Source organism: Chlamydotis macqueenii, chromosome 2 (assembly GCF_036417535.1).
Source record: "Chlamydotis macqueenii isolate bChlMac1 chromosome 2, bChlMac1.mat, whole genome shotgun sequence".
In the NCBI taxonomy this organism is placed as follows: Eukaryota; Metazoa; Chordata; class Aves; order Otidiformes; family Otididae; genus Chlamydotis; species Chlamydotis macqueenii.
The window spans coordinates 141,304,279-141,365,226 of NC_141557.1; the positions used below are offsets into that span (position 1 = coordinate 141,304,279).

The 60,948-nt window shown below is 37.8% G+C and overlaps 3 protein-coding genes across 3 annotated transcripts in view; 2 read left to right on the forward strand and 1 right to left on the reverse strand.

Annotated features, from left to right (window-relative positions):
- The window catches only part of FBXO43 (F-box protein 43), a 3,948-nt gene extending 1,040 nt beyond the window's left edge, over positions 1-2,908 (reverse strand). The window contains exons 1-2 of the mRNA XM_010121523.2: positions 1,428-2,908; positions 404-506 (exon numbers count right to left, since the gene is read on the reverse strand). Coding sequence (XP_010119825.2) covers positions 404-506; positions 1,428-2,908 — 1,584 coding nt within the window. The remainder of the gene's footprint in view (positions 1-403; positions 507-1,427) is intronic.
- Positions 2,909-12,178: 9,270 nt separating this feature from the next.
- POLR2K (RNA polymerase II, I and III subunit K) lies at positions 12,179-14,101 on the forward strand. The gene is made up of 3 exons (XM_010121522.2): positions 12,179-12,624; positions 13,387-13,479; positions 13,945-14,101. The coding sequence occupies exons 1-3, from the start codon at positions 12,564-12,566 to the stop codon at positions 13,965-13,967; spliced, it is 177 nt and encodes a 58-aa protein (XP_010119824.1). The 5' UTR covers positions 12,179-12,563; the 3' UTR covers positions 13,968-14,101.
- A 476-nt stretch (positions 14,102-14,577) lies between these two features.
- SPAG1 (sperm associated antigen 1) lies at positions 14,578-57,263 on the forward strand. Its single transcript, XM_086742503.1, has 19 exons — positions 14,578-14,614; positions 16,100-16,241; positions 16,867-17,026; positions 17,385-17,510; positions 23,140-23,207; positions 25,306-25,424; positions 25,912-26,017; positions 29,580-29,710; positions 30,354-30,460; positions 31,227-31,389; positions 37,224-37,649; positions 38,040-38,139; positions 41,163-41,315; positions 45,747-45,922; positions 48,997-49,138; positions 50,054-50,180; positions 53,376-53,540; positions 55,501-55,878; positions 56,035-57,263. Exons 2-19 carry the CDS (start codon positions 16,102-16,104, stop codon positions 56,164-56,166), a joined length of 2,919 nt encoding a protein of 972 aa, XP_086598629.1. The 5' UTR covers positions 14,578-14,614; positions 16,100-16,101; the 3' UTR covers positions 56,167-57,263.
- The last annotated feature ends 3,685 nt before the right edge of the window (positions 57,264-60,948 follow it).

The following is a 60,948-nucleotide window of genomic DNA, read 5'->3' on the forward strand; positions in this document are numbered from 1 at the left end:
TACTGCACTGCAGACTAGAGTGAGATGGAAAATGAGGAAGAGCGTGGCACAAAGGTATGAATAGGGTTTAAGATCCAAAGCCAGAATCAGTTGAGGAAGAGATCCTACAGGATTCTCAAGAAGGAAGGAAAGAAATAAAAACAGAGAGGGAAAAAAAAAAAAAAAAAAAAAAAAAAAAAAAAGAGTATTACATGGTTGAAAGACTAGTACTTAAACTGTGAACAGCTAAAAAGGAACAACAGCAATTACATTCTCGTGTTAGAATCCTGCATGTACTTATGGTGGAACTGTCTCCATCAGCTACTTTTTTTTATAGATTTGCAAGATGTTTTCTGTTTTCTCTGACCTGCTTTCTTTCACATGTGAAAAAAAAAAAAAATCCTACCTTTGAGACAAACCTTACCCCAGCTTCTTCTTTTAGGTGTTTTATGTACAACTTTCTCCTCTTATCTGCGCTTTTATCTTGTACAATGATTTCACGCCAGTTTTTGCTTACTTTCCAAATGCTGGAATAAACAAATGAAAAAAATTTTCCAGTTTCACATTTTTGCCAAGTAGTACAGAAGTCATGATAGTAAGACTACCTTTTGACGATTTTTGCATGATTTCATATACTATTGGTCATTTTACAGACTACTGCTATATACAAGAGTTCACCATATCGTTACGAAACACAGATTTCATGTACTCTTATGCACCACCATATAGAATAATAGAAGAGTCTAGAGAACAACTGCAATATAAAAACCACAGTATATCTTTGACTTACAAAATTAAATAAGTTTCTTCCTTCCACATAAGCCACTATCAAGTTTCTTTCTAAAGTCACATTTTTGTGTGTTAAATGTTCTGAAAACATCCATGCCCTTATTCTTCCACCTCTGCCATTCTTTTTGTAACTAACACACATGGCACTCTTTCTTTCAAAAAAGTGATCAAATTTTGATTCTACTGATCAAAAACTAATCTAGAACATTGCTCATAAAGCAAAATTATTTTAGCATCTTTGTGCTTAGAAATATCTGAGAAAGTAAATATACAAGAAAAAAATCTAGAAAATGTATTTTGAGTACTTTGCATTATTGGGGAACTTGTTATAAGAATAAATTACTTTCCAGGCTTAAAGAAATGTTTAATATATTTTAAAATTTACAAGTACTGTGATTTAGTTTTGAGTTCACTAATTCCCCAAAAAGCCTAATTTGGCTTTTTGTTTGTTTTTTAATTCCCCCATGCGATATATTTTTAGAACTACACAGAAAGAACCACCTGGTTAATGATGACAAAACTTTTTCATTCCCCAGAAGCAAACAAATTCTATCAGCAATACCTGCTATTCCAGAAGTTATTCTAATTTATCTGCAGAAACACATATTTTCACCTTTTTCGTGGGAAGAAAAAAAAAAAAATTAAAAAACAGTACTTACCTGCAAAGACTTTCCACTGTCAAAGCATCTAAAACTATAGCAAGAACATGTTTTAAATTTCTTTCTTTTAATTCTGTTAAAATATCTAATTTTTCAAGGCCCATTTTCTTGCCAATGAGTCCAGCAAGAACACGTTCTAATGTAAATATTTCTGTTCCATCAATATTCTCTGATATTTGATTTTGGTCTGATCTTCGTCTTTGCAAGCAAATTTCATGAACTATTTTCAGGGCTGGAGTTCTTGAGAGATCTCCATGACTTACAACTAGATCTCCAGTAGTCTGTTCTTCTAAAACTAATGCACGGTCTTCACTGACAAAGCTTCTTTCTTCTGTTAACATACATGCTGAAGTAGAAGGACTGTCATGATGATCTTCTGTCTCTGACTGTGAGCCCTGTTCCCGAAGAGTGGATAACCTTCTAACTCGTTCAAGTTTTCTCGTCTTTCTTTTACTATCCAGAATTCTTGAACCTTCTTTACGTTTTTGGAAGAACTCTTGGAATGATCCCTCATGGTCAGACAACGATTCTCCCGATTTGTCCAAATGAAGTGAATTATATCCACTGTCCTCAGGTGTTGAAAGATCTGGGTAACTTGCCAGGGGGGCAACAGGGGGAGAGTTTGTATCATGTAGTTCAAAGTTAAAGTTCTCTACAAGACTGTTGATAGAAGTCAGGAACTTACCCTCACTGGCCTCAGGTAACGCCCTGTAAGTAGGAGTCCTAAGCAACCTATCATTAACACTCATAAGGACACTTTCATTGAATTCATTAGCGTTACTAACAACATCCTTACACTGAATTGGAGATAAACAGTCTGGTTCTAGCAATAAGGGGTCCTTACATTTGGACTCATCTAGTGTAGAAGTCCTTTGTTGTGAAAAGGAAAGTCTCCGATTTGGGCAATCAGGATTAGAGTCCTCACTTTTTGAAGTGCTAGCTGTCAGAGGTTTGTAACTTTTATCTCTTGGAGAACTTGAAGCAGTTTGTGAGAGTTTTTCTTCAGAGCTCAAAACACAAGAGAATATTTTTTTCCTGCTGCTTCCTGAAGAACTAGCTTGTCCTCCACAGCATCCTACAGTTGTGCCAGCTGGAACAGTCTTAGACAAAAGCAGCCTCCTGCGTAGTGAGGAGCCTCTTCTACCGACTTTAGGAGTTTCAAAAAAATCTGCACTTCTATTTGCTTCTCTTCTTTCTGAAAAGGAGACAGAATTCTTTTCATTTTCAATAGATGCTGACACAGGAAAGAGGGCATCTGTATGGATGTGCTCAGAATGCTCTTGTAGCAACAATAAACTTGTTACACTCAGTGCTTCTTTATGTTCTGCATCAGGATCTTTTACTGACTCATTGCACCTGCTGTCCAGAAATACTGAAGTGCAACATGTGTCCTTAAAATTGGAGTATTTAAAATTGCTGCTGGGAGATGTTAATCTGTTTCTTTTAAGAATATCGAACATTACTGAAGGACCGTCTGACATCTTCTGCTTGGCACTTTGACTTTGTAAGTGACAACACCAATGTTATTTCTGAAACAAACAATAAAAATAGTCACCAAAACACCCTCAGACTAGTGAGAAAGCCTTGTGTAAGACTTCCTCAGCCAAGGAAAAACATTTCAAATAAGTGACGCAGCAACTAGAGTCTCATTTGTGATGAAATCCGTGACAAAACTCCCTCTCATTTCAATAGGACCAAAATTTTTATTAGCACTGCGTAATTGCTTCATCCAGCCACTAACAGTTCACTCCTCAAGAGCCAGAAGCTCTGGTAATAGATGAGTTTAGGCAAAAGGCATTTCCTCCTCAAGAAAAATTAGAGAATTAATCATGAAGTCACAAGTCTACACTTGTCTCCTTATTATTTAGACCCTTACTCCCTCGAGGGAATAAAATTTGACTTCTAGTTACACAGTGAACAGTGCATTCTTATCTGCCTTACCATTTAAATGTTATTTTGTAAAGAAGTTCTCTGCTTTTGCTCAGCTCTGTAGGTAAATCGAGTGTTCTGAAGTTTAATACTTTAAAGAAACTGATGGACAGACTATACATCCTCTCACCATGTACATAGGAAGAAAGTTTCTTTAAAATTTTGTAAGTATCAAAGCTTTTAAGAGCTACTGTAAATTTTCCTATAAAAGTTACAAGTGCCTGATGCATCTTTAAATAAGAGATGTAAGAATACAGACTTATGTTTTTCCCATTCGTACATGGCAGCATTTATCCACGCTAACCAGAGTGGCAATAGGTTACTGCTTTCTACACACAAGACAGTAACTGTATAAAAGATGTTATGAATAATGCCAGTACGAGGGCTGTGCTCACAGAAACCATAGCAGTTCAAATCAATGTTGCAAGACTTTCAAAGTTTGAATCAGCACCTTTTACTGGGGTGTGTTACTGGCCTCTAGAACTAGTCTTCTGTAACACAAGCCTGGAAATAGTCATTGAATTTTCAGAACAGAAAAAAAAACAGGAATCTTCAAACGTGTCTTAAACATGAAATATGAAGATACTGCTAATATCCCAACAGTCCTGACTTAGTCAAGCCCTAAGCCACCAAATACAAGTAGTGGGAACCCAAATTGCTGAGAGGTGAGAGGGGGAACTATTATTTGATGATCTTGCGTCATTTAATTAGCATTTTTTGACTCACGCTGAAGGCACTTTATAAAATCATTGCAATATAGAAAGTGCTTTGTTTTGTTTTCTACTGTGAGAAGTTCAAAACATTCAAAAGGAAAAGGATATTAGAGCAGACTGTGAGCACTTGGCATAAAGGCCTACAGAATCATGCTAGTATCAGTATGAAAGTAAACAGATTTAAAACAACAACAAAAAAAAACATACACATAATTCATAAAAATCCTTCAAGGAAAAAAAAAGTATGTGAAAATAATTCCAAGAAGACGACAAACTCTGAAGTCTGGCCTGCTTCCTCTTCCTTTCCTTCTCCCATTTACCTCTACAGGTACGTTACTTTCACATTTGTTTTCCCTCACTGCTTTTTCCTCATTCTCTTTTTACCTGGTGAAATAAATGACAGTGCAAATAGGACACATGAGGTCATAGCTTTAAGCTAGTTATTACATGAATTAGGGATAACTTCCTTGACAGCGCAGGACCAACTCCAAGTAGCATCTAGTGTTTCATCTGCATCACTTTTCAACATTTTAGGCAAGAGGCTGAAAATGCCATTTCATGAACTAGAAAATCACTTTTAAAATATAGAAAAAAATATTAAGAGTTTCTGTGTAGTACATTGCTGCTTTTCAGTTGATTATTCATGCTATGAGCAAAGGATCACATCAGCATAGCTTTTCTTTTTGTAAAAGAAGGAAGACCTGTAAGGGACCTGTAGTAACAATAAGGCATTATCTTTGTGTAATCTACAAAAAGAATAGAGGTTTAACTTTCTATGCTGAATTTTGGTGAACTGCTGCTAATAAACGTTGCCAGGAGATATTTCTACAAAAACGCTGATAGGCAGAGAATTAAACTTTAACTGTCTTTAGAGATAGCTGTTCAAAATCTCAATCTCACAAAAATAATTAAAAAAAAAAAATCACATTCTCACACTTACCTTTAAAAGTATTAATATTTTCCTTAAACACAGTCAAACTAACCACACATTTAGCAAAGGTGCATAGGCTTGCAGGTTTAGAAACTTAATGTTCAGACAGCATACTGAAAAAACAACAAAAAGAAAACTCATGTTTGCAGTTTCATTCTCAGACACTCCATGGGATAAATTATCTAATCTTATGAACAACTAAAAGTGGAGGAAACTTAAAGTATTACAGTATAAAATAATTTAAGGAAACTTGTGTTTCAAGCAACATAAAATCACAGAAAAACAAGTTTTTGCAGCTGTAGGGGAGATTAGAAGAGCAAAGTTAAAGGAATGTCGATAACCCAAGTAAAAGCCAAAAAGATGCTGTAAATACGCCAACATCCAGCAGGAGGAGTCTGTGAGCTTACTATATTGGTTTTGCGAGAACAACTTCGAAAAAATTGTTAGGAAGCCACTGCAATAAAAAAAAAAAAAAAATGAGTGAACAATGTGCATTACAGTTCCCAGTATACATCTCAGGTAAAGAAGGGAAAGCCTTTCAGAGGTGCTGAACATCTCTCATAATAGAACGAGATGCCACTTATATTCATAAGAGATGCCTAATAAAACCTCTTATGACTTGTCTAGTGTTTTATAAGCACTTCCTTTTTTTAATGAGGAGAAAAGTTTCATCTATTAGATTTGATACATAACACCAAGCACTTTTCATTTGGAGATCTTGAAGTAATTTCTGAAAGTATTGTTAACCTTGTTTCAGACATCATAGAACAGATGTGCAGGGAAGATAAGACTGGTCACACAGCAAGTCAGTTACAGAGGAAGGAATAAAATCCACATCTGCTAAGTGTAGATTCTTGTGCTCTATACAATTCTCATATCCATCATTAGTTTTGTAGTTCTCAAATTGATCTAAAAGTCAACTATAAACTTTCTGGCAGTTTAATGAACAAAATATTTCATATTCAAAGACCCAAACTAAATTAAAAACAAGATTCAGACATTTAGACAAGGAATAATTTCTCACAAGTGTGATTTTACAAAGCGTCCTAAAGAGGTAAAACTGTTGGTTACGAGAAGGCAATGTAAATGGTGCCTATAACTTAGACTAGAGTTCTAGAATGGAGTCATGCCTATTCCCCAGTAACACACACTGAACATTTATGCCTCAAACAAGATGTTTTCTGTTCTTGTTTGTCACTGTTCACCATTGTTAACATAACAGATAAAGGCAAAGTTTTGGTGATACAAGAATATTTTCTCTGTTGTTTAAACAGGTATCATATCTGTAGTAAAACTGACCTTATCGGAAAACTCTGCTCTTCGAGCACCCAGATTTGAAACCAGAGAATTAATTAATACCTTCAAATGTATTAATACTGAAGATGGCATAGCTAAATCCTATCTGTAAGATGTGGGTCACTTACCCTAATTTGTGAAGTAACTCGAGATCTTCCAAAGCAAAGGTGCTGTATTTAAAGTATTGTTTACCCCTACTGATAACCTAAATTGAGAAAGCGTGCAGAGAGAAGAGAGATGCAAGAGAAACATTACCCAGCTGAGACACAGTTTCCAGTTGGTCTATATATGCCTTCACTGCAATGTCTGATTACTCAGCGACGAAGATAATTGACGGCTACCTAGGAACCAGCACCCGGGGGTCTCTCAGTCATCTGGGATGCCAGACACAAGCAAAGCAACAGCTTCACCCCCTCATCTGGCCAACCGGCGGCCACAGGACACAGCGCCTGGAGGCCCCTTCCACCGAGCGCAGCTGGGGCGGCCGGCGGGGCGCCCTGAGAAAGGGTGACAGGCGTGGAACCCCCCTCCCCGGCTGGCTGGAGAAAACGAGAACCCTGCCGCCTCCGCCGCTCAGCTCCGGGGCCCGTTGCCCTTAGTGAGGAGCCGCTTCGCTTCTCTCCACCTACACCGGCTTCTCGCGTGCGGCTACCGCTGCTTTCCCTCGCTTGGATTTGAACTACCCGCCCTTACCAACCGCTGCCTGCACTGCCTCCCCCACCCCCTCCGCGCTGCGGCCCTCGGGAGAGCGGCGCCGCCCCAAGGCGAGGGCCAGGCGTCGGCAGGACGGGAGCGTGAGGAGAACGGCTCCGACGAGCGGGAGAGCCGGCTTCTCCGGAACACGGGAAGATACTAACGGGGCTCGCCTTTCTTCTCACGCTTGGTACTCCGGCTCGGCGGCCTCCCTCCGCCGCACCCAGCCCACCGTTAAAAGCGCCCCTGCGTGGTTCCTTCCCCCGCTCTGCTTCTCAGGTGCCCAGCGAGGGTGAGGCGTTCCCGCCTCTCCGGGAGCCCTGAACTCGCTGCCGGCGGGCGCCAGGCTTGAGGGGCAGCTTCAGAGGTGCCAGCCGTTCACAGCCAGCCAAAGGCTCTCACAGATGATGAACCTTATCTGCACCACAACCTTTAAGCTTGAGTTACAAGGGTGCTAATTAGTTCGAGTTAATTAGTACATTTGTACCCAGCGGCCCAGGAACAAAACAACCACAAGGCGTTTCTCAAGTGCCATCATCAGTCAGAGGGGAGGTCCTCCGTCATGTCGCCGAGTTTTTGCCACATTTAAAAAAAAAAAAAACCCACAAACACTTGGGTGACTTGGGTGCCTGTTTCTCCTGGGCTCGGTACGGCTAACGTGGGGCTTGCCTCGCTGCTGGCCCCGAGCAGGCGAGGAAGCGGCAGGCCTTGCAGCAGCCGCCCCGGGGGGGAGCAGTCCCCTTCCACACAGGACTGAGGAAAGGCCAAATAAATACAGTGTTGTTATCTCCTTCTGCTAGGTATTACTCTCCTTGACCTCACTAATACAACATTTAGCTCAGATTATCTCTAATTTTTCTGGTTCTTTCTCTGTTTAGACTGACACTTTCCTCCCTCCACCAGAACAATGTCAGGCCTGAACAACGGGTGTAAAATATTCGTGTGTGACTCTAAATGCAACACCTCCATCCAGAGAAGCAAAGTAGAAGCTTTCCAAAGAAATGTCAAAATTAAGTAGCATAATTTCTGTAAGTGAGGTTTGGGGAGTTTGCAGCCTCCTCTCCCCTAGCCTTGCACAGCCAACCCGCAGGTGGGCAGGGGCCACAGGGCCTGGCAGGCTGAGAGGCACCTGAGGAGACCTATCCAGAGCTGGGGGAAACTGTGACATTTTTAGATAAAGACTAGTGTTTTATGTGTCCACAAGGTAACTGTTATGGATAAAAAGAGAAAGGCATCCCTGGAAACATTAAAGGTCAGGTTAGATGAGGCTCTGAGCAACCTGATCTGGTTGGAGATGTCCCTGCTCCTTGCAGGGGGTTTGGACTAGACGACCTTTGAAGGTCCCTTCCAACCCAAACTATTTTATGATTGTGTGATTCTATGATATATCCTCTTTCTTTTTTTTGGAAGGAGAAATCATTAGAAACTTTCAGAAAGGTAACACAAATTTTCCAAAAGTGCTTTCTGTAGTAGCATTTATTTTACATGACTCAGAATAAATTAATTTTTAAATAGTTGTATTTATTTATAAAATAAATTACCTTTTCTCTGAAATTGGCAGCTTGGTAGCCCCTTAAAGTGGGACACAGCAGCTGACAGTTTTGTCTCTGTCACTCAAACCCAGGTGGACTTATGTGACTTGGGTCAAAAATATCCAAGAAATGTAACAAGTTGTAGTTGTGGCATTTAATGCAACACACGGAAGCATCATACCAAAAAGTGTAATTTAATAAAAACTGTCACAAAAAAAAAACAAACAAAAAAACCCCACAAACCAAAAAGTCCCACCCAAACAAACAAAACCCCAAACAAACCCCGAGATCATTGCTTCTAAACAACAAAATGAGCTAAGACAGTCTGCAGCACAATCACAAACGCGTTCCCTTCCCAACTAAAAAGTACCCCCGCACCTACCCGCCTCGCCCCGCAAGCCCTTCCTCAAGCTTTCCTACCAGTTCCCCAGGAACTGTTTCACTTTGCGGGACAGTGGAGGTCTACCCACACAGTCCCAACCCTTTCTGCTACTCTAAATCCGAGGAGCATCTTTAGAGCTGGTGTTTATCAGCCCATCAGAACGGGGTTTTACTGTCAAAGCCGCTCCTCTCGGAAGAGGCGGGCTTTATCAGAGACGGCTGAAGCATCCGGAGCTTTAAGATTTGGTAAAACATCCTCTTTTTCTAAGGGAATGGTTAAAGGATGCCAATAATAAAGCAATTACATAATATCTTTCTTAACAGTGGAGACCGTATTTTCACGGAATTAGCTTTAACTGACTTTTTCATGGCGGTATTATTAGCAAGTCCTTTTAAAATTACCGGTTTGGCAAACGCACTTTAAAACACGAAACGAGTCTGGAGAAATTATCACAGTTGGTTTTAATTTGTTTTGTTTATGAGATGGTATGAGATGGTCATTCCTCAGTGTGCATTTACCAGGCTTTTTTTTTTTCCTTTTTTTTTTTTTTCCCCCGCTGTTTCAGACGCGGGGCACACACCCGCACCTAGGGAGACTGCGGGGAGGAGAAGAGGCGGGCGGCAATGGCACGGGGGAGCCAGATCAGAGACAAACGTAGTTCTGCCTTTCGCACACCGTTTTTCTTGCATGTGCTTTATTCCGGCACACCAAAAGTTATGTTTTGCTAACTTCATAGACAGCATCAGGGAGAAGCTGTCTAAAATCACCACTGTCTTTTCACTACGTTTAATTTAAATACAAAATAAGGAAAACCGCAAATACTTATTATTCATCAAGTTTATTTTAGATAAGCTGTAAGTCATCTATGAAGGCGATTTGCTACTGTGAGAACAGTATCAAGAAATTCCAGCTGATAGTACCTCAATGCACACCAATGCATTTGGGTGCTTAGGAAACAATTTTTATTCAGTCTTCAGAGACAGAAAGACCTTTCCCTAAACTAGAGAAGCCTTATAAGTCATTTAATTCGGCACAGTCACAAAACACAGTATTTGTTAAACACTTTTCCAGGAATAAAGCGAAGATCCTATCGAAGATTCCAAATTCGCGTCGCCAGTGAGGCTGAGCCAGCGACTGGGAGTGCGACCGGTCTCCTTTCCAGTCTCGCCCGTGCCGTTTCCGTTCGGTACCGGCGGGAATCGCCGACATTTTAACTTCGGTGGTGATTCGACCTCACACTTAGAACCTCTAGTGCCGCCGTTTGTAGGTCTGGTGTGATATGGGCACCTACGGTGGCGCCCGCAAGATTAAAACACCAAGATGTGTTTTTTATTCACGGATCTTAGGTAAAATGCCACCAAATAGTCTGTGCCTTTTCCCCAAAGCGGTTAACACCGGTAGCTATGTATTACTTTCTCAACCTAATCATTCAGCGAGGAGGAAGCTGCAGCTGCAGGGCGAGCGCTCCTTAGCTGGCGGGACACAGCCCCCAGCCTTCCACCCCCCACACGCTGCGCACGGCCGTTACGCACTAACGGACCCGCCTCGGGGCGGGCCGCGGGCCGAGCCTCGGCGGCACAGGCCACGCCTCCACCGGCGTCATCATCTGGCGCCGAGGAGACGGGGAGTCGCGTAGAGCTGCCATTGTAGGCGAGTTGGGGTTTGCCTGGGGTTTTTGGGCTCCTCCCTTCGGGCTTTTTCGCAGTGTGGCGGGTGGTGAGTAGGGAGAGGCCCGGCCTAGCCTCGTGAACTTCCATCCTGCGTAAGAGCCCCGCGGCGCCGTGGAGGTAGGCCGCGGTGCGGATTTGGGGCAGGCCCGGGTGGCCTGGGGCTGAGGGGCTGGTGGACTGTGAGGAAGGTAGTCCGTGAAGAAGGCAGCCCGTGCTCTTCTTCCTCTGTGGGCTCTGAGAGGGACGTGAAGGAGTGGGTTTGCCTCTCTCACAGGTTCGTGTGGCGTCTTGCCGACACCGGTAGCGTGGCCGGCGGCTCCACATCTTCATGTTAAGTCACGGTTGCACCCCAGTGCGTATGTGTGCCTGTTGGCTGGGCCAGCTTGGCAGCACTTAGGGTTGCAGGATGCCTGAAGGCCATGGCACGTCCCTGCTAAATACGTAGCTGTTGGGCACCGCTGGCTTTAGCAGCAATGTTATTTTGTAGCGTGAGCAGCACTAACTCAAGTTGTTTAGTTTTAACTGTGGCCTTCCATAGTTCAGCTCTCTGTTTTAGAAGATGGTGCTGTTTTCAAGTGCTAATGATGCTTATACCTTACGATAGTGTAGTGGCACAAAAAGACTATAACACATATGGATTAAAGTGTTACTATGGTTATGGTAGGAAAAAACCTTACTTGAAAGCTGTAAAGTTTAATAAATTATTTCCAGCTCTCTCAAATGAAGTGGCATAATGGGGATTTTGACAAGTAGTTTGTCAAGTGCTAATCAGACTCTCTTGAATAAAGAATGAACTGTTTCTGTCAAGCCCGTCCTTCTGTTTACAATAACCTAGTTTTCCCAGTTGAATTTATACTGAAACAAACTGTGAAGATTGAACTGTAGCATTAAGCATTCAAGAGTCATGCTTGCAAAGAAGTATAATGGAGGCAATTCACTGGCTTAACGGTTAGGAATTCTTGTTTTCTGTGTCACGCAGAACAGCAACACAGAAAACAGCAACCTCAAAAACTGCAAGGAGATATTCACATTCTAGTAAAAAACTTGCATTGAGAAGTATTTACTATCTCTCTAGTGGTAACAGCAACAGCATTTACATTTACGGTTGTAAAGATATTTACATGTTAGAATAGGATTATTTAAAGCTTGGTAGTATGTTTGTGGAGTATATGTAACTGTTTAGTCTGATAGTGTGAGGGAATACTTGTCTCCAAATAAGTCTAAACAATCCAAACTGTTATGGGTCATTAAGAGGTGTTTGAAGAGTAGCACTGAGTTATCAAACTCTTGATCAGTTTGATAATCATATACACCTCTGTTAGGATTTTGAGGATGGAATTTATTTTCTCTATCCCCTCATTGTTTTTGTTTGCTTGGGGTTTTTTTTTCTGTTAGGTTTTTTTTTTTTTTTTTTTAATTCCTATTACTCTTCTACCTACAGCCTTTTTCTAGGATTTCTAATAGTTTAGATCAGTGAAAAGGTAGATTAGGTTAGTGTTGTATCAGAGGAGAAAAAATATATAACAAGGCCTATCTTGTTTATGATAGCACTGTTGTTATATGAGTGATACATAAGAAATTACTTATTTTTATGTTTCCAGGAAGGAAATTCTTACTGCTGCTAGGAGGGAGAAAATAAAATATTATTCATTGAGCTTAGATGTTTAAAATCCTGCATAATAGAAAATGTTGTGTGGTCTCCATCTTTTGAAGTTTTCAATACAAGATTGGTAAAGCTCTGAGAAACCTGACATTATTCTGCTTTTGAGAAGCTAAACTAGATGACTTTGTGAAGTCTCTTCCAACCTGAATTATTCAATGTCCTGTATATCAAATACAGATGGATTTTTTTTTTTTATTTACTTTTAAGGAAGCTTTTCATCTTCTCTGAGCTTTAGATTGAGATATTGAAATGATTGTGTATGCCTTGGAAAAATAATATTAAAAAAAATTAACTGATGTGCATGTTGTGTGTGTTTTTATTTAGAACATGGATTCACAGAAGGATGTTCAGCCTCCAAAGCAGCAGCCAATGATTTACATTTGTGGAGGTAAAGACATCAGTGAATTATTTTACTCTTAACCGGAGATTCGATGTTTTAATAATGAAGAATGCATAATCATTATATGGAAGAGTACATAAATACAAATAGTTGTAGTGTGGATGTTCTTTAAAGCTTTACACGCTGATGGTACCACATGTATGGGGTATATATGGATAGTGATGTGGAAATAGTTCACTAGAGCTTGTGTTGCTATGTGGACATCCTCCATCTCCAGAGGACGCTTTCTCTACGTGTCTGCTTGTGGTGCAGATAGTGGACCTTCTGTTTAGTGCATCTTGGAGAGGTTTTTTTTATGAAAATGCTGTATATTCACTCACGTTTTATTGAAGTGCAGCACTCAAATTCTCTCTTACCTGTAGGTAAGTAAAAAAATGGTGGATTTGAGTAGTCACTTCAGGATTCTCTGAAATATTTTGTCTTTTATGAAAATAAACTTGGGGCTCAGCTTTGGGCTGAGCTGAAGTTTTCATTAGTAGACAGTCTAATTGTATCAAGAGTGGAATGTATTCTGTGCAGTAATTGGTGATTTTTAGCAAGATCTTCTTTGATCATAATATAAGTGAAGCTCGCTAATTTATTTTCACAGTATCCTGATATCATTCAGCTCTTGATATAAATTCACTACAATTACTTTTTACTATGTTTTGTTTGCCACAAACAGACTATTATGACTTTTGAAAGTTATCTATGCATTAGCAATGGTGGTTTTTGTTTACTCACTCCCTTTCTCTTCCTCCATCACATCAGAATGTCATACAGAAAATGAAATAAAGGCAAGAGATCCTATCAGATGCAGAGAATGTGGCTACAGAATAATGTACAAGAAAAGGACAAAAAGATGTATCCTTTTACACGGGCACTTGAATGCATTTGGGAAACTGTGGAGAGTCAAGGTATATAAGGGAAACCAACTGGAAGAGTTTAGTAATTATGTAAGACTCCTTCAAGGCCAAAAATCAATACAGTAGAGCCAAGTACTATAAGGAAATCTCTGCAGTGTGACTGGGGATCTTGCTTTCTTTCCTGGGTCTTTCTTTCTTCCATTTTGTATGCCAAATATAATAAGCTGTGACATACCGTGAATGGATACTAGTCAGCCTTTTAATAAAAGGAAAGTGTTGTGGCATTAATTAAACATGAGTTTTGAAATCCTTTTATGTAGTTAGTTGTGACTTCAGATATAGGTGGTCTCTGATTTCTATTTTTTTAATTTTTGTTTTGTTTTGCTTTCTCTCCCCCACCCCTTCTCCCTGATCTTCTTTTCAACCACAGCACATTTTTTTTCCTTTAACTCCAGTATTCCAGTGGTGGTTTTTGATGCCCGATGACTTCTGCTGAAGATACAGTGATTTTATGCTGCAGTTTAATCTTTCGGATAACTTTTCTCTGTAAATCCACTGGTGTACAAATGCACATTCTTATTTCTGTTTTAAGGTATTGAAATATTAAAGTTTACTGTGATTACTAAATGTTGTCTGTACTATCTTCCAGCAATAGATTTCTAAAGCTGTCATTTAAATTGTAGTCAGAGTATGTAGTAGTTCTTAAAGTTCAGTGATACTGTATTCTTTTTGAGTTAATCTTTTCGTTACTCTCATGAAGCTTTATTTGCATTTTAATTTTGTTAAGCGTTCTTTGGACTCCTGTGAACTACGTAACTGTGGTTTGAATAAATTGTACTGAAAATAAAATAGAAGGCTGCACAAGGCTAGGTCTGAAACACAGACCTGGATTTCACAAGAGCTAATCTCGGAGGACTTCAGCGCACCCAGTTCAGGCACCCAGCTGTGGCGGGGGCGCCCCTCAGCCCTGACCGCGGGGCCTCGCTCCCGCCTGCCGGGGGAAGGCGCCTGCGGCGCGACCTCCGCCACGGCCCAGCCGCGCATGCGCGGCGGCGAGCGAGAGGCGGCCGTTCCCGGGCTCAGGCGAGGGCTTGGGCGCGTCCGTCGCTCGGAGGCAGCGCGGCGCTGGGCAGGTAGGTGTTGAAGTCCGTGTCGCTGCTGGAGCTCGGCGGGGCTGTGTGAGAGCCTCGCACGGGGGTCTCTGGGGCGGGCAGCCCCGCGTCCGCGCCCTCGTCTCCGCTTCCCTGCCGCTTGCGTGGGCGCGTCCCTGCGCGCTGCCGGCCGCCATGTTGTACATAGCAACGGTTGCTACGTACGGGCTGGCCGCACTGCCCCGGCTGTGGTGTGAGGGGAGCCTTTGGTGTGGGGTGGTAAGATACATTCCGGACTGCGAGGGCGTGAAAGTTGTACTGCCAGCGACCGCCAAGCAGGGCACGGAGCTGCCCGCAGCCTCCCGGAGGAGAGGAGCACGTTTGGCTGTGGCGGTGCTGTGGCCCCCCTACAGCCGAGGTGTCCTTGTTACCGACGGCATTGCCCGAGGGCTGCTCTGGGTGCTCGAGGCAACTACTGACATTGGAGACAGTGTTGCAGTTTTGTAATGAGTGCCTCTCTTGCTTTTTACTCCTATTTAATTATTTCCTATATTCGTCTGTCTCTCCATGCACGTTATTTTCCTGTACTGAAACTGTAAATTCTTTGGGCTGAATCCTGTCTTTATGCAGTACTAATTATGACCGGTTATTATTTAAGTGATACTGTATTGTAAAAATTTTTGTGCAACTACAAACTAATATGTGTAATTATGCTAGATACTAGAACACAGTTATTTTAATTGGGTTTATATCCATACATAGATGTTATCACATACTAGCTAGCTGCCCTTATTGCACTTGTTAAAAATAAATGTTTACTTTAAGCACTATATAACATGGGGGAAAAAAGGAAGAAATTCTGCTCCATAGAGCTTGGAATCAAAATAGAAAAAGATGTAGATAAGCAGATCAAAGGTACAGTGTCCAATTTGAACACCTCACTTCATCAGCTGCAGACTTACTGGAAAAGACTCAAACTAGTACAGTAATATAATCAGAGGCCCAGAAAATGCAGTTAGTGAGGAAAGACAAACAGTTGGATTTATTTTGGCTACAAAGAAGGCAAAGGTTATAATTGCGTTAGATACACTGAGTTCGTTCATATCTTCCCTCTGAAACAGAAAGTCCTGCACCATCTTCTCCTTCATCCCCACCACACTTGCTTAAAATAGGTCATACCATATTGTGTTTCAAGAAAAATAATGTGGTAGGCAAAAAATTTGTAATTTTTCTTCAAGCAGTCTTTCTGACTTGTTCCACCTTGCAGAAGTAGTACAGTTGTACTTATTTGTTCTCCAAAACATCTCATCTATAACTGTACTTCTGTTAGTAAACATCTGTCAAGAACAGTTCGTTTGATCAGATCTTCACATTTAAAATTTTTCTTTTGTGGCAAAAAGTCTACTTGGATAACAGAGTAGAGTAGTACTTCAAACATAAGCAGGGTTAGTCCTTAAATCAGCATTACTTCAAAATATAACTGAATGCCTACAGAATCACTACATTTTTTTTCCTTTTAATATTTAGTTATGGGTGATGAGTCAGTACCATTTTTGCTGGACCAGGGAACCACTAAAACCTATCAAATACCTATTGGTCATCTGGACTACAAGTTCATTGAAAAATGCACAGACGTTAAACACCTGGAAAAGATTCTCAGGGTATTAAGGTAAGCATTATATTTTATTAACTTCATTACTAATTATATTCCTGTTCTGTAAAAGTTGAAGGAACCCATACCCAAATACTCTACTTGTCTTTAACTTCTTTGTGACTTTCCTATTTAAAATACAAAGTTGAAGTAATCATGTTAAAAGTGTCCAAATGATAGATGACCTTTGATGGTCCCTTCCAACCCTAACCATTCTATGATTCTATAATGCTAGAAATCCAAGTCCTGTTTTAACCATCCAAAAGGTCTGGTAACTCAATGCCCATTTTTCTCAAATGCTGCCACTGGATTTCTGGTTTTGTCATGAAGCCATCTTGCCTGACTCTTTGTGGTAATTTCAGATGCTGTGCCTGTTTAACTTTTGCTGAAAATGCCAAAAGCATGCCACAGCATGATGATAATTTTGAACTGTGTATTTCCATTGGAAATTGGCTGAAGGTTAACTCACTAGAATTTTCTGATCAAAATGTTATTAGGTGATAGTAGACTTTGGTTGTAACAGGAAAACAGTCCTCTGCAGTCACTGTGGTGACTACACAGAGACTACACATGCAGAGAAACATGGAGGACACAGTGCAGTTTAGTTCTTTTTTTGTAACTTTTTTATCTTTGCATTTTAAAGGTCTGGTGAAGAGGGATGTTATCCTGAACTTACATTGTTTTGTGAAAAGCGTATTGAGCATTTAGATCCAAGCAGCAGAGCTCTGAGAAAAGATAAGCCTGCAGCCACAGCTTCTGATTTCACAGCTGAAGAATGGGAAACAATTAATGGTGAACTGATGGTACAGTATAATTTTAATTTATAATGGTCAGTAGTATAATCACTTTGATGTATCAATCTTCTTGTGCGTAAGTAGAATGCAATTATTTGATTAAATAAGGAAATGATCAAAGGATTATGTCTTTTTTTTTTTTTACTTTATTGAATTAATGCCACTGAATCTTTAATGCTCATTTTAACTCTACTGATTTTTTTGTAGATTACTTTTTATTCAAAAAAGCAAAATTGCTTTTTGTCTTAATTGCCTTTCCCCATTAAAAGCAGTGTATTATAAGTATAGTTGTTAGGGTTGTTGTAGACTATGAAGTATATCTGCTCTACTGCTTTAAGGTACAGATATATTATTTATTTATTTCCAGAGCTGGGTGACAGAAATGAATGAAGATGATAAGAAACCACAGTTCCTGAGAACAGACACGCTGCATGAAAGACAAGATAACTTGCCTCCTGTTCGTTGTTCCAGCAGCTGTCTTCCTGCTAATCAGGTATCTCCAGTTTTCTATTGCATATATTTTTCTAAAATCAGGAAATTTAATGTGTACAAACTTCTGATCATCAAGCCTTTCTTACTAGATTTTGTTAACCAGAAAATAAAAACTTTTAAGTTCCCTTGCAAGAGACCAATGCTTAAACAAAAGTGCCTCCTTAGTACTATAGCATGTGACTTGTAATAATGTTTTAATTCTGATCAAGAATTCATTTCTAGAGCAAACCTCCTTAAACATGCTTTTATGTTCTTTGTTTTACATTTCAAAGTGGTGTTTAAGCATATCTCCAGCTGCCAGTAGGCTTTTATTCCATGAAGCCAAACACGAGTTAGTCCAAAATAAATACCTGAAACACATACAGTGTGGATGTGGGACCTTCTGCACCAACTGTTTCATTCTATAGCCACTTTTAGATTGGGTTGCACTGGTGTATATGTAGCCTTTGATTCCCCTTATTTTATACCTTGAGTTGGTATTCCAGTTTTAGTCATAAAGTATACTTCCTAATTTAGCTGTAAAGGATGCTTAACAAATCTTCATATCTACAGAATGAACATTTACATTTTTTTCCTAGATATTAGTTTCCTCATGTTTTTTTTTTCTATTTATTTATCTACCTGAAATCTGTTTTGTCTGTGACCAGCTTTTCTTACTAATACTAAATGCAGTGCTATTAGAGGGACTGGCAGAAAAGTAGGTGTCACAATGGGATTTTTTTGAATTGTCAGATGTTATCATGGGTGACTTCAGTCTGATTCCCGTTATTTTCTTGTGAATTCTGGGACACTTATAACAAATTCACTGAACGATCTTTCTTTTTGGAAGTTTGGAAGTTAGAAATGTTACGAAAGGATCCTTATAAGTCATGTGATATTTCTTACTAATTGTTAATTTCAAAAATTGTATTGGAATAATTACATATTAGCAAATGCCTGGTTTGTGTTTCTCTCTTGTCAGAAACTTTTTCTTATTGTCAACTGATACTTAGACGTCAGACCAAGACATTTGGGGTAACTAGGAACTCTCTGTTATGTGGCGTACAAAAGGGCTGGGAATTCCAGTGTAATGCTTTATAAGTGATTAGTATTGAGACAAAGGTGTGCTTTTGATTTTGAGTTTGGTTTTTTTTTTAATTAATCTGTCCTTTTTCACATTTTGCAATGTATGTTCCTCTTGACTGTCCTGTTTTGCTGAGAAAAGTGCCACTGTAGTTTTACTCTCGATTTATGTCCTATGTAAGTGTTTCCTAGAACAGAAAATGGTAAATAAAATATCATGTGAACTCAGTGAATCCAGATTAGAATATAAGCATAAAATGGTGGAAAGTGTCTTGAAAACCAGGATCCTTTTTACTAAAGAGGATGTGTTCTCTATTTATTCAGATTTTTTTTTTTTCTCCTACTTTAAACTATGCAGTAGTCTTCAGGTCAAGTTTTTATCTTTTTTGTTCTCCATACGAGGTTTAGGTGTTAGCATTATTACCTAGGAAAGCTAGGTACAGCTTTATGCCTTATCTGTGGTATATGATTTCCATTCCTTTGGTCCAGGTAGATGGCCTATAAAGTAACTGTAACCTGTCTTGGAAGAGAGAAGGGAGTTTTAGAATTCTTTTTTTTTTTTTTTTTCTGTAGCAGTGCAGTTATACCACTACTAGATCACTACTGACTAAAAAAAGCTGTTTCCGTAGTATACACTAAATTTATACCTGTAATATGAAATATATTTTATAAATTGCTATACTTAATTAGTTTCTATTTCTTTTCTTTCTTGCTGGTAAAGCTATGTGTAATCTTATAATTTTTAAACATATTTTGATAGGACTGTAATTATTTTTTACACTGGCATCACACAATTTTGTAATGTGGTATCAAGTATAAAGTTGACATAAAAAATTTCTCCTCTCTGCTAGAAAGGAGTCCACAAACCCTTCCTTAACTTTATGTTGTTATTTGATTGGAGACTGTGTATGTTCATCTGATCTAATGCATAAAATTTCAATATTTTAAATGAAGCCAATTCTAGAAATTTTTATGGACCCTAAAACAGTGGATTGCACCAATGGGTAAAAGTTTGATAAATGGAGTTGTGTCTGTAAACAGATTTTCTTGCTGATACTAAATGTAGGTACAACTTAATTCTGTACTAATAGCTTATAACTCTATATGATGTTTTCCTTTTACTGATGTGAAGTCATGGGGAAAGCTTTCCAAAAGAGAATTGATAAAGAGTGAACTTTATGCAATATTTCCCTCATTAACACAATATGGACATTTCGTCTTACACCCCTGTTTTTCTTTCACACAGCCCAGGACTTCGAGGTTACATCTGTACTGCCAAATAAAAGAGGACTGGAGAGACAGCTTGAGTTTTTCTGTTCCTAACTGTCCACATTGCTTAATTAATTTTTTTTTTGTGCCTTACTTCTTCCAGAATGAAATGGATGGATGGGATTTCAGCAGACTTAGGTTCCTTCACCAACACAATTTCCTAATACTATTCCAAAAATATTTCTATCCTCAGATACCTCCTTGTGTTACAGTTCAGGGAATGCAACACACATTCCAAGTTTTATGTCATAAAAATCCACTGTGATGGTGTCTATATAGCCTTCATATTATTGTGGATACTCTGAAAAGAAAAAGAATACTGCTTAGCTGACACAGAATAGTAATGTCTTAGACCATCTCATGGGGCCCAGAGGAGAACCAAAGCCAAATTGTTTCACCTGAACTGAAGCCAGTCTGTGCTTTGATGTTTAGTTCAGAAATGGTTTACTGCTCTGCAGATCCTGTGGGATTCATGCATTGTGAGCTCTGGCAAGAAAAGTGACAAGAGCAGAGATTTTTTTTTTTTTTTTTTTTTTTTTTCCTTCTTAACTTCCATAGCATGCTGTCGTAGTTCAGCCCCGATTGGACCAGACTACGCAGTCTCTCTCTCACTCCCCCCACCTTCGGAGAGAACAGGGAGAGAAAATATAAGGAAAAACGGCTCAAGGTTTGAGATAAGGACAGGGAGAAATCCTTAAAGTTACCGTCACGGGCAAAACAGACTCGACTTGGGGAAAACTATTCATTTATTACTACAAACAGCAGGATAATGAGACAGAGAACAAGATAACCTCCCCCCACCCCTCCCTCTTCCCAAGCTTAACATTATCTCTACTACCTTCCCCCGCTGAGCGGCACAGGGGGGAAGAGGGAATGGGGGTTGCAGTCAGTTCATCATATGTTGTTCTACGCCGCTGCTTCATGGTCGGGGGAAGAACTCCTCACATTCCTCCCCTGCTCCATTGTGGGGTCCCTCCCACGGGCCACAGTCCTTTGTGGAACTGCTCCGGTGTGGGTGATCTCTTCCACGGAGTTCAGTCTCTCCAGAACAGCTGTCCCAGCGGGCCCTCCACGGGCCACAGCTGCCTTCAGGCATCCACCTCCCCCGGTGCGGGGTCCTTCACGGGCTCCAAGTGGATCTCTGCTCCTCCGTGGACCTCCATGGGCTGCAGGGGGACAACCCGCTCCACCATGGTCGTCACCACAGGCTGCAGGGGAATCTTGGCCAGGAGCCGCATTACTCCTCCCCCTCCTTCTGAACTGACCTTGGTGTCTGCAGCCGTTCCTCACAACAGGCTGGTAGATGTCTCTCAGGATCTTTTTTACATCTCATTCACTTCTCATCTCCTCTCCACTTCTTGCAGCCGGGCTGGGCCGAGTCGGGCCCAGTCAGCTGCCTGGCGAGAAGCCAGAGGGTGAGGCCTGCAAGGCCCATGAGGCCTGCGCCTCCCCCTCTGCGCCTCTGCCCCCGCTCAGCTTCTTCACATCTTCTCTTCTCTCTTTTTTTTTTCTGTTTTCCCATTCTTAAATACGTTATCGCAGAGGCGTTATCACGAGACATTCTGCTACCAATCAGCTCGGCCTTGGCCAGCAGTGGGTCCGCCCTAGGCCTGGCCAAGTCCCCTGAACAAAGGGGAGCGACTTCTAGCAGTTTCCTACAGAAGCTACCACCTTAGGCCCCCCCTTACTAACAAAACCACAACACATGCAAACACATTTTTCATCAAAGCCTCTTGGATGAGATGCTCTGAATATTACTGATCGAGAAATTTCTGGCTCTGCTGGAGCCACAACTTGGTTACAATGGTCCCAAGAATATGAGACCCAGAATTTAAAAAATTGTGCATTTTTGAGTCAATGCTTCTGCCTCACTCCTTAAAAGGACATGCTGTAGTTCTCTCCCTAAATTAAAGTTTCATTAGTGTAAATACCTTATGAGTTTTCTTCTGAGAGTTTCACTGTTTTTGTACTCATTTAAGTTAAGGAATTCTGGTTTGAAAAAAAGATTTGTATTTATTAAATTAGTAAGTTTGTAATGTACCCCAGGATGCATACATAATGATAAATAATGTTTCAGGAAGTGGTACTTAGGAGTTACCTTCTCCAGACACGCAGAAGTGTTTACAGGAACGGTCGTATTTATATTATGTAAATTGGAGTGTTTACATCCAACTGCAGATGTATTTCCTTGTTACAGTGTCACCACTGGTAAAGCTAGTTTAAGAGGCTGCTGCTTGTTTCTTTGGTCCGGTTTATCACATACTCAGTTGAACTGGTACAGATATTTAGGGATGGCACTGTAATTTCTATCAAATTTTTGTTTGAACCCAGATAATTGTAAGTCTCCAACTCTACAAAGAATTACATTGGTCTAACTCAGTGAATGATGGATTGCAAGGTAAGAGGAGAGTTGAATGGCCAGGACAGTAAATGGGGAGTATTTTGAACTGGATGTTCCACTGTGGAATGCCTATTTGTAACCACACCTTGCTATTAAGTTTTGTTGAAGTCAACAGGCAGGGAAGGACGTAACAGAAATACAGTCTCATGACAGAGGGAGAAGAGATGCCAAAGGTGCCAGCTATGTAAATAGGGTCCATTAATGTAGGAGATGGGTTGCAATACAAGTCAGTCCAATCTGTTATTGGGACTGATTGTTGCAGGAAGGTCCTAAGGATAAATTTTAGGTAAGGGAAATCTCAATGATGGAGCTTGTCTAAAAGCTAGAATGAGTGTAAATAATCCTGGGAATTAGCTTGACTGGAGTGTGAAGTAGCAGTAGTACAGGCACCATCTTGAAGTCAAACAAATTTCTAAATTTGTTATGAGGGTTCCCGCGACTATCAAAATCTGTGCGTTGCATGCATTCGCTCAGGCATGGCAAGCTTAAAACTAGGTTACAGATTCAGTCTCAGTGCTAAACACCTCATCACAAGGCTGATGTTTCCCGAGACTGAGTTCGCCTTGCTGTGTTTAAAGGATGTTTTGGAAGATGGCAGCACAAGATACTAATTAGGAAGAGCAGTCTCATATCCAGAAGTTTTATTCAGTGCCTCTGTGACATGTAACAGGGCAGTGGAGAGCAGGTGTGAGACTGAAGAGCTCCTCAAATTATGATGATATGTCAAGTACATGAAGATTTTCTTTAAAGGAAGATTAATTAAGTTTTCAAGACTATGCTGAGATTAGTAATGAATAATGTTAGTTGCTAGCAATATGTATTGCAGAAACAGAACAAAAAAAGGCTGTGAATTTCTACTTTAAAAAATTGTCTTACAGGCTGGCTATTTCTCTTTCAGAACAAGAAATTACAAAACAAAGAAAGAAACAAGAAAAACATACCACGGGATTACAGTGAATGGGACAAGTATGTTAAATCCTTTGTATTAAAGTTTTTTATAATTTTACACTTTTGTTAATAATGGAACGTTATGAAATGCTGTTTTTTAAAGTATTTTCCTGAAACATAGTATTAAGGTCAACATTTAAAGGAATTATAAGACTTTGGTGAAACTTAGGTTTTCCATAATAAACGTTCTGTTAAAATGCAAATGATGCACTGTAGTGCTAACAGCTGAAAACAGTTACGTCTAAACTTTTGTTTAAGTTGTGTGAAACATAACAAGTTGGCAGAAAATACAAACAAAAAGTGATTTTGTTTCAGATTTCATTTTTTCCTTTCAACATCTAGGATTAAAAAGTCTATAGAGGTACATAAAACCAAGGGATTAAAATTAGCTTAATTTATCAGTTTTTATGAAGGCACTTCTAGGGTTATTTAATATGGGCTTATGCATTTGGTCTTCTGTGTATCTAAAGTCGCAATTCTAAATTTAAAACAAAACTGATGAATCCTTATTCCTGCACAGAGCCCCACTGACCTCAAAGAATGAGCCTGAGGCAGGTGCATCAGTTTGCTCAGATGCAATTACACATAATTAGAGGTTTAGACAGTAACTGGCTATTTCTAGGGTGGATGGAGCCCTGAGACAGACGCTCCCTGCATCATGTAATGGTGGCATATTACCCTTCCAAGTTATGTGACAGCTTGATGCCTCCAAAACGTTGAACACGGTTAGGGAAATGCACATACTTCTCTCTTTTGCATGGCAGCAGCTTCTCTCTAGCTCCTTAAATCTGGAATACGATACTGTAGAATCAGAGTGAGAGTTTCCAGGGCAGTAGATGGGGAGCTAAATCTAGAGACTCTGGTGTTTTGGGTAATGAAACTCTTAATGCCTCACTGCTCCAAAACCTCTACCAAACCCCTGTCTGCATAAGAGACTGTTCTTACAAACAGTTGCGTGTATCAGTTACTTTCATGCATGTATTTTTCAGAAATTGAGGCCTTCCTGCTAAAATGTGGACAAACAAAACAGGTTATCAAAATAACTTCTGCAACAATTTATTCTTTCAGTAATAATTTGGAGATTTTTTTTTTACAGTTTTATGTACTCAATCTGTAAGTGCTTTAGCATGCTGGTAATACTGGAGTTTGTGAATTTTCCCATATAATATATTTATTTTTGATTATACATTTATATATTTTGGATTTTTCCATTCTGAAGCATGTCATGTTTTCAGAACACTTTGAGGATAATTTTTAAACCTTCAAATAATTGTTTGGGTAATTTATGAACAAAACATTTCTCTTCATGTTTTTAAAATACTTTTTTTGAAATGTGGTTAATTTATAATAAAAAGGTAAAAGTAAGCTAGCCAAAGATCAGAATCAAAATGGAGAACAATTAGTCTTACCTGGAAAGGTTTGGAATTGGATAAATTTTCAAAATTTTGTCTCTATTTCAGATAGAAATTATTCATATTGTCAAGATTATTGTGGAAAGCAAAGGCTCTTTTTCATTAAGCCCTAAACAGAAAAGCAGTGAGTGTAGTGTAGTAATTGCCTATTACTGTATTTGTTTTACAGGGCTATGGCAGCAATATTTATTTGATACAAATTCCTAAACAGTGTTTTCAAAAGCTGCTTCAGAGTAGCCTTGGAAGTGTTTGAGACTACTTTGAAATCTCACCTTTACAGTATTAATTGCTTTGAAGCTGTTTCTTAGCCATGTTGGCAACCGTTAATAGAAATGTTTGCTAGGACTGGGATTGAGCCCAATTATACTATTTCTTAAATTTTCCCTCTCTTTTTTTGGGGGGATGGCGAGGAGGTGAGGCAGACATTTTCTTGTTTTGGTTTGTTTGGTTTTAACCAGAAGGGAGGAGGCAGAGGGGAGGTAATGTATAAGCAGGAGAAGCACACGCACAAAAAAAAAAAAACAAACAACAGAAGGAAAGGAGATAAGACTAAATATCTTTTTTCCTAAATAGTCATGGATAATTGAACACAGCCTTTATCTCTCTTTTCCTTTGGTTTATAATGGAAATACAGTATGCCTTTCTCTTACTAAAGGAGTCTTGCTATGCAACAGTATTGAATTTGTTATTTTTATTAATTTAAGGTTCGATGTGGAAAAGGAGTGTTCTAAAATTGATGAAGGCTGTGAAGAAAATAACTCAAAAGCAAGATTCTTTAGTAGACCAAGTCTACCTATAATCAAAAAGAAAATAGACACAACTGGTAATATCTTAGAAACATACAATTTTTCTTTAATTGTAATACTGTGTTGTAGAGTGTGAATATAAATTGAAGCAGCGTATTATAGAGGTAAGAGTGTCTTTATCTGTTTTTCAGCCCCTAGAGATGCTAAAAGTTGTTAGGAGGTCAGCTGAGCTTGAAGTCATATTTGAAAAAAATCTACTCTTGGTGTTAATAATCAGTTAAAATATTTATGTTGTGTTGGCTCAGTAAGGAAGTACAGCATACTTCTGCTGTTATAAACCTACAGTGGAGGTTAGCCAGCCACTTGCATCTTGCATTCTGAATTGTATCCTTATTAATAGAATTTAGGTTTTTATTCTAGAAAATACAATACAAAATTTGTCTTTTAGTAAAGCCATATTCTTTAAAAAAATAATATGCAGATTATGACGTTCAAAATATTTTAGCTGACATTGCATCTGTGCAAGTTGTTAGTTGCTGTTATGTATAAATATTTTTTTTCTAGGCATGACAAAGAAAGAGAAGATTTTTATTGCTACTCGTGAAAAAGAGAAGGGCAATGAAGCCTTTGCCAGCGGCGATTATGTGGAAGCGGTGACATATTACACTCGGTGAGTAAATACTATTGTGTTCTTTTATTTTAATGACTGTTACTTGTTAATATTATTCTTAGAGCAATGTAATTAAAGCAACTTGTTACTGAAGAAGAAGACAAAAAGATTTGACAGAAGAATACTTAAAGCATCTTGATATTAATTCTTATTTATCAGGAGAACTGGATGAACAATAATGTGATGCAATCTGCAGATGTCACAAGCTTCTTCAGATTTTTCAAAACTATTGAGATTCAAGGGCAAGTTTACAAAAATAAAAGGATAAGCAATGGGTTGAGAAATGAAACCAAATGCAAATTAATTCTAAATAATAGTATTATTGTATTGTTAATTGTTAATAAGTAAAATTGATTTAATGACCTCTTCTTAGGAGCAAGAAAAATCATGGTGTGCAGCTTCATCATAATACTGTCTGTAATTAGTAGCACTCCAGGAAAAAAGTATATAAACACAGGATTTTAAAAAATGAGACTCTTACAGGTTGCTTGCCTTATTTAGTGCACAGTGGACTACATGCAGACTTTTGCTTTATTTATCTAAATAGAGGTTGTTGCTGCAGGATCTCTGTTGTATTTGTTTCCAAAGTAGAGAAGTTCAAGGTGAATGGAATTCCGCATGACAGGAAGACGAGGGTGTTTCAGTTAAGGTATTTGAATACTACCTTGGGAGAACTAGATTTTTTGCTCTACCTTTTTTCATAGTGTTCAGACATGATGCCATTAGTACAAACCAGGATTTTCACATGAGTTCAACATTTGTTTCTCGTTTGCAGATTACCCATCTTGAGACACTAGAAGTCTGACTTGCAAAAGTGCTGACTGCTCACACATTAATCTACATTAAAGGAAATTCAATTTTGTGTTTAACTCTGAGCTTTGAAGTCATAAGGACTTTAAAAAAGACACAAGTCCTAGAAGTGTCAAAGTTGTCACTTTGAACATTGAGAAATTGAGAGCATATGGCAATCTTAGTGTATAATTATTGATGTAAACTGAGGGTAATGATACGGCACTACTGTGAGATGAAGTGTTAAGGTTCGTGGGCTATGATATTATAGTGGAATATCCTAAAAAAAAAATTGTGAGGAAGTTAATATGTCAGTGGTCAGTGCAGACAAGTATGGAAAAAATAATGAATAGGCATAAATTGTGTGCAACAGCAATAAAATAAATGTTGAACAGATTTATGTTTAGGAAGCACTAGTCATACTGTCACTGAGGGAGGCAGTTTTGTAGAACTGTTTATGAAAATTCACCTGAAGATTGTTGATGTATATATGTGCACAAAGGTATTGCTATTCGTAGCACACAGGTCATTCAAACGGAGGCATTTGATGAGTATTTCTTTGACTTGCAGCCTTAACATATTTCTTGGGTTTTTTAGATATAAGAACATGAATATAAAAAACATCCATAGTTGAATTTCATATACAATAAATAACATACAAATCTATAATATAAAAATAAGTAAAAATTTCTGCTTTTGGGACATAAATAAGGTATTCATTAATAAGGATGGGCAGAATCCTCCCTAATGCAGAGTCTTTCCATATTTGATCCCCATGGGGCATCGTCCACCTTCTGAAATATATTTACACTGAATGCTGTTCTAACTGGGTGCTTTTCTACCATCTGAAAATTTCTATTTTGTTATGTTCAGAAGTCATAGGAATCATAGAATGGTTTGGGTTGGAAGGGAGCTTTAAAGGCCATCTAGTCCAGCTCCCCCACAAGGACGAGGTACGTCTCCAATCAGATCAGGTTGCTCAGAGCCACATCCAGCCCGACCTTGAAATATTTAAATAAAACATATTTTACAGTGAATTGGTAGTAGTCTGAAGGAGTTACTTGTGTATGGGTAAAAAGACTAGAGTTCTATATAAAAATAATCAGGGTACAGTTATTCAATCTGTTTGTCTTGTAAAGAGGCCTACTATTCTAAGCTGAACATAAGGAATACTTTGTTTTACAAAAAACCTTAAACTTGTCGTTCATTTTTAAAGACATTCAAAACTTGCGAAGGACATGCTCTGATAGTTATGGTATGCTGATGTGATTTTAAAATAAATGGATCTTGCCTATTTTTCTGCATTCCTGTAGTGAAATCACTCTGCCTAGTAATTTCCGTTATACTGCAGAATCATAGAATAATTTAGATTTGAAGTGACCTCTGTACGATAAAAGCAGGGACAAGTTAGACCAGGTTACTCAGGGCTTTATTTAATTAAGTTTTGAGTATCTCCAAAGATGGAGATTTCACAACCTCTCTGGGCAGCCTGTTGCAGTGTTTAACTACGCTTACAGTAATTTTTCTTTTCCTAAAACATCATCTGAAATTCCGTTTTTGCAACTTGTGTCTGTTGCCTTTTGTCCTATCTGTGTGCACTCCTGAGAAGGATGTGGCTGTCTTCACGATACCTTCCCATCACGTAATTGAAAACAGCTACAAGACCTCCCCTGAGCCTTGGCTTCTGGCTGAACAAACCTACTTAACTTAGACTCTCCTCATATGTATTGCAGGTACGCCAGCCCCTCAACTATCCTGGTGACATGCTGCACTCACTCCAGTTTGTTGGTGCCTTTTGTGTACAGGAGAGCCCCAGACTGAACAAAAGTACTCCACCTGTTGTCTCTTCTCTCAGGTGCTGAAGAGAAGGGAAGAATCACTTCTGTCGATCTCTTGGCTACACTCTGGCTAATATGGCCCAGGATGTGGTACAGCTTCTTTGCCCTGAGAGCACACTGTTAACTTTTGTTCAATTTGTTGTCCAGCAGAGCCCTCAGATCCCTTCCTGCAAAGCTGCTTGCTACCTAGTTGACAGCCAGCCTGTACGGTTGCTGTATGATGTTTCAGGTGCAGGATTTTGCACTTGCCTTTTTTGAATTTTGTGAGAAGTCTGCCAGCCCATTTCTCTGGCCTGTTAAGGTCCCTTTGACTGGAGTTCTGCTCTCCAGTGTGTTACTGACTGTTCACTCCTTCCCAGCTTTGTATCACTGACGGACTTCTGGGGTTGCCTTCTGTTCTGTCTTATACCTCCCTGATAAAGATGTTAAAAACTATTGATCCCAAAGGGAGGCCTTGGTAAATCCATGCTAGCTGTTACCAGTCACCTTTTTATCCTTCATGTGTCTGGACAAAAATCTAGGAAGACTTGCTCCATAATCTTTTTGAGAACTGAGGTTAGACTGACTGGCCTGTAGCCATCATAGCCTCCAGAGCTCTGTAGTTACTCCTGATACTTTCAAAGGTTTCATTTGGCAGTTTCATTTGAGTCTACATGGATGGCAGCAAGAGGTAATAGTTTAAGGGACAGATGAGCCATGGCATCTTCTCTACAACATCTCAGATTTAAGCAAGCAACAGACCGCTGAAGATGGTATATCTAGTTGGTGGATGGTTGCCTCTGGTCTCACAGGAAGGATTTTTGAACCACTATTGTAGTTAAGAGTATCAGTATTAATGTTATTATAATACTGTTTTCAGCTTTCAGTAATGAAGTGTTTCTACAATCAGGTTTTCTAACTATGAGCCTACCATGATCAATACTCCTTTTTTTCAGGAGTTTATCAGTAATACCCACTGCAGCTGCATATAATAACAAAGCACAAGCAGAAATCAAACTTCAGGAGTGGGACAGTGCTTTGCAGGATTGTGAGAAGGTACTTGATATGGAACCTGGCAACATAAAAGGTAAAGTAGAACATAAACTTCCCCTTCTATGTATTATTTTATTTCTAGGGAATAAAATGGTAGATATCCATTCATGTTGTTAGTTGACTTCACTGAGCTTTAAATCGAGTCCAAGGAAACAGAGTAGCTCCTCAAAGTAATTTTAATAATATTTTTGGGGTCAGAGGAGTTTTATGCAATCCATCCTGTTGATCTGTAATGTGTATTCTTATGCAGTAGCATGGGGCTAACTCTTGTTTTTTAAATGATTACTGTAAGCTCTCTTGTATTTATGCAGTGTGTTGTTTCCATAACTCACACACAGAAGTATTAATTACCTTAAAAGTGACATGAAAACAATGCAAGTTGCTGATTTATTCCTTTCTGAAGGCAAGGGCTTGAATGTAGCTAACTATACTTGCATGGGAGGAGGAGAAAAATTGATAAAAATATGAAAAGATGCTTCACAATTCATGATTGCTGTCTCAAAAGGTATTATGTGAAACTGCATAATTAAAAATTATCAAGAGAAGAGTTAGTGCTAATACAGAGTCATTATGAAGTAAATGCAGAATTTAAAATTTTTTTTTATACTTAATATGTCCAGAAAAAATATCCACTTTATGCTTTAAATACCTAAATAATACACTTTGTTCCTTTGTAGCTCTAATGCGCCGTGCCACTGTACATACTCAGCTGCAGAATTACCAGACAGCTATGGAGGATCTGAAAAAAGTATTATGCGTTGAACCAGAAAACGCTATAGCTAAGGTAAATACAAATGAGTTTAATATGACTAGGAAAAGGTTGTATGCAGTTGTAGCATAAAGTGAGTAGGGTTTATATTGTTTGATTTGAATATGAGTTTTGAGGATGCACTCAAACTACTGTGCCAATGATCAATTTTCCAAGCGAACATAGGTGCCTGTGGTGCAAATTAGGTACTTAAACAAAAGATCTGGTCACATTCACAACTTAATTGTGAGAACCTGTAGGCATCAAGTCTTCTCTATTAACATAATATAGATGCCTAAAATTTTGCTGCTGAAACATACTTACAGTATTAGTGCCTTAGCTGATCAAAGTTATTTGCAAATTTATCTCAAAAAGATCCATTGGGATAGGTGTATTTAAGTTTGATAGATAATTCACAAGAAAAATTCAGAAGAGATACCAGGCTTTTAATGTTGTAGTGGTACAGTTAACCCACAAGGAAAGCACCTGCATTCTGTCCTCACTTCAGCGTGATGTTATAAATCCTCATTTCTCACCTCCAGGCTGGAATCTTCATTCAGGAAAAGTACTTCTTTATTTATGTAGTATCTTCTCAGTTTCTAAGAGCCAGAATTTGAGTGTTAATCTTGGCTTTGACACTGACTTTTGGAAATGTCACATTTATTTTATCTGGTTTTATATTGGCAACATTTACCTCTATAGTTCTTCAGGATATTTAACATAATGTAGTTTCTGTATATAAATTGCAATTTATACACCTTTAAAAAAAGCTTCTGCTATTGCTGTCTTTTCTCAATTGCAGAAAAATCTGCTAGAGATTGAAAATAAACTGAAATGTTTAAAGCCTGTATCTGAGATTCAAGGCAAAGGAAAAAGAATACTTATTCAAGATATAGAGGATTCAGAAGGTGATGAAGAAAGAGGGGAAAATACAGAAGAATGTGAAAGAAGCAGTGGAGATAAAAGTAATGTCATATCATTTCCTATTCAGTTTTAACCCAAGGAAAAAAAGTCATTGCCTTTGATATTGCAATATTTATTCACGTAATTCATTCATATTTGCTTGCAAAGAATTTTGTATGTTTGAAGACTAAAATTACATTCACTGCTACATTCATAAAGTAGATCTGATTGTGAAATCTAGAATCCAGTTTTATTGCACACCTTTGGAGTTATTTCTAGAAAGGGTACAGCAGAGACAGATGGAAAGTCTTGCTGTAAGTCACTTACTTCTCTATGTCCTGTCTAATTTTATACCTGTCCTTTGATGTGGACCTAGTCGGGAATTTCTTCTGGTGTTAGAGAATATTTTGTGTTTCTTAGCTCTTTCTCTTGCACAGGTCTCCTGCCTTCCCACCATCACATTTTTCTTCTGCATTTTTCCTCTCTTGATTGGATCAAAGGATGTAAAAATTATCAAGTGACGTGTAATTTGATTTTGTTGTTGTTTGTTTTGAAAACTATCAGTCTTTTTTGTTTTTTAATGTAAGAAATCATCTGTGTGAAATCTCCAAAAGTATATATTGGAGGTAAAGCACGCATAATTCTTGTGCTGTATGTAGTTTACAAGCGGTTTAAGTGCAGCTCCTGTTCCTGGATTAGTGTGTGACTGACTGCAAGGCTGCTGAGATGAAGCTACTGACATAATCAGAATACATGATTTGTAGGAGGAAGTGAAGCAGCAGGGGCTATTAAGGTTTGCACTAGCAGCTTGCTTTTAGGTTCAGCTGCATATCTGGGCTCCAGCCTGCAACAGAATAACATCCCTGGGTTGATTTCTACCCTTTCTCCTTTTTGTTGGTTCTTTAAGGTAATTTAGTGTGACAACTGTGACTTTTGTGTTTTCTGTGGCCTATGTAGTTGTCTTGAAATTAAGTCAGTGTGTGGGTTTTCCAACTGAATTGTGACTATTAGACTGCACGTGTGTGATACAATAATGCATTATTTGCACACAAATGTAAGGAAAATACATTTTTCAAAATCAGTAGGTATCTATTAAGTCCCCTCAGCTAAAACCCTGGAAGAAAGGATGGACCACGTCCCTAGCTTTAAATATTAGTTAATCTGGAGTTGCTTTCCATTGGTAGCATTCAGATGACTAAGTGCCTTCTAGCTCCATGGGAAGACTCCCATTCTGTTGAGGAATGGTTAGGCTTTTAAACATAGGGAAGATTGTCAACGGACGTCAATGTCACATGTGTTCATGTGATACACGTGAGTATTTTTGAGATTTAGGAGGCAAGTGTTTTCATAGATTATTCTATGTTTTAAAGTACAACTGGAGACAAATATGAAGTCAGTTCACTTATTGAATAAGTCTGATATGTTCTGTGAATCCAGCAGCAATAAATAGACTAAGCATCTTATACTTCTCTGTACATCTAGTCATGTAGTCACAGCCAGTCCAGTAGTCCATGTAGTCACATTTATTTCACGTTCTAATTGGTAAGCCGCATGCACATTCCTACTAAACTTGTAATTTAGGGATAGGAAGAAAAACCACAAGATAATTTTTGTTTTCTTTAGCTCTAAAGAGTTGATTTCTCAGCTTTGAACAAAACAGTTTAAATAAAGAGTGTAGTCTCTCTTCATCTTCTATGTATCTGAAAGGAAAAATAAATAAAATCCGTTTTATACAATAGAACTGGAAAATTGCTTATGTCCTAGAGATTGTAAAAACTAGTATTCAGGCACTGTGAAAACTAAAAATCGTGTGTACTTGATAAAGAACCTGATATTTTGACATATTTATAGAAGTTATAATCTCAGCTGATAAATATAATTTAAAGATAAATAAATATATTTTAAATTGCCCCTTTTAAGTAATAAAAAATTGTTGATGCTGAATGGTGTGATATTCACTTGATCTGTTATGACAGTTTTATAAAAATTAGACTAAACAGTTATAAAATTTAGTAAATATTTATTTATAAAAAGGAGAGTGCATTTATCATAGAATCATAGAATAGTTTGGGTTGGAAGGGACCTTCAAAGGCCATCTAGTCCAACCCCCCTGCAAGGAGCAGGGACATCTCCAACCAGATCAGGTTGCTCAGAGCCCCATCCAACCTGGCCTTGAATGTTTCCAGGGATGGGGCATCCGCCACCTCTCTGGGCAACCTCTGCCAGTGTTCTACCACCCTCATTGTAAAAAAAATTATTTTTTTAAACAAATCAAGTCTAAGTTAACTTCAAAATTATTATTTCTCAACCTGTTATTGCTGAAGTTGCAACAGTTCTCTCTTTAAAAGATATCCTTTGAGCACATAGAAGAAACCTTCTAACAGACAAAGCTATCTTTTGTGAGTTGATCATGGGAAAAGATGTTGCCTAGAGAGTGTCTTCTTTGTGCATGGTTTATTTATTACACTGTAGAGGTGGAGAGAACATTCTTCTTCTGGATGAGACCTTTTTCTGAAATCAGGATATATGGGGGTTTTGGTTTTTTTGTTTGGTTGGGTTTTTTTGTTTGTTGGTTTTTTTGGTGTTTTTTTTTTTATGTATGTGTCCTTCTGTTCCGTGCACCTTGAGATTGCTGGTTTGGTACACTGACACTTAGTATTGAAGCATCAGAGCACTTCTTTTTTCCTTTGTGTTAAATCCTTCATCTGACTTCTAGTTTCACTGCCTATGTGATACTAAATTTACTTGATGCCACAGCAGTTGGCTACTAAGAATTATTTTGTGATATTTTTTTTCCCCCCCAGTCTGTTTTCTACTTGATAACACCAAATTAAGGTCTTTGTCATTGAATGTGACTGTACCGTGATTTGGAATCATTCTTACAATCAAGATTTGGATAGGTGTGAATTGATATACGGCATAAAGGCATAACCTCTGTGACCAGAATTTTACTGTATTTTACTGTAGCCTTGGATAATTGACTGTGCCGGTCCTTATGGTTAGAAGCCTCCTTGATGAAATCTTGTATGAGGACATATGGCCACCTTGTTATCCAATATAATAGTTGTTCTGTATTCCTTGCTCTTCTTTCCAATGCGCTTTTTCATTTGCTGTTTCTGATTTTTAGAATTGTAAACTCTTTGAAGAAGGAGCTGTAATTTATAATGAGTTTGTATAGCATCTAGTGTGATCGGGCTGCTTGTGGCTTTTAGGCTCTATTGCAAGCTAGCAATACGAGAATTTAGATCACATTAAAAGAAACAGCCTTGAAAATTAATTCTAGAATTGCATTTGTAGTGCGTATGCTGAAGTTAAGAAAAACCCTCAATTACAGTGTCAGTGTAGATGTTGACTAGTGAATCTTTTTTTTGTTCTTCATGAACAAAGACTGCTCCTAAGCAGAGTTATTTGAGAAGTCTGTTCATTTGTATGTTCTGGCTCAGAACAATCCAAGTACAATCTCAATCAGCTAAGCCAAGAACACCTAATACAAAACAGATAATTGCTGACTGTGTGTGGCACAAATGGAAAAAATTATTTAAAATTATTTAAAATTAAGCTGTGGAGATTTGGACCGTTCCAGTTGCCTCCATATATAGCTAGTCCAGAATGGCTAAAAGAGTTGAAAATGTTTCCTGGCTTCATAATATGCTAATTCATTGTGAACTGAAGTTAGTTCTTATGTTCCATAGTTCCTATATACCTATGCTTTTCATTCTGCCACCAGTATTTTTGTACCATGCTTCTGGAGGATAAATGCTTTGTGTAGCTGGAAATTAATTGTAAATGAAAGATTATATCATCCATTACAAAAAAAAAATGCTTCAATTATTCCTTTTGGAGCATTCAATAGCTTTTGTTTTTTGACAGTCCTTCCATTTTAACACTAACATGAATTAAAATACTTTCTAGTTTGTGTTTTTGCCATTTTGGTCAAAATTGTATCCATACTTTTCAGTACCTTTCTTTAACTTTTATTTGGAATGTATAACGTATCCAGACACACCCCCCCCCTCGCTTTTTCTTTTTTCCTTAAAGTTCACAAGTGCTGATTTTTTTTTTTTTAAGGCAAAGCCAAGAATACTGCTTTCATAAATACATTTCTGTGTAGTGACTAATACAGGAGTCTTGTTTATGTTATAAAAACTGAAACTGAAAGACAGTGACAATTAGGTTTGAGAAATGTAGCTGTACAATTTTGGGCATGATGTTTACTCAGTCCAGAAATACTTAGACAATTAACATAACCTGACAAGTAAACAAGTTAATTATGAGTATTCTTATTTTCAGGGGACTCCAAATACTATAAATGTTTCCTGTTTAATCCAGGATACGTTCTGTGCATTTCATCATCAGGAAATTTTCTCGTGTATTAAGGAAATTATGTTCACATTAATGATATTTACATTTACATCACACGTTATCACATTGTCTGCTTTCTTGCCTTTTCTTTGTGTCTAGCAGGTGGCATGCTTTATAAGAGTGTTTTGCTGTAGAATTTTTTTTCTAGAATCTTGTATCACTTGTTTGTCTGTGACATTTAAAATGGTTTTAATTGTTTTTTTTCTTTTTTTTTTTTTCTTCCCTAGAAGGTATACAGAGTATTCTCTGGTTTGGTGGATGTAAAATGAAAGTATTTTAGCATGTATCCTAAGGAAATTATTATTATAGTACTACTGTCTTAATTCATCTGCCCAGCTAGTCTTCTACCCTCATCCTCGCTACCGAATAGACTTTAAACCTTTTTGGCATATTTGGCCAAAATTTGATTGATGGATAGATGGAAGTCTCAAATATAAATAATTTAAGTTTTGTAGAAATGTCCATGAGGGTAGAATAGATGTATCCTATAATTGTTCCCACTGTGGAGTATGAATTTATTATTAAACATGATATTTCAAAACAGACACCACAGCTAGGAAGGATGCAGCTGTCTGGTAGACACTAGAGAATCTGTTGTTTTAAAAATCTTTATGCTTTCCATCCTGTTCAGTTTGGTTTCAGTAACACTTTGTGCATTAAAAAAAAAATAATAATTTCATCCATGTTTAATCAACTGTGGAAGTTTAGTTTGAGTCAATTAGAAGTATCACTTCAGTATATGAAGGTATGAAAAAATTCTGTTGGACAGATGAGCACATCAGGTTAAGGGAAGGTGAAAACCCAGCATCTTAATGGTACCAGAACACGGAATTGCCTTTGTGTGACTTTGTATCAAGAGCTAGTCTCTCCGCAGAAATCTTTATTTGAATACTGTGGTGGTAATCTGTTAGGAATTCAGGTGAATAAGGAATGTATATATGTTAATACCTGATACTTTTATGGTATTATTTTCCTAATTAGATTAAATAATACAGAAAATGTAATGATCAGAAGTCTATGAAAAAAAGCTTTTTGACATTATGTTTAAATGAAAGCTTTTTGAGAATGACTTATAAGCTTTTATCCCTCCTATGTTAGATTTGAGGGGCATTTTGAAGTGTGCAACATTACTGGTTTGTTAGCTGTGAGTTCTAATTTTAACATGCAAGCATCTTCATTTGGTCATGGGAAATCAAAGTATCAGTGTTCTAGTAGCCAGTATTTAAAGAGTTAAATTCAAGGCGAACTCTGTACCATTCTGACACTGCAGAACAGGACTTTACAACGTGCCCAGTAAGGAGAAATCAGATTTCATAGTAACGCGTTCTTAGTAATAATTGCAAGTTACTTGTAAGTAGGATTTTTTGTGTGTGTGTGTTCTTGGAAGTGTTTTCTGAGGCAAATAAATCTTCGTAACGTTAGGATGCCTGAAGGATTTGGTACCGAGTTCCCAGCGTGTACACCCCTCTCCTGCCAGGACGATAGTTTCTCCTGATGATGCAAGCTCTAACTCCGCTCGTTAACTTCCCTGTAGAACCTGGCGTGCCAGTACGGGGCGAGGCGGCCGCGGGGGAGGCTGCCATGGGGAACGCGCTGAGAAGGTTTCATAGCAAAGGAGGCGGCGGTAAGACGGCAGACAGAGAGAGACAGAAGCAGAAGGAAACCACTGAGACCGGATTAAAAAAAGGCACGTCAGAGAAGAAAACACAAAAGCATTTGTCAGACCACGAAGGTGAAGTTAATGGCTATTTACCCAGGGATCAAAAGAGTGAAAGCCCTGAAACTGAGGTCTCCAGGTCGCACCGAGCAGGGTCTCCGTTGGCTGGTGGCGGCAGTTCTACCTCGCTTCCTCCTCCTGCAGCAAAACTAAAAAGTGAAGGAAACGAGTTATTTAAGAGTGGACAGTTTGGAGAAGCTGTGCTCAAATACTCAGAAGCAATTGAATATGTCATCGGTCTAGGTGAGTGCAGTACTTGATACTTAAATCTGGGATTGTTGTTTAGGTTATCTGAAGGAACTACAAATGAACTAACCTAGCCTATCCCTGGATTTTTGGCAGGAGTTACTGTGCAGTAAATTTTTTGCCATGTCAGTAGAGGATAATTGATGTGATACAAAATGTAGGAAGATGAGTAAAATAATCTTTTCACTTCCTTGGGGCAGAGCTGTTTGCTTTTATTTTTGTGTTTGAGTGATTATGTGTTCTAGGTGACATGATAAAGGAAAGCTGCTTACGGCTCTGCAGTGTCAGCAGGCTGCATCACTGCAGTGCAACTTACAGTATGCAAGTCTTCGGTTCTTGAATGTCATTTTAGTAATGGTGTTTGATTTTAATTGTAACTTCTTTTAGGAGAACAAAGTCCAGATGATTTAAGTATCTTGTACTCAAACAGAGCAGCGTGTTACCTCAAAGAAGGCAACTGCAGTGACTGTGTTCTGGATTGTAACAGGTAAATTGCAACCTGGATGTAAAGCAACAACATTCCTGATGATGATTAAACATTTTAACTGAAATATTGTTACTGCGGGTTGACTTAGAGCAGTCTTCCACAAAGTCTGATTCCCTGTCTAAATGACAGGTATTTTTGTCAGCTGTGTAAACAATCACATGGAACCCAGGGAAGGAGTAACTTTTAACTTATTGTCTTGCGGTGTGAGGGCAGTTGTTAGGCTTCTTGTGTACACAGAAATGCATGGCTGGATTAAAATTCTTAATATAAAAGCAGACTTACTTCAATGGTGCTTTGTAGTAACTTATATGTAAAAGCTTTGTTAAGCCAGATGCTTATGACAGTGTTGGAAATTACTTTCAAGCATACATATGGTGTATATGTGTGTGTTCTCTGTGTTTGGTTCTTTGTTTTGTTTTGTGTGGTTTTTAAATATATACTTGACATAGTTATAAACAGTAATTACAGCTGTTCAGGAATTGAGCTAAAATCCTTTCTGCCTATTGTGACTTTTGAGGAGGAGTTCAAGAGGATCAGACAACTTCAATAACTTTGAGCACTGCCTTCCACTTAACTATTACTGTATTTCTAGATGTCTTTTTTTATATTTTCATAGATGGAGTTAGTGAGACTGAGACTTAAGGTGCAAAAAAGGGTCCCAAGACAGTTAGAAATCATATTAATTAATCAGTTGGGTTTTTTACAGCACAGCCAAACTGTTAGAAAAAAAAAGCTAAAAATAAAATATGCGTGTAACTTTATTAACTAAATATTTCACTTACTGTATATATTCCACTGTATACTGTATATATTTTCTGAAAATGTCATCTGAAAAAAATTGACTTGTTAATATTTTGTTAAAATAAATGCAGGACCATAGAGAACTGGCTCATAAAACAAGTTGGCATACTTAAAGCCGTCACATTTTTCTATGTGGGAGGTTTGAAGTATGTAAAACTTCAACTGAAATCAGTAATACAAAGGTTTAGGGTTTTATAGTCGTACTAGTGGAAAGCTTATTTTCTTACTACTTAATGATAGTGGCCTTAGTGTCGTGCATATTTTCTAGATACACAAGGATCCATGATGCTTACTAAACATAACAGAGGTAGAAATAATTTAGAGACTGGGAAGCAGAACTGTAAAACTGCAAACGCACATGAATTAGGCAATGTCAAATAAATCTTCTCTAGGCAACACAACATAAAGGATGATCTATGAATAGGTTACTTGATTTCAAAGTAAAAAATTGTGTAGTGCTTATATTGGTGATATAAAATAAGTATTGAACATATATCTTGTATTCAGTTTCAGCTATTTAGGGCTTAGAAGTATATCAGACCCTCTCTGTTGGATCTCTCGGTCTCAAGACTCTAATTTGCAGTGCCTTGCATTCTCGTTACAGAGAGTGAAATAGGGCTCCTGTGCGCTAATGTAATTTCATTTAGTACTGTGGTGTGGTTTGGTCCCTGGCTATATTGTCTTTGCATTCTACCTTGGAAGTGTGGTTTTCCAATCCTGCTGATGCTATTCTTCAAGCTGTCTAATCTTCCCCTGAATTTATTTATAGTTGGTTTTTTCTTCATTCTTGATGTTAGGAACCTGAAATTGCAATCATTATTCTTGTAGGTTACAGAACGTCAAGCATTTTTGCAGAGATTTTGTAAGGACTATGGTGTTGTGCGCTGTTGTATTTTTCGAATGCATTCAGAGAAAATACAACAAACATAAAGAGAAATGGAATGTTAGAAATATTTGAAATGGAAATTGGAAGTATTTATTCTAGACATCATTGTTTCTCTAGCTTTAGGAGGAGTAATGGTGCAAAGCCAATTTACAGCAAAGGTGGCCAGCAGCCTCCTGAGGGGTATAAACAGGAGCACAGCCAGTGGATTGAGGGAAGTGATTATCCCCTTGTACTCAGCACTTGTTAGACAACATATATGATAGCTCTGTTGGGTTTTGGCTTCCCCAGTACAGGAAAAACGGTGATTACCTGAAGTGAGTTCAGTGAAGTGTCACTGAGGTGATTGTGAGCTCTGGAGCACTTGCCTGCAGAGGGGAGGTCAAGGGAGCTGGGTTTGTTCAGTTTAGAGAAGAGTATCTTCCAGGGGACCTGAGAGCAGCCTGCCAGTACTTGTGAGGAGATTATCCAGAGGATGGATCCTGACTCTTTCTGGCAGTGCATTGTGGGAGGATGAGGCCACAGGCAAAAATCGAACCACACAAGGCCCAACTGGATGAAGCCCTCAGCAGCCTTGTGTGATCTCAGAGCTGAACCTACCTATAGCAGAAGGTTGGACTAGGGACCTCTCAGCCTGAATTATTTTATGATTCCATGAAATTTGCTAGACTCAATTTCAGTATTTCAAAGTTTATCTCTTTTTCTCTAGCAAGAATCATTGATTTATAAAAGGTAGTATTTAATAAACAAAGCCTTTGTGGACTGCTTCTTCATATCGCTGGAAAATTATACGGTGTATGGGAGTTCTGATTGCCCAGTGTCAGGGGTTGAGCTCAGTGTTGACCAGGAACACAATCATAAGGGTCGACAGACAAAAGACAGACAAAAACCTAAAAGCCGAAAGAGACAGGTTTATATTAATGTCTTACTAAATGTATTTTTACGTGCATACTTTCATGTAAGGAAGAAAAAATCCTGCAGGCAAAAGCACCATGTACTTGAAATCTCCGTAGATCTAGGCATGACTTAAGAAAAAAAAGCTTTTGCTCTTAAACAGCTGCCATTACATTAATCTTTTCTTGGTGAGTAAAGTAGTTTTCCAGATGAAAGGGATTTGAGTAGAGTAAGTTGTAGTGAAAGCACCAACAATTTCATAACTGCATGTCTTTTAGGTTGTTAATATAAACCACTTAGTTCCATTTTTGTTGCTTATGTTACTGTAAGGCCGATATGAAATCACACAGTTGTTACATACAGTTGTATATATCACAAAATAGTTCTATTAATATTACTTCAGTTATTCTGTTTCGATCTTATATTTTTCTTTTGTGTCCTCCAGAGCTCTGGGGCTTCAGCCATTTTCCCTTAAGCCTCTTCTACGACGAGCAATGGCAAATGAGTCTATGGAGCGGTATCGACAGGCATACGTTGATTATAAAACAGTCCTACAAATAGACAGCAGCATCCAAGCAGCAAATGATAGTGCTAATAGGTAATTCCACTTACAAATTTATTACTCATATCAGTCCAAATAGAAAAACAGAATTCAGTTTTGTTTGTTTTACATGCTCCCTCTGTTCTCTATCCCTCAGAGGCAGGGTCATCACAACTGCTGTGTTGTAACTAGAGGACTGGCCTTTTCATTTAGTTGTTTTCACATAGCTTCAGAGTTTTCATCTGCCAGCAGTAGGTCACTTTCTGTTTTAAAAATGTAGTATTTTAAAGGCTTTTTTTTTTACTGATACTTCAACTTGTTTTCTTGCCCAACTTGTATTTGATACCCTGTAAAGTAGTACTTTAAGGTCCATATCTTTTCTCTCACATTTCTGTTTCCTCTTCAAATTAGCACTCTTCCTGTGGCAGCTTTATGTTTATAAAAAGGGAGATTTATGTTAAGTGTGAATCCTTCAGTATGCTACAGTTCTGTAAACACTGAAGTAGCTCGATACAGTGATTGGCTACAAAGTTTAGAGGTGTAAATCATATTATTTAATATATTTTTAACTTAGGTGTTAATATTTCCCACATTTGTTCTTGCTGCCAAGAGAGACATCTCAATTTATATAATTCTATTTTAATAGTGTAAAATTAGTGTATACACACTATTATAAATGTGTTCTCATTAACATATAGTAAGTACTTAAGTGTGTGAATGATAGAATTTTCCATTCCCTTTCTTTCCCCCCCTTCTTTTTTTCCTAATGGGCAAAAAAAGTATTTATGAAAGAAGAGCAGCCATTAATCACTGAGCAGAAACACACATGCATGCGACTTTTAACAACGGAATCTAGTTCCTTTTTTCTTTTTAAGGCAAGGCCATGAGCACTTACATTATTACTTCATTAAGAAGTCCATAATATCTTTAAATTCTGCTTATTTGACCAGAGGTATCTGAAGGAGATCATGACACTTTATCATCTCCTCTTAGAACTCTTTATTTTTAATAACACAACAAATTGTTACTGATCTCCTCTATCCACTACACTGATAACAAAGCACTTGGATTGGTGAGATAACTGCTCGTCCTGGTATCTGTGTGATTGTTACACCTTTTTAAAAATCTTGTTGGCTTATTTTATCTGCAGATACTCTCTTCATATTTCTCCTTGATTTGTAACTTGCTTAGTAGTAGGTTTATTTCCTTTTTTTTCCCTTAACACTCTTCCTTTTCTCCTCTCTAGGCCTTCCTTATGTTTTTAGCTTCACTGCTTATTACTCTTTCCTCCCTGGCAACCCATCACCTTATTTCAGCTGCTTCTTCCTTCTCTTCTGCTGGTAATTAATTTTTGCTTGCAAATTCTTAGTTTTTAAAGTGTAGACCTCCTGCGTAATTGAACTGTCACTACTATTTATTTTTTAATATTTGATCACTTATGAATTAAATTGAAATTGTTTAGCAAAGTATTAGTTTTCATGTCTGAAGTAACAGACCTTTTTAAAAATTAATTTTAACAAAATGTGAGAGTTACTTTTAAAGGACAACCTCAAAATGTATTTTTTTTTTTTTTTAATATTAGGAATATCAGATCTTAGCAACCTGCTTTTATTGGAGATTTTATTTATTTTTAAGTTCCTGGGGGAAATTGAATGGTGATGCAGTAGGAAGCTGGCAGTGAAAACTCATTATCCTACTTGTATCTGAGGGTGGATTTGATAAATCATGTTAAGGCTGATCTAACTAAGCAGACTTTCCAAAAGTGTTAGAATCTAACAGATGTTCAGTATGATATTTCTGATAAGTCTCAGGTAAAAGAAGTAGAATTGTTAATGTAAAGCCTTACCTGATAATATCAAGCCTTTACCAGATCATTTTGCAAACAAAAGGAAATAATTAAGAATGTAAGTACATATTTTTATGAAAAGTCAACTGAAAACAAGTATAAACAGTTATTTGAGTGCTTATAGTGTTGATCAGGTTAAATTATCTTTCACAGGCTATCCTGAGGTGATTTTTAGATAAATTGAAAGGACTGTTTCTTTAAATGGTGTGTGCCAAGTCACAGGAAAATGCATTCAAGCACACTTTAATTAGTGGCATTTTCCTAGCTTTGTGAACATCCATGAATTTCCTTCTTTGTATATTTTAATTTCCTGTTGAGTGCTTTGTTATTTGCTTTTCGCTGTTAGAAATACAGAAGCTCTAATGTGGGGCAATATCTTTATGCATTTCCATTTACTAAATTGAAGTTTCATTCCAGTTGTCTCAATTCCTTTAATATCAGTTAGCAAATTGCATTAGGTAACTTGAGAGCTTTTATTACAAAGTGCCATATGAATATTGTACTGTACAAATACATTTGTGATAAATTCCAAAACTGCAAGATTGTTGGGTTAGGTTAGGGTGTTGCTGCTGGGGAATGAGTGTATTTGTCCCATGTTTTTCGTGATACTTGTGCTTTTTAAACTAAGTATGGCATACAGGTACACTTTTTTGCAAAGACTGTTCTTCGATTATTATATTACAAGAAGCTGATAGATCATCAAAGACTGCAGGATTCTTTCTGTTGATTTTGATGAATTAGATCAGGGTTTTTGTCCAGCTTTTTAAGCCCATTATGATAAATTGAAAAAAAATAAAACAGGAAGTCAATGGAACGTTGGTTTACTGGAGAATTACTCTGTTATTTCTGTGGGAGGTACCTAAACGTAATGAATTGACTTTTTAATATGAAGTGTACAGTTTTGTTCTCTAATAAAATAACCTGAGTAAATCTTAGGGCTGTTTAATTTATGATGGTGTTCCACATTTTTCTTAACAATTGAATTCAGACTATCATTAAAACCCCTGAAGTTTTAGTAAAATTAGAGCAAAATGGAACTTGGACAAGCTACTGTGTTATGTGTCCTATGAAATACTGTTCAGTGATCAGACAGGTAGAGGAGAGCCTCTGGAAGGGCATATGCAGCTAACACACAGAAAAATATTAATCTTGTTCACTTAGAAAACAAATAAAGTAACAAGATAATATTACAAAATGTGATACTCTGTGTATGAAGAAACTCATTTTCAGTTCAGAGATCTAAGAAATAGAATGTTTCATGCAGCATTATGTAATACATAAAATCACATATTTTATAGCTCTACAAACAGCCTTTTTAATCTGTAATGTTCTTTAAAATATTTTGGTAATTTCTGTTTCACAATAAAGAAGATGAGAACAGATACTGCTTCTTATACTGAGTTTTCTGTCAGATCCTAATGGGAAAATAATTTGGTCCTGAGTGCTCCGATTCTGTTGCCATAGTGTTATACTGAGGCTTTTGTTTGCTTGTTTTATACCTGTTATTCAAATATTTAAAAAGAACAAAACTAAGCAAGGAAACTCAGTTGGGTAATTTATGCTCATTCTATCTCATTCTTCATGTCAGATTCAAGGTTCTTAATTTTTTTAATGTGTATTCATGTAGTATGTTTTTTTTACACCAGCGTTAGATGGAAATGCACCTAATATACAAGTTTCAGGTTTATTTGCTGTAGCATCGGTATGACTTGCTTTACTACTCAATTCAGAATTTTCCTTTGTTAAAGTAGACGTTAAACTTACCACCACTTGAACTTGACTCTTAAGCTCATTTTGAGGCTAGAAGACATTTGTCTCACTATTATTCTCATAATTGATTAATATTTGTTTGTTTCTTAAAAAGAAACACTACAAAAATTTTATTGGAACCGTAAAGTTTTGAATGGCTTTACTCATTAGGTTTACTTAGGTCTTTCTCCGAAATGTATCACAGCAAGCAAGGGGAAACTGCCACTGGAGTGGATTTTGGATTGAACCTCTCATGTATGGAAATAGATGATGTATATGTGTGTGTGTGAGTAGTGTATTGGTTTAAGAAAGATTAAACATTTTTTATTTATTTGGATTTTTAAGTGGGGATAAAGAATGATTGATTCACAAATTTCTGACTATTCTATAAAGTGCAGCTTAATACCTACTTTGTGACTTGCATTGATTATTTAGAGAAATGTTATGTAAGAGGTTTCATTTGACATTCGCAAATTTAGGTACACACTTTGAGAATATTCTAATCACACTTGCTACAAGTAACACCTATGAACAGCTGACAAAAGTAAAAAAAATGAATACATCAATTTTTTTTTCCTATTTCTTTATTGCATGTGCTAGGCAGCATTTAGAGCTTAGTTGCAAAATCAGTCATTTGCTTAAATATTTACAGATCATGCTGAAGTTAACTTCTTGTCTTCTAAATGCTAGCATAAATACTCTATAAATTGGAAAAAGTAAATCTTAAATGAGTGCAATACTGTTGACTGCAACAATCTTTTTTTTCAAATTAGTCTTACAGATAATAGGTCGGTTGTTTTTTGAAAAATTGGAACACTGCATTATTTAAGTGTAAGTTTTTAAAGTGTGAGTTAATATATGAAAAATCATGTTGGTGGGGCTTTCTCTTTCAGAATAACGAAGACTTTAATAGATCAGGATGGTCCCAGTTGGAGGGAGAAACTGCCACCAATTCCAGTTGTCCCACTTGCTGCTCAGCTACACAGACGAGATGGAGGAAACTTTACTTCAGAGAATAAAGCAAGAAGTACTACAGATATCACCAGAGAAGAACATTTGCAGATGAGTCGTATGTATAGCTAATGCAAATATATATGCAAAAAAAAGAAAATAATTTTAATTGAAAAATGGAATATGTTTTAATGATGTCAAAGAAACTGCTTTAGAAAATATTCATCAGAAACCTTTGTGAAAAGCCAAGTTAGATGATGGTCATTTACATAATTGGGTTTAATGTGCTTTATGGAGCTACAGTTATGATACATTTTTTTAAGCCAAGTGATGTAGTTTGCAGCATGTAAGTTCTGAAGTTATATGAAATTAACTATGCCAGAAATACTCAGCAGTATATCAAGTCCTACCAGAAATATCAGTGGTTTCCCTGACATTATACTATGATTATAACACAATTTTCCCCCAAAAAAACACCACCTAAACAAACACACACCCAACCTCAGTAACTAATCAGCTGCATAATCTGTAGTTATCATTTAATTGTTCTTGAAAGCATCATGCAGCTCTTCAGAATAGAGAGGATGGACTTCTAGGTGGCTAGTAGTTAGTCAAATGAGCTAAGAAGAACATTCTGATTTTTTTGTTGTTGTTGTTGTTTTTGAAATGGTGGAGTCTAACTTCGACAGTGGTGATTTGGAAGTCACCTTTCAAAGATGTTAGTTCTGGACTTGTTTACACATAAGCACTGTGCTTAACTCCTTTAGGACACTTTCTTCGTCCTGAGTTTTTTTTCCCGCTTCATTGCAGTTTCTGGTTTTTTTCTCCTCCAGTAAATCAGGTGAAGGAACCTTTCTGATTCAGTTTTTATTGAAACATCCTTTTTGCAAAGGCATTAACTGTATCATTTTTTACTCTACTGTTAATTGGTTCCCCTTTTAGTTTATTTCAGTATGAAGAAAAGTAGTGCTGAAGACAGTCTCACTTTGATTAACACAGAGGGGGCTGCAATGCGTAGCTGGGTTGCTGGCCAGTTGCGTAGCTGTGATAGGGTTATTTGACCGTAGTGCATTACCGCAGTAGTGCGTGTCCTCACGTAATCTGCGCTCTTGGTCACTTGTCACCCAGCAGTAAGGGGACAGACCAGGGGAGTACGGATCACAGGCATTACAGATTTAATGACTTTAAAGGTGATCTTTCAGATAGCATTAAGTTTATTTGTACCTGATGTAAAACAACAGACAATTTACAAACATGTATGTTTATGAGAATTGGACATTTTTCTTGAGGATAAGGCATGGTTTTAGAAATTTGTAATAGTGTGGTTTAGATGCGATTTTAATAACAGTGCATACTAAACTGCAGTAGTGCTACAGAAAATTGTTTTTCATTTAAGAAACATGAGGCATGTTGATGTATAATTTAAGCTCAATGAAACTGGTAAAGATTTGATTCTATTTTTTAAACTGTCCAATGACTTAAGTATTTTCATTACTGTTGTTGTCAGTGCATGTCACTACTGATTCATCACTCTTAAGGACTGGGCAGCAATTTGAATTTTTAAAATTAAATACAAAACTTATTTTGCACAGTTGTTGCTATTAAATATAAATACTTAGCTTGAAAAATGCTTTTTGTTGTACTGGTTGTAGTCCAGACTTTTTCTGTTATTAAGGAATACAACTGGTTGGGTTTTTACTTCATTATATAACCTATTTAATCTAAACCTTTTAAGTAGTAAATTTTGATCTATATAAGATTGTGTAACTTTGTTAAGAGAATTTGAAGATCATTGTGGTGAAAAGTAAACGGATCAGCGGCTCCTGATCATGTTTAGCCTGTTATGAAACTTAACGAAACTGGCCATCACTGTGGTCACGAAGTGTGCTCTGCGGCATTTTGATACAAAGCACATCACAATCTATTTCTAATAGAGAGGGATTTGGTTAGGCTTATTTTTTGTAGAAATACTAAATGAAGACTCTGTAAGCATTTTCTTCACTGAAAGCTGACTCTAAGGTTGCGGTTGCCTTCTCGGGCCTGTACTAAATCAGTGGGACCTGACAGCAATAGCTGGTGCTGGAAATGCGGCAGCAATAATGTTCAGACAGTAGTTAAACCTTACTGTTGGCTGACAGTTTTTTGCAACAACTGTCTGTTGGTTTTTGTGTCTTACAAGTTGAGTTATAATTTAGTTGTATTTCTTGTGTAAGTCTGTTCTGTTTTCACGTTGCTACTTAATTTTTTTCCCCAAGTCCACATATAGTTTTCTGACGTAGGAGACTACCATGTTTTTATAAAAGAACTCACTGAATTTAATTATTGGTTAAAGTTATCTGGTTATATACAGTGTTTAAAACCTGAAACTTGGCAAGGGGCTCATGTTCTTTAGCAGGGTACAAAAAGTAGATTTTTCAATTCTGATTTGCTTAGAGCTGTGTTCCTAATTATTGTTTGCTCGTAACAGAGAGGTGGAACTACAGGCAGGACTGATTTTACACTGCAAACAGCTAAAAATTGTAGTCTAACTGAGAAGCAACAAATGATGTGGAGTTTAGAACGAAAGACAACTATGGAAGAACACAGTATTAATTTAAAAAGTATAGTTAGGTGTTTTCAGGTTCCTCAGTGTCTTTTATAGATGGTACTATTTATTCCAATACTATTGGAATATTATTGATACATCACTAACCCCTACTGACGTGATGATTTGTTTGTCATTGTCAGTTTAGCATAGTAACTGTGATAGACAGTTGCTTGCAGAAAGAATATTAGATGAAATTCTGTCTGCCTTGGTGTGATGGTGGATATCTAGAAGGCCTTTAATCCAGCTGATTAAATCTCCACCATTGTAAATAAAACTGATAGCTCAGCAGAGATACATAGTCTCTCTCTACCATACAGAAGGAGCAGGTGGAAGGAGGTGGAATTGTAGAGCTGTCTGTTGCATTCACATTATTTTCAGCAAAATAGTTACCTTGGTGCATGGGGAGGTATATGTGGTGCCAAATGTAGATATGGTAGTTTGTGCCTTTCTTAGAGCAGCAGGGAGATCTGGGACAGAAATGCCAATGTGCAGATCGATAAAGATGTTCCAGGTGCCAGGCATTTATTCTTAGTCTGGGTAGATTGTTCAGCTGCCCTTAATGAACTGACCTTCTTATGTAACGCTGCGATCCTTTTGTAATGTAGGTGAGAAGGCTGAGGAGAAGTTCAAGACATTAAAAAATGAAGGGAATGATTTTGTAAAAAAGGGAAAATACGAAGAAGCTGTAAATAAGTATAGTGAATGCATGAAGTTAAATACGGAGGAATGTACGATCTACACTAACAGGTAAAGATGCAAAATCTAACCCCGCTCTGTGGGATAACAGTAGTTATTTTCTCACTGCAAAATAGAGGTTTTGCGTCCCTTCAGGCATTGCTGTAAAAAAAGGATTTGTTTTTTTTCCCCCACTTAACGAGTTTTTCTAATAACAAAATTGATTTTTTGTTAAACTGCATTATTTTTTTTCCAAGGAGAGCAAGTATTAATGTCACTGCTATATATCTTAAAATCTTTATATAAATAGAGTAAGCAATACTAGAAGTTATGCTTGGAATAGCATTTTGCAGGAATTTTTGAGACTACTAGTGTGATTTTAATTAAAACTAATGCACAGTAGCAGTATCTCAAATATTAAGAGAGAAAATAGATGTTCAGAGAAAATAGATGTTTTGAGAAAACAGAGATAGGAACATGGTCATACAACAGCATTATTTTAAAGATTGACCTAATTCTGCAGCATAATTCTTTGTGTTGTAATCTTACCAGCTTTCACAAACTAAGAAGGATTTGATTAGGCCAGTACTTGAATAGGAGGCTTCCAAGTAGTAATTAGGTACAGAAAACAGTATTGCTTACTTAATCTAGAGCACTTTTTTTACCCAGAATATCTGTATAAAATCCATACTATAACCACCACTGTACGATCGTATTATACTAACATAGGCTCTGATTTTAAAATACTTACATAGCAGCTTGACTTCAAGCACTAGTCGTACTTGACTTTTATTGCAGGAAGTGGCCCTCTCTAAATCCATCCAGTGATGTTATTAATACTTCCAGGTTTTGATATACTTTAAAAAATACACATTGAGACTGAATTGTGTGACATATTGTAATGAACATTTGTGAGTCAGATACTGTTGGCACTACAGCACTGTAGAACTTACTTATATTGCAGTGTATTCTGTTTTTCTGTGTTAGAGCTCTCTGTTACTTGAAACTGTATAAATATGAAGAGGCTAAGCAGGATTGTGATCATGTTCTTCAGATAGAAGATTCTAATATTAAAGCTTTTTATAGAAGAGCACTAGCGTACAAAGGATTACAGGTGAGGAAAAAGAACATGGCAGGTATTCGTAAGCACTTCTAAACTTGCTTATCCTCTTCAAAGGCAATCAGGTAGCTGCAGTCGATGGGTGAATACAAAGTATGGAGTGCTGCTGATTTATTACTTTGTAGAGTATTAGGCATGCATAAACTATTATATAAATATTTTTGAAAAATAAAAACCTGCGTATTGACTTGTAATAATTTGAGAAAATACAAGAATATTGGAATAAATGAGGTTTCACTGGAGATCGGTTAAGCAAGTTTCAAATCTGTTCTAATATTCTTCTGGGTATCCATGAAGAATTACTGTATCTTTGCTGATGACAAATGGATTCTTTCCAAGTCTGTCTTTAGCTGTCCAAACTAAAATCTCAAGCTGTGTCTTTTGGCATCTGCTCATATTTGAATGCTTTTCATATTAAACTAGGAGTTTAATTATCTTCATTCACTGTGTCTTCCTTCTTCAAACACAAACCTTTGTCCGTGATCTACTTTCTTACTCTGGACAGTGTGGGGACTCAACCTTTTCCTTGCCATCTACACAGTCGTGTTATTGTCTGTACTGTGCTTATCTTACCATTTTTTGAGTATCCTTTTATGCGATCTTCATAAATGCAGACTTACATTGCTCATATCCATCCTGAATGTGACTGCAAATCTCATGTTCCATCACTTGAACTGTGTCATTCCTTTTGTCCATCCATCTGATGGGTTCCACTTCTTCAGTGATGTTAATTAGCCTCTATACTTCATAAATGTTCTTTCATAGCAACCCTTACCGTACCTGTCAGCTCTTACCTGGTATTGAATTGTCAGCTTTTCACTTCTGTTGGCTCATAATGACAGCTGTCATCATCTACTTCATTAAATTTTACAAGTGTCTTTAAACAAGTCTTAAGTGTTTTTCTGCCATGTTGCTCTTTATAACTGGAGGTGATCACTCGAGGCATCCACCAAGTTCCAGCAGTGTCCACCGAATGAATGTTTACCTCAGACCTCCATTATGTTTGATGCTTTAACAAAAAATTGCCTGATTGTCTCTCAGCTTACAAATGAGGAGGACAACCTGTTTGTGCTTCGCAGTGTACTAGCCTATTCTCATCCCAGGTTATAATTCCAAACGCAAGTTGTAGGAACCGTGGTATCTTTTGTTTGTGATAAATTTGTTCCTCTGTTACAATAGCTATGAAACTCTGAAAGTTGGCTTTGATTAATTTTCAAAGAAGGTGAAAAGTCTTAATATGGTAGAAAATCTTTTCTGTAACTGTACCAAGCTATCTGGTATTAATCATCTGTAACATTATGTTGTTGAAGTTGATAAAAAATTAGTATAAATATAAGCAAAGGCATATAGTGATACTACCAGTCAAAAAAAAAAAAGGAATTACACACTAGGGGAGAATTTCAAGAATGGGAGAAATAACTTCTACTTTTTGGAATATCCTAGGGAAAAAAAAATGCTATTTTTGTATTATTGAAGACAACCTGAAACACACCATTCATGGATTCCTTCAGTCTGAGCTGGGGACTCCTAAAATGTTTTGTTGTGGTTGGGTTTAATGCCTTCATTATTGCTAATTCCAGGGATTTTAGTGATTCATAAAACCAGAGAAAGCAACAAAAGTGATTTCAGGTTGACAAATGACTCTGTAATGAAAAATTCTAAGAGGTAAAAGCATGTAGTTTGGCAAAGACCTAAGCTGTTATTTGCATATAAATATCCAGATATTTAACCTCAAAAAGCTGCAGTGGAATTTAATGTAGTAAATGAGGAAGGGGAGTTTTATAGGTGTACTGAGATGTAGTTAAGGGAAGGTCAGGAAAAAAATATACTTGTGTGATGAATTAGGCCTATAACATAAGACACGGGACCCTGGACTGCATCTCCTACAGCAGATAGTCCAGTCTCTTGCTTTGCCTGCAGGTATCTTGTATCATTTTTCTTGAGAAGTCTGGCAGGCTGCAGTTTTAAGTCCAGGAATGTTGGTTGTTTGACCCTTGTGATGGTTTTCAGAAGTCTGTTCCGGAAACTAATTTCTCTGTAGTTGTGAATCTTCACATCTGTAATTCAAATGGTTTAGCTTAATTAGTAGCTGTTTCCTGATGAAGGCAATCTGCCCCCTTTCTGCATTAATTTGCTAAGGCTAAATAATTCTAGTTCTCTTACTCTTCTTTCATGATACAGCAGGCTTCAGTTCACTTACAGACTTGCTGCAGTGTCTGCACCTTGAATACTGGTCATCAGTGCTGAACAAAATATTCCGTGTAGGAGAGTACGAGTGACTTGTACAGTAGTGCTTTTATTACAGTTGAGATGCTGAGGAAATACCTCAGCTGGTACATGAGGATTTTTTTCTTGATAAGATGAGTAACCTTATGATACTGCTTGGGAAAAGAAGTATTAAGTCCATCACACAAATAAGTTATCTTGATCTTTTACTGTCTGCATAGTCTTTTACTGCTACATTTCATCCTTATTTTTGATACTCCAATCCTCAAAGTGTCTTGATTTTTCTATGTGATATTCCAGTCTTCCTCAGAATTGATGCTATTAACTTCATCTCTCCAGATAATTTAGTCTAAAAAAATTGTAATTCCTAATGTCAAAATGTGAAGTAAAAATATTAAGCAAATGACAGGACTGATTATTGAGGAACTGTGTCCTAATGCCATTGTATCACTGTGTTGGTCCTTCTAATCATGTTTATCCCAGAATTCATAACATAATCACAATCTTCTCAAGTATTACCAAAAATTTCCCTTCTCAAACTGTTGGATTGAAGCCCAGGAAGATTAGGTATATTTTTAATCTGAGCTTAATTTAACTCTCTTTTATTGGTAAAGCAAGTACACAAACTGTTGGTGGACTCACAGTATATTAATCTTGAAGTGTTACACTGTAAGCAATCACACTTAAAAGCAGTAATCTTCAATAGAATGTTTCTCAGAATAAATGGTTTCATATTGCAGTTCTAATACAGAAGTATTCAGTCACAAAACACTAACTCATACTCATCCTCAGTTTCCTTTTTCCCGCTAATGAAATGATACTCTTTGTATTTAGATTATTTTTCTCTACTTAACATCAAGATCCTAGCGTTTTTATTTTTCTTTATTGTAAAGGACGTATGGTAGTTCAAATTTATTTTTCTAGTGATGTGCTTATGGAAATTATTTTCCTTTCTATTTACAGAATTATCAAGCCAGCATTGGTGATTTCAGCAGAGTACTTCTAATAGATCCAAATGTTCTTGAAGCAAAAAAGGAATTAGAGGAGGTAACCCAGCTGCTTAACCTTGACGGCAGTGCTGTAGCTGGCAGTCAAGAAAAGCAAAGGAAGAAAATAACCATACGAGAGGTATTACCTGTTCATTTTTAAAAGCAGGCAGTACAGAAGCCACACATTTAAAGAGACTAGTATTAAAGCTTTTGTTTTGCACATCTTAGCTCTACATTTTTGGGGCATGGGGTTTTATTTTTCATGTTATTTTAAGGGCGTATTGAAGGATTTTTGTATATGATGTGTTCAGTTTCCATTATATTCTATAGTAGAGTTTGAACTGCTTTGAAGTGTATTCAGAACCACAGCAGAAGTGGAAAAAAAGTACATTTAGATGGCACTAAACTTGAGGGTATGCTCCTTGTAAACAAAAACTGCTTAGACTTTGAAATACCTGTTTTACGGAATATGGCTGTCAAATAGCAGTGTTGGTTTTGAAGTCTGTGCTCCTCGGGAAGCCTCTGGGGCTGTGCTGGCAAAGGCTGTTCTTGTGCTAGTGGTAAAGGCACTGGTCTGGGCAATGCCTTAAAGAGCAAGCATATGGCTAGTATCTGTAGGATCTTATAAAAGAAATACATGATGTAATGCTATGTACTGGCTCAAAATGTTAGCCTTGCAGAGTTCTGAGTAGAATTTGGCAAAGAAAGGGTTTTCTCAGTCATCTGTATTTTTGGATTGTAGCTTTGCTGGTCCTGTAAGAATGGGATTTTTTCCCTTTTCATTTTAAAATACATAGTTACCAGTCTGTACAGTGATACTGGAAATTGATAATGTAATTTCAAAATGGTGATACAATGGAAACTGCAGTTATTAATATAGAAACAACTTGTTTTATTGAAACACTTCACATTGTCACGAGTTCATGAGATTTTATGTAACTAGTGTAAGCCGGGTGTAGTGTTAGTTAAGCTCTGAGCTATGACAAAGGAAGCTGGAGAGTGTTTAGAGGAGGTTTGGGAAGTGACTGCATTGTTCAGAGACTAGCTAACTGCATTACTGGCAGTGGTAATTTTTCCAGGGGTGGGGCAGGAAGCATTTATGTTTGCTATCGTAATTACAGCTGCCCCCTTAGAGAGCCTTCCCTGTCTTATCTGTTGCAGTACAAGGTAGTCCTATGAAAACAGACTGCAAAGAAAACCAAGTAAAATTTGATTAGAAACTGGGATTTATCATTATTATTCTTTTTTAATCAAGCTGTAATTATATATAAGAAAGTCAAGATTTCTCTCTTGATACTAAGGATTGTTAAAAAAAAAATAGAAACAAACATCTGTAAGTCCAACGCAGTATTTTCCAAAAATGACTAATCTAGCTCACAGTACAACACTGTACTATGCAGTACAGTATCTTCAGACTTTCTGAAAACCTTGGCATCTGTTGAAGAAACTGCATTCAATGAGAGTTTAGTCAGCTTAAACTAATTCTGCAACTCTTGATAGCTTGAAATGGATTTTAGCAAATAAAAATTTCAAATTTTAGCAAATTTAGCAACCCATGGTTGATTTCCTAGTGACTGATTCATGAAACTTGATACAGGCTGCAAACTCTGGAGAAGTTAAGTGAGAATTCAGACAGTTAGACCATGCTGAGCTTTCTCCCTTGCTCAGCGAGACTGCGAACAGCAACCTGATGCAGCTGCCATGTACCCTGCTACTCTGAAGGCCCAGCAGTGAAATGAGGCATGGGTATCTGGTGACTGAACTTCAGTTCCGCTTGTCTTCTGCACCTTCGCATTTAATATGTGTGTGCAGCCCTCCTTAGCTTTCTCCCAGTGGTCTTCAATTGTCTTTCTACAGCAGAGTGCCAAGCAGTGAAAGGAAATGCAAAATACACACTTTTCACTACAAACCTTTAAAGATAAATTAGAGAGGTGCTGTTCTGGGGGGAAGTAGACATAAAGGAACATAGATGCCTTTGTGTTACGAAGAGTAAAGTGCTAACTTTAATTTAGTGGCGCTATTGATGGATATATGCATATGGTTTGTGAACCTTCAGGTCATCCATATTAAAATGATCTGTTGCCATTTTCTTTGTGCAGGTGACTGAATCTGATGAAGAGGAGGAGAGAGAGTTTGCTACATCAGAAGATGTTGTGTCTGATCATGTTACTTCTAAGGAAGCGGTTCAAAAGAGTGTGCCACTGAAGACCTCTGAAAAACTGCATATTTCTGAACCATCTAATGCTTATGACTTTGGTCAGATTTTAAATGCAGTGAATACCAATAAGGATAAAGCTGCATGTGCAGATCTCTTAACAATTACTGATCCAAAAAAATTGCCAGTGCTGCTAAGTAACAAACTAGAAGGAGAAATTTTTTTTATTTTTATCCAGTCATTGGAATACTACGTAGTTGGAAAAGATCCTGGCCTCGTATATCAGCACCTTTTCTACTTGAGCAAAGCGGAAAGATTTAAGGTAAGAACCTGGATTGAATGTGTACTTAAGTTAAACAGAAACCTGAAGGAAATTTTCCTATCTTAAAAGGAAATGATACACTGATTTTGTATCTCTGTCAAATACTATGATTTCCAGTCAACCTGTGCTAATTATAAAATAATCTGTTTTTTTCAGGTGGTGCTGGCCCTTCTTAGCAAAAATGAAAAAGAACAGGTTCAGCAACTGTTTGACTTACTTTCAGAAAAACAGAATCATGAGTACTCTTTGGAAGATCTGGAAAGGCTTAAAAAGGTTTATGAACTTTAAGAAGTTAAAATTTATTGGCCTCATGCATATAGTTCACATTTATAAAATGGATGTATGAACTCTGCAGACTTGCGTGGGTTGAAATGGGTATTTACCCAAAATATTGGAATTCTGTTTTGTTTTGACAGCATATGCACATTTGAAACTTGCTGCTCTTTTTTTTTCTTGTAGTTGTATACATTTTTAATCTCTAGAATTTAATGCATGTCTTTGTGTTCAGTAAGAGTTCATGTTATTTGGCATACTGATTTTATTTAGATTGTGTTAATTATATATATTAAAATATATTTTACATTATATATATAATTTTAAATATCTTGATGGTACGGTGGGTAACATACACTTTTAGTCATCCCTTGTTATATCATTTTGTGAGTTGTATGTTCATGGGATAAAGAAGTATCTTCGAGATAAACGGGTCAGTTAGCAATAGCTTTGCAAAAATGAGTTTACAAAAAGTATTAACATTTTTCAGATTAACTACTACAGACCATCTGTTTCTTCACTCCCTAGTCTATACAAAACAGATTTAAGTATTTTTGGTGCAGTACAGCTTAGCAGCAAAGGTGAATGAATAATGTATTAGCTTGTCATGGAACACTTTTAAAATAATTAATTATTAAATAAATGCATATGTTTTTAAAGTTATTAACAAGCAAGTAATTTTTAGTGCACAGAGAATTATTTTTATTCTGTGTGTGGGGAAGGACTGCTGGTTTGCATGGCTTTTGAAGTGAGTGGTAAGCAAGAAGAAGTGGCTGCACTTAGCAATAAAAATATTTAACTCTGAGTTTTGTAATCAGATTATTTAAAACACCAGCTATTTCTGCTTACAGACATTCATAAAGCTAAAAGTAAAACCATTTTGTCGACCGGTATGGTGGTTTTTTTTTAATTTCAGGCAGTACTTATGTTTTAATATTTGATTCTGACAAAGCTCCTTTTTTTTCAAGATGAAATGTAAGATGAAGCTTACATTTTTCAAATACCCCAATGCCTTCTTTGCACAAGTGGTGTATATCAAACTCAGTAGCACTGCAGAAATATCATTAAGAATGTTGTTCTAGTGAAAATTTTTCTCAGGTGTCTGTTAATTAAAAAAAATAAAGTTTTTTTCTTAAAAAGTATAATTATGGATTCTCTTTTCTGGTTCTACAGTCTTTAGGCTTATAGATCTGACATATGCATTATGAGTTTTGTCTTGAAGTAGAGTGCCAAGAATGAGGTTTTTAATTCCTAAAGCCCTGTCAGTACAACTGATGTTTTTTCTTTTTAAATGTCCTCTTTTTACATGATTGTCATGTGTTCAAGAGAGATCTGTAGCTCATCTAACCTATGCATAGCCAGTTGTACTTCACCAACAAAGTGCCAGTTTCATTCTTCAGTCACGGTGGCAAGGTATTCACATTCACCAATTTGTGTGTTGGTGACTTCCATCTTTTTATTTTTTCCACTGTAGTTTAGTATTTTCAGAGAATGTTCATTGTGTGTGTGCAGCTTACTGACATGGTTTAGAAAATTTCATTGATTTTCATTTAGTACAGTTCAGAGTGGTTTTAATAACAATAAGAAGTTGGAGGATTGTATTAATAATACATGGATTAGGAAAAAGTTACTGTGCTAAAAGAAAGCATAAAAACCACCTATGTAATTTCAGAACAGTCCCACTTGCTTGAAAACTCTAGTTGAGTAAGGGCCAATGTCAAAAGCCACCGCATCACAAAAGCTCTTGATAAAGTTAAATCTTTCTCTGTGCCACCAAAACCGCCAAGTGTTAAAAACTCTTCAGAGATCTCCTGAGAAGCAGTCTTGACTCCTACAGTTTGTATCTCATTGGTATAGTTTGTTTTCATACTGAAGACAAAAATCAGAATCTTTGCAGCAGTAAATCATAATAAAAATATAATTTAGTAAATTTAGGAGACAGACATTATAAAAAAAGACAAAAAGGCTTCAGAAGATGAGATTTTTTTTTTTTTTTTTTAATGGAGTGTTCTTGACAAATCCTTTATCCATGGGGAAATAGACAAATGGGTTTTCCTAGATAGGTATAGTGTCACAGTTAATTTTAGGACAGTTGTAATCAATCCCTAGCGATTAAACTAGAAACCTAAAAGTGGTGCAGTAGTCCAGGAAGATACCTTTTCTGATAGTATCTTCCACCTTGAATGTCAGCTGAAACAGAGCTGTTCTGGTTTTGTTTAGTGAGGAGGGGCTATGGTGGCAGCTTCTGTAGGAAACTGCTAGAAGTTGCTCCCCTTTGTTCAGTGGACTCAGCTGGGCCTAGGGTGGACCCGCTGCTGGCCAAGGCCGAGCCGATTGGTAGCAGAATGTTCTGTGATAACACCTCTGTGATAATGGATTTAAGAAGAGGAAAACTGAAAAAAAAAAAAGGGGGGAGAAGATGTGAAGCAGCTGAGTGGGAGCAGAGAGGGGGAGGCGGGAGCCTTGGGGCCCTTGCAGCCCTTGCAGGCCTCACGCTCTGGCCTCCCGCCGGGCGGCCGACTAGGCCAGACTTGGCCTGGCTGCAAGGAGTAGCGGAGAGGAGATGAGAGGTGAATGAGATGTAACAAAATCCTGAGAGGCGTCTGCCAGCCTGTTGTGAAGAACTTTTCTTGTGTGAGGAACGGCTGCAGACGCCAAGGTCAGTTCAGAAGGAGGGGGAGGAGTAATGCGGCTCCTCGTCAAGATTCCCCTGCAGCCTGTGGTGATGACCATGGTGGAGCGGGCTGTCCCCCTGCAGCCTCTGGAGGACCCCACGCTGGGGCAGGCAGATGCCTGAAGGTGGCTGTGGCCCATGGAGGGCCCACTGGAGCAGCTGTTGTGGAGGGACTGCACCCCATGGAAGAGGTGACCCACGCCAGAGCAGTTTCACGAAGGACTGTGGCCCGTGGGAGGGACCCCATGAAGGAGCAGGGGAGGAATGTGAGGAGTTCTTCCCCCGACGATGAAGCAGCAGTGTAAAACAACGCGTGATGAACTGACTGCAACCCCCATTCTTCCCCCCTGTGCCGCTCAGGGGGGGAAGGTGGTAGAGATAATGTTAAGCTTGGGAACAGGGAAGGATTGGGGGAGGTTATCTTGTTCCCTGTCTCATTCTCCTGATAGTTTTAGTAATAAATGAATAGTTTTCCCCAAGTGGAGTCTGTTTACCGTAATGTACCGTAACGTAAAGTTACGGTAACTTCAAAGATTTTCCCCGTCCTTATCTCAAACCTCGAGCTGTTTTTCTTATATCATCTCCCCTTCTCTCAGAGGGTGGGGGGAGTGAGAGAGAGAGACTGTGTAGTCTGGTCCCGATCGGGGCTGAGCTACAACAAGAGCTTGACTCAGTTTGAAGTAAAAATGACAGAGATGCACAGATCAGGAAGCTAAAATTACCCCTTGTGAAGAAGTTCTAAATGGAGAACTGCAGCCATATTTGCAAGCGAACCTGTTACCCGGCTGGCAGGAGGGAGCCACCACCACCTGCAATCAGGGATTTGTGCCCATGTGTGTCAGATGCAGTGAGTATGCCTGTGTTTAGTTGGCAGCAATAAGAGGGCAGGTTTGTCTAAAAAGCTTAAACTCAGCCCTAATGAAATAATTTGGCAACAAATGGGTTTTCACTTTCCCTGTGCCTGAGTGGTTCCTTTAGTTTAAGGCAGACCATAGGGTCTGGCTGGTTGAGTATTTAGATGCACCACCCACCCCCACAACTCTCTTCAAACACTCTTTAGCAGCGAGTCCCTCTAGTAGAGCTTGACACTGATCTCAAACAATATTCCAGTATATTCCCAGCCCTTGTTCTTCAACTTTTTTTTAAAGCTCATTCCAGTCCATGATTCCAAAGGGAGAAGACACTTCTTGAAGTCTTGCATTCCTGAAACCGCTGCTAGGCCAGGCACATGCTCCCAGCAGTTCTCCTGGCTGCTCGCTGGGAGACGGACACATTTCCTCCAGCACCTTATTGTGCACCTCATTCTGAAGCAGAAGCCACTGAACAGTAATTGATGCAGTAATTGATTGCTGTGCACTACAGGTAGCAGGCCCCGAAAGTTACAGGCACTAAATCTTTACAACATCTATTCTTTTAATATCGGGTCAGCTGTATTCTCTGCAGATCTCTTCTGTCTGACGCTCCTCGCACCTGTCTCAACTAGGAACTTTTAGCCTCAGCCAAAGAAATATTTTTAAGTTCAAGGGAATAAAGAAGAAACCTAAACATTTATTGTTTTAAGAGCTGAAAGAGGAAGTCAAACAGTCAAATGCATATTTCTTAAAAAAAAAAAAGAAAAAAGAAAAAAAAAGTTAGCAACTCTCAAATGTGAGAAAAATGGCCCAGGAAGCTTAGCAAAAAATGAAAGAAAAGTTTGACACGCAAGCAGCTCAGTGTTACTCTCTTGGGCTTGTCCCTCAGCATTAACATCCACCTTTAAAAAAAAACCACAACCAACACACAAAAAAAAACCCCAAACCAAAACCAAAACAAAACCCCACCCCATGCAACCACAAACAAAACCAAGCCAACAACAATACAAAAGCCTGCTTCAGAAGGACAATGCTGGTTATTCAGGTGATGGGAACCGGCAAGGGCAGTGTCATCCCAAAGCTGCAATTAGCTGGCCAGCCCCAACACAGCCAGTGGCAGAGTAAAAAAAAAATCCCCTGTAGAGAGGAGCTAACCAGGCGTGCAGTGACCAGTTTGCTCAGGGCTACAACCCCCTCTTTTTATCACATGTGGAAAGACAGTGAGTTTTTTTTCTGTAACCACGGAAAGGTGGGACTGGGTGGCTAGGGACT

Excerpts from the sequence above, each read along its gene's own strand:
- POLR2K (XM_010121522.2), top strand. The coding sequence starts at position 12,564 with ATGGATTCACAGAAGGATGTTCAGCCTCCAAAGCAGCAGCCAATGATT. Across the intron at positions 12,625-13,386 it reads AATGATTTACATTTGTGGAG|AATGTCATACAGAAAATGAA; the intron begins GTAAAGACATCA and ends CCATCACATCAG. Across the intron at positions 13,480-13,944 it reads CAAGAAAAGGACAAAAAGAT|TGGTGGTTTTTGATGCCCGA; the intron begins GTATCCTTTTAC and ends CCAGTATTCCAG.
- SPAG1 (XM_086742503.1), top strand. The coding sequence starts at position 16,102 with ATGGGTGATGAGTCAGTACCATTTTTGCTGGACCAGGGAACCACTAAA. Across the intron at positions 29,711-30,353 it reads GGAACCTGGCAACATAAAAG|CTCTAATGCGCCGTGCCACT; the intron begins GTAAAGTAGAAC and ends GTTCCTTTGTAG. Across the intron at positions 49,139-50,053 it reads TGTACGATCTACACTAACAG|AGCTCTCTGTTACTTGAAAC; the intron begins GTAAAGATGCAA and ends TTTCTGTGTTAG.